Here is a 72,089-nt window from a genome sequence, read left to right as displayed (position 1 = left end):
GATGTCTCACAAGTTGTCCATCTTCAGGGAAGCCCGCCCGGTCGCTCAGAAGAAGAGAAAGATGGGGGATGAGCGAAGGAGAGCGGTCGAAGAGGAGGTTAGGAAGCTAGAAGGAGCCAGATTCATCAAAGAGATCAAGTATACCACGTGGTTAGCTAACGTGGTCATGGTGAAGAAGACGAGCGGGAAGTGGAGGATATGCACAGACTTCACCGATCTCAACAAAGCCTGTCCGAAGGACGCATACCCGTTGCCCAGCATCGATCGGCTGGTGGATGGGGCCTCTGGACACAATTTTTTGAGCTTCCTGGATGCGTACTTTGGTACAACCAGATCCCCATGTATGGCCCGGACAAATCCAAAACGGCGTTCATTACAGATCGAGCAAACTTCTGCTACGAGGTCATGCCGTTCGGTCTGAAGAACGCGGGGGCAACCTATCAGAGGCTGATGGATCGGGTCTTCAGAAGGCAGATCGGTCGGTCCATGGAGGTGTACGTGGACGATATGGTTGTAAAGTCGCAAACTGCCGAAGACCACGTGCGCGACCTCGGTGAAGTTTTCCACCAAGTGCGCTAATACAATATGCGTCTTAATCCTGAGAAGTGTGTCTTTGGGGTGCCGGCCGGGAAATTTCTGGGTTTCATGCTGACCGCCCGAGGCATAGAGGCAAACCCAGACAAATGCGCCGCTATTACTGAGATGAGAAGTCCCAAGAACTTGACGGAGATCCAACGGCTGATAGGACGGCTAACTTTTCTGGCGCGTTTCTTACCCAGACTAACGGAGAAGGTCAGGCCGATCCTGAAGATCATGAAGAAGCAAACCGCAGAAAAATGGGACGGTCAATGCGAGGCGATGTTTCAGGAGATAAAGGAATTGATCAGCAGTCCCCCCATAATGACCCGACCGGTAGAAGGATTGCCTCTGCAATTATACTTGTCAGTATCAGATGACACGATCAGTGCGGCCTTAATACAAGAAGTCCCTGAGCAGCGGCCCGTTTATTTCATCAGTCGAGTGTTGCAGAGTGCAGAAACAAGGTATTAGCTGATAGAGAAGATAACCTTGGCACTGTTAACGGCTGCTCGCCGGTTATGCCAATACTTCCAAAGTCACCAGGTGATCGTCCGCACGATCATCCCATTGCTAAGATACTCCGAAAGCCCAACTTAGCGGGAAGGATGATCGCCTGGTCGGTTGAGCTATCCGAGTTCGGGCTCAAGTACGAACCTAGAGGCTCAGTCAAAGGACAACATTTGGCAGACTTCGTAGCTGAACTCCACGAATCGATCCCCCGATCGAAGGATATTTGGATTCTCTTTGTCGACGGATCATCGGATAAACGTAATGCTGGAGCAGGGATCGTCCTCGAGGGACCGGGCGGCCTCACGATAGAGCACTCCTTACAGTTCAAGTTCAAAGCCTCGAACAACCAAGCGGAATATGAAGCGCTGATCGCCGGGTTGAAGCTAGCAAAAGACTTGGGGGCGACGAGGTTAAAATGTAATACCGATTCGAAGCTTGTGGTCGGGCAGGTACAGGGAGAGTATCAGGTTAAGGATGATTTGTTGCTCCAGTACTATCATAAAGTGCTCGAAGCCATGAAGGAGTTCGAAGAAATCACCATCCAACACATCCCTCGAGCGGAAAATGCCAGAGCCGACAGGCTGTCTAAGCAGGTGGAAGGAAAAGAGAAGGGCCAGCTGAAAACTATCATCAGGCAAACCCTGACGAGGCCTTCCGCAGGAGAGTGCGCTGCAGTAGACCGGGCGGCAAGTTGGATAGGAGAGGTGCGACAACTCTTGAAGAAGTGTGAGGCCGGAGAAGAAATGAGCCCGCCGGAGAGGAGACGAGCACTTCGATTCGTAGTCATCGGAGAAGACCTATACAAGAGAGGATTTGCAGCGCCGCTACTCAAGTGCTTGTCAGAAGACGAAGCCGAGTACGTTATGAACGAGGTCCATAATGGCATTTGTGGAATGCATACCGGTCGTAGGACAATGAAAGCGAGAATACTCCGAGCGGGCTATTTTTGGCCGACCATGGAACAGGACTGCGAAGCCATGATACGAAAGTGCAAAGGATGTCAAGCCCATGGAAATGACGTAAAGAGGGCTCCGACCGAGCTACATAGCTTGACCAGCCCGTGGCCGTTCGCTCAATGGGGCATGGACATCGTCAGACCCTTCCCGGTGGGCCGAGCACAGAAGAAATTCATACTTGTGGCAGTGGACTATTTCACCAAGTGGGTTGAAGCAGAGGCCTTGGCTAACATCACCGCTCGGCAAGTCCACTCCTTCGTTTGGCGCAACATCATATGCCGCTTCGGCCTCCCTCACACGATCATCACCGACAACGGCCGTCAGTTTATCGACAAAAAGCTGAGGGACTTCTATATGCAAGTAGGGATACGGCACGTTACCAGCTCGGTCGAACATCCCCAAACCAACGGTCAGGCTGAGGCCATGAACAAGGTTATAGTGCTGAGTTGAAGAAAAGGTTGGGAGAAGCCAAAGGAGCGTGGGTGGACGAGCTGCCGCAAGTCCTTTGGGCCTATCGGTGCACCTCACACGGAACGACGGGGGAGTCTCCTTTCAACTTGACGTATGGTACAGACACTATGCTTCCGGTCGAGGTGGGGGAGCCAACTCTTCGGTGGGACATGCAAGATCTCGAGGTGAACTGTGGATGCCTGCGCGAGGAATTGGACTGGACGACCGAACGAAGGGAGCGAGCAGCCGTGCGAGCTGAAGCATGTAAGAGGATGGTAGCAAGGAGGTATAACGCGAAGGTTAAGCCAAGGAGCTTCATCCGAGGAGATTTGGTATGGAGGAAAACCAATGAAGCACGAAAGAAGTCAGCACAGGGAAAGCTAGCGCCAAACTGGGAGGGTCCGTTCCGAGTGACCGAGAGCCTGCAGAACGGAGCCTATCGGCTGGAGTACCTGAGCGGCAAAGAAATACCCAACACATGGAACGCGTCACACCTCAAAATGTATTATAGTTGACTATGAATAAAATGAGCGTTTCATGCAACTTCGTCTAACAGACTAACTGACGGGGCTCCCTACGGGACCCGAACAAAGCCTGACCGGTCAAGGCGCGAACTTTCAAAAGGAAGTCCCGCTCGGTCAGCACCGATCCAAGCGATCTAATTAACCCCGTGGGTACATGAGTGACACGAGCTGTCCAAACCAATCGAGGTACGACACCTACGATCTAAACAATTAAAATGGAACGCGCAAACAATGGTCAACCGTTCGGGTCAAATAACCAAGTGAACATTGCCAGGCAAACAAAGGGCCGATTGGTCCAGCTAATCGATGAAAATAACAAGTTAAATAAAGAAAGATGGCCGACCGCCAGCGAGCAACGATAAAAGTAAAACAATTACACGGCCGATTGCCAGCGCGAAGAGTTATAAAAGAATTATTGTCGATCGCCAGCGCGAAGAGTTATAAAAAAGCATGGCCGATCGCCAGCGCGAAGCGGTAAACAAACGTAAATGGCAAAGAGCTAGTACACCAAATAAAAAGGCATCTAAATACTTACACGAGTGTTTGTTAAAAAATAACCTAATAACCGATCGAACGCGATCAAGGAAAAGGTCGATCGGGCTCGATCGGTTATGTCAAAATATACACTTAAAATAAAAATCAATGGTCTGCAGGAGGATCATTGACCTCGTCCAGCCGATCAAATACCCTCTCTAATTTCCCTTCGACCACCCCCAGATGCACGTCGAACCGGTCGGGAGAGCATTTGTAGTAAAAGACGGCCTGATCAACGGCACTCTGGAAGCTCGCCTCGTACTGAGCAAATACTTGCTCATCGGCCACTCGCAGCTCGGTCTGGAACTCTTTCGCCTTGTTCTGCCAATCCGAGGCTGATCCGGCGGCAGCCATGTGCTCCAGAGTCAGATTGTCGAAGCGTCGCTGGAGCTTGCGAAGTTCCTCGACGGCTTCACCTGCTTTCGCTTGCTCCGCTTTTGCCCAATCGTCGGCAGCCTTCAGCAGTCCAGCACACTTGGCATGCTCAGCTTTAATGCCGTTTAGTCGATCGAACTGAGCCTTTAGGTCAGCTGCCGATGCCTTTACTTCATTGAGCTCAGTCTTTGCTGCTGCGAGCTCCTTTTCCAAGCTCTCCATCCTGTTCCGGTCGGGACGAGGAAATTTAGTGTATAAGGCAGCAAGTCTAAGGGTAAGCTCCCCGGCAGTCCGAAGGGCCTCCTCTTCGGACACATCCTTGAGTGCGTCCGTCACCCGAGGTCCCAGCTGGAAGGAGACCTCTTCGTCAAGGCGGACATCACCGCCTAGGAAAGCGTCGGCCAGCGATCCAGATGTCTCCCCCTTCTTGTTTTTCTTGGACGGCCGGCCGGTTGGGGAGTCGTCTTTCTTGGACTTCTTCCCCTTGTCCGAAGCAGCAGCACCGGAACCGGGAGGCTTCACGATGAAGCGGGGTCTTGAAACGACGCCCGAAGACCCAGTCGGAGCGGTGGTCACAAGAGCGCGACCGGTTGAAGGGGCGGCGGGGACACTCTGGAGCGGCACCACCTCCTCAGCAGTATCTTCTTCCCTTCGCCGACTCTTGGCACGAGCCAGAAACTCGGCGTTAGAAACGGTCGTCTGGGCCATAATATCTGCGAAACAAAAAAAATAAATAAGTTAACTGCAACCAATATATCGTTCGGGAAGATCAGAACAACTAACCATAAACCGCCCTCGGCAAATCCGGGGAGCGGAGGCATTGGATCAGTGGCCGCGGGGGGATCTTGTCGGGCAGGGTCTTGAGGACGGCTAAGTTGGCCCGCTCGGCAGGGGTCAACCGCTCTTCAGCCCAAGCATCGGTAGGAGGGGGAAACGCCGTCCAATACAAAGGGAACTTCGGCCGATTCTGCTCATCGAAGATATATTTTCTTCCCTTGCCGGGAATCTCGACCTTGAAAAAACCGGTCTTGAAACCCTTGTAGGAAGCGAGGTAGAGGGTCAGCAAGCTCTTGTTCGCCCCGAGAAAAGAGACCCAACCTTTCGACGCCGTCGGTCGAGTCTTGTAAAAGTGAAGGAACAAAGGCATGGTTGGTGTCAGGCCAGCCGCTCGGCATAGAACATCGAACGCCTGCATCGACGCCCAGGCGTTCGGATGTATCTAGGTCGGCGCGCATTGGATCTGGCAGAGAACCGCCATCTGCCAATCGGCAAACGGCACAGTTTGACCCAAATCATGGAAGAGGCAGGCGTACACATAGAAGAAATCGAGCCTCGCTTCTCCCTTCCCGTGGCACACTCTCTCATTGCCGGCACACACTTTCACCCGAAGAAGTCCATCCTCCACTTCGTCGCCAAAAACCTTGGTCCGCTCGACTAGATCCCCAAGGTCGTTACCCCATCGGAACCTTGTCGCATGTGTGCGCGGCTCATAAGGGGCCCAGTCATATCCTGGTATCTCCGGCAAGTTGGCTTGTTCCCCCTCGTCGCGGACGCGATGCCTATGATGTCCCCACTCTCATCAGAAGCGGCAACATGTTCCACCGCCTCAACGATCGGTGGCTCGACCTCGGAGCTGCCACTTAGGAGGATAGGAGAATCTGTTGCGCTCGATACTCCCTCGAGCGAAGTCCCCGAGTCGGAAGAACTGAACAAGGAGGAGATCGACCCGCCGCCCCCAGACGTCCCGACCGCCCCACCTAACAAACCATCTGAACTCGATGCACTGGTAGACATTTTTTACCTGCAAACAGAAGAAAACGATCGGAGGCTCGACTAGAAAGAAGAAGGAAAACGTGAAAATAACGACAGCCACACAAACCTATTTATAGGGGGACCAGGTGACACGTGGCAGTCTCAGAACCCTACGATCACATTCAGATCGACGACCCATACTTCGCGACGCTTCAAATCATAACTGCCAGGCACGATCTACGATGCCAGATAACCGTTTAGACGCGCGGGCGGTCACAACGGCCCTGGGAAACCTCCTCGCTTCTTCCCCGTCGCTCGAGGCTGGGGGGGCTTGTGTACTATATGTCCCATCGGTCAATCGGCCAAATCTAATTCTTAGGCCCATCGGCCAAAGTTGAAAAACTAGTACATGAAAGGCTATCGGTCGAACGGTCGAACGGTCGAACGGCCTCACGAATAAATTGCAGGACCACCGGAGAATCGGCTCTGTCAACCAGCCACGTAGCATCGTTAAACTATAAGACCATCGATCAAACGGATCACGAATAAACTATAAGACCATCGGTCAAACGGTTAAAGAAATAAGTCACGAGCCAACCATGTTCAGGCCCACCGGTCCATCGGTAACATCTGGTCGAGCGACACGGACCCTCGATGGCACACCGGTCGATCAGACACGTACGTGCAGCACCTAACCATAACACGACAATCAATGAACCAACCCTCGGTTGATCAATCTCTACACTTGTGTAGCCCTTCGCATATGTCTGTCGGTCGGCCAAACGTACATGAATGGTTCACTTATTAAAAACAGTATAACTAACCCAGCCAAGCGGCCATCGGTCACACGATCAGACAATCAGTCAATCGAGTTAATTATCGTTAAACGAGTCAATAATCTTGATTAAAGGATCATTGGGCCGTGATTAAGGAACCCTAATCACAGGCCCGCACAGAAAATATAAATAGGGCCCAAAGGTAGGTTGGTGAGGATCTTAATTTCGCATTTATTACAGCAGATATATTGATACACCGATCGGTCCTTTACTGACTTAAGCATCGGAGTACTTTAGACAGGTACCCCGATCGTCATCCGAGCCGATCGAGCTAAGGAGTGGATTTCGCTAAAGTTACTGGTGTGGAGAAGGATAGCGCAAGTTGGAGAGGTTCTTTTAGTAGGCTCTTGGTCCCTACCCCGAAACATTTAGCATTGTAAACATAACAATATGATTATGTTTCTATTAGTTAGCATTGTAATAGATAACAAGCAAACGTTAATGGTCTAACTCTATGCGTAGTGATATTTATGTTCAATGATAGTGAGAATAGTGATTACCTCTCAGATATGTTATTTTGTGTTTTTTTACTTGTGTTTTAGATTTGACATTAATGTAGAACATGTAAACTTATGTTGCATGAAAAACACACGATGTAAATTTATGTCGGCCTACACAAGGTTAGACGTAAAAGCAACAATTTACATAAGAATATCTATTTCGACATAGAAAAGCATGCGACCATTAAAAAAAGCTACAATGAAATGAGCATTTCTAAGTTTGTTTTAATGTTGCGCATGTATCAAATGAAGGATTTTGTTAAAGTTGAAAGAGAGTTGGTGAACAAATAAGTCAAACATACAACACAAGTTGGGCCATACAGGAAAAAGATTGAATTGTATAGCATTGAAGTTGAAGAAAGACTGAAATATTCAATACCCGAACTCAATCTTATCCTTAGGTGACTCAACCTTTGTCCTAAATTTGACTTCTCAACTCACTAACTATTTCATTTTAACCTTTTCATTGGTGGTAGAAATGAACCTTCGATTTTGATCTTAAAGTCCATGAAAGTTCAAAAGACCCAAACTTCTTTTACCACTACAACACATTCTGATGGAAATCAATCCATTAATTGTTAGGTGTATTAAAATGTCATTTAGTTAGTTTGTGCACTTCTAGGTTTGTAAGGCATGTGTATGAGTGGTGGAGTCAAAGGCAATATGGTGTTAAGAACGGTAGAAAAAGTCCAATTAGGGATTAGCATGAGCTGAGAGCATGTATGAGGAGAAAGTTTTTTCCGTGTTCTTTTTAGAAAAATCAAGAGCTTAAAGATTAAATGAAAGAATTCGTGGAGTGAGGTAGAGAATTTATTAGAAGTCAGAAATAGTTCTTTTGTGGAGAACGAGAGTTTAAAGAAAAAACTCAAAAGCTCTTAATGGAGAATGAGAAAAGAGAGATAGAAAGGAGGAAAAGGGGATTAAATACAATTAGAGATAAGAGCAAGAGAGATAGAAAATAGAACAAAAGAAAAATAAGCTCTAAGAGCTAAAGAAAAGGAAATTTTAAGAGCTAGAGTTGAAAAAGCTAAGAGGGAAGAAGATAAAAGAAGAACAAAGGAACAAGAATGGAGAGAAAGGGAGGAGAGAGAAAGGAGAGAAAAAGAAAAGATTGAGAGAAGAGAAAAAGGTAGGAAAGAAGTTTTAATCAAGGAGGAAGTGCTACTGAAGGCACCTCCCACATTCCCAATAATAATTGAAACAAAGATTTTACAAAAAGTTTTCCAATCCTTGAACTCTTTTAATTTCCAAATTCACACCTTTGCTCTTAAACTTTTAATCCCATTTCTACTCCCCATTGTTTTAAACTATTCAATAGATTTTGAAAAATCACGCTTTGAGTTTATGTAGCCTAACAAGTTAGAATTAACTCAAAGTGGACAAAAACAATTTTGTGAAGTGGGATTTGTTAGTTTTCAAGAAAATAATTTCAAAAATACAAGAAGGTCATCTTTCAATACAAAAACTTATTCAATTTTTATTTGATGGTTAGTAGATTCATCTTTGATTTGGGAGGAACTAAACAACCAAACTTATGGTTCCTTAGATATCTTTTTGATCTGAGGACAAAGTCTATTCAGAAAGGGGGATGGAAACCCATCCAGGGAGTTGTAGCATGGGCCAGTGGCAAGACCCAATCATTTTTACTTGTTAGTAAACATGAGATTTGGAGTAGTATATTTTGTATAAGATTAGTCCTTTCTACGCTATTAGTCTTTTCTTTAGGCCTTAAATTTGGACCAGGCAGATATTTCTTTTAGGCTTTGTATTTTGGCCATTTTTTTAAAAATCTGATGGTTTTAATCGAACATATTTAATAAATTAAGTAAGTATATAATTGATTAAATTAAAGTGCGTTCTACTATAGTTTTGGGTTTTTAACTTGACTATTGAGTGACTAGGTATTAGTTGGGCTACCTTTGGCCTCAAGTAACCTTAGAAACCTTGCTTATGGGTCAAGGTATCCTCTAGCTTGCACAAGGAAGGTGCATGCATTACAAAGTACATGCATTGGATAGTTAACTTGATGCATGAATATGACAGCTGACTAGCCACTCTTTAGTAAGGTTCTAGAGCTTTTTAGTTTCAAATTCTTTGTATCTTTTTTAGACTTCGGTTCACCTCTAAATTCTATAAATAGGAGCGCTCAAGCATTGTAAAGATAACTTGGAAATATTATAGAGCAATTCTGCCATTTTTGCAACTTTCCTTTGTTATAAGTTCTTTAGGATAATGTCTTTTTAACTCATCTTAGACCTTTTCCTTGAGGGTTGGCCCAACCTCCTTCAAGAAACACATCCAAACCACTTTCCAAATTCCATTTCATTCATCAATTCATGCTTTCGCATCCAAGCACATCTTTTCCATGAAGTCTCCTTCAACTTTCGTGAAATGGGTTTCCATCATATTCTTAGAATGACAAAGAAGATATACAAAAAAGGGACATTCATTCAAAGTCATGATTGTGTTCCCCTAGAAATAGTCGCAAACACATGTGTAAATGAAAAGTTTAGCAAACAAACATCAACGGCGAAACAAATCGAATAGAAGTTTGTACAAGATATCTTTAGAAAGGTGGATGAATGGAGCCTGTAGACATTTTAAGATTATTTTGTGCAGATATACTATTGTAAATAGAATAAAATGTAGAGTAAGACAGAGAACAATGCACACAAGGATTTATATTGTTTCACCTCCACCTAAGGCTACATTTAATCTTTTAAGCCACATACTTAAGAAAATCACTAAACAAAACCCTTGACTAGCACAAGTATCAACCACATAAGGTTCTAATGAGTATCAACCTCTCAGGTATCATGAGTATAACCCTCTTTAGGAAACACGAGTATAAACCTCTCTATGTTACAACGAGCTTAATCTCTCCAAGTATCCTTCTCAATCCTTCCTAAGATAGTGAACTCCCAATTACAATGTACAAAATAATCTCTTACTCATTAAGTACAATCACACTCATAGTGTATACTTCACTATGTGAAAAATATTACAATGTTTTTCACAATAGCCTAGTATCTATACAAATTATATTTGAGTTTAGGCTCTCAAAATAATCTCCTTTTTTTCTTTCTCTTTAAGAATTAATTGGACAATGTTTCAACACTTCTGTATTTCTCTCTCACATTATTCTTCTCTTCAACATCTTGGTCTTGGTACTTATCTAGTCGCATTGTGCCATTTGACCATTGATGCATATTCAATTGAGCATATCTTCAAATATCTTATTCTTTCTTCATCTGGAAGTTATTGATATTGAATTAAGGGTATATTGCTTCCTATTAAATATCACTTATTTCCTTTTTATCAATTCAATAATTTGAATTTCAAATATGATACGTTGTGGCTTCATTCTTCTAGAGATTCTCTTGAGTTCTTTGATTTGAATAGTCTTTTTTCTTTCTCATGATTAGTTAATTAATATATAAAAGCATTAGGAATATTCAATTAGAGAACATTTCTAATGGAGGACCATCTAGAGGAAGCGATATTGGACCTTTGACTAGAGCCATGGCTAGGAGAATGGAAGAGGAAGAAGAACTTCAAAGAAATTTACTCTTGCGGAGAATAGTTTATTAGCTTGTATTTTCCTTCTCTTAGCTTTGTTAAAATGTAAATAAGTCTTTCTTAGGCCTTGTATTTTGGCCATTTTAGTGTGACAACCTAACTTTAATCGATTACAATAGTAATATAATTGATTAAATCATGCAGCATCCAACAAGTTTACAGTTTTGACTTTCCAAGTGGATTCTTAAGTGACTATGCGAGATAAGGTGCTCTTTGGGCTTGCTTGGGCCTCAAGTAACCCTTAGAATATTTCTTGGAGGCTAAGGCACCTTGAATGGTGCATGCATCCTCACTCTTAAAGAAGGTTCTTGAAGCTTTTTCAGTTTTTCAGATTCATTGTACTTTCCTTCACTTGGGTTAACTCTTACATTCTATAAATAGGAGTGACTCAAGCTTTGTAAATTAACTTGGTGTTCTTACAGGATTGAGGTATATCCTGTAAAGTCTTCTAAAATGCTTCAAGTGCCACAAATTCACTCTCGACTATGAACTAATATCTCCTTATATCAAGCATTGAGTATACTACAACTTTTCATGATAAGTGCAAAAAAAATTTTACAAGGAAAAAATATCGCTTGAGAGAATATTAAAACAGAACAATCCTTACTTATATATTCTTGTTAAATCCTTTATTGCACTCAAGTTTAAGTGAAGTTCAAAGTATTCCCATAATGTAGCATAGAGTCACCCAAGGTGTCAATCCAAGGAAATATGATCTCAAATAGGTAGTTGTGTAAATCCAAAGTTTGAGGGAATTGTAAAAAAAGGAATAGGTAAATGACAATTGAAACTAAAATGCAAAGTAAAATATGAAAATAAAAGTAAACTAAAAAATCAAAGAACATAATTCATTATTGTGACTGAAACAAAATAGCAAAGATATAGGTGGATTGTAATGTGAAAATGGACTAAAGGGATAAAACTCGTATACAAATAAAGAACTAAATAACACTTTGAAAGTGCAAACCATGGAAAAAAGTAAGTAACAATGAAAAATGTAAGTGTTTGATGAAATGCCTAAGTGAAAATATGATTTGAATAAAGGTATTTGATAAAATGCCTCAATAAACTAAAAAATAAAATGAACCAACTAGAACGTAAATGGTTAAAAGCAACAATGTAAAAGTGAGTTTAAAGTGGTGAAATGGAAGTAAAAATTCAAAACACAACTATTAAGTTGATGCAACATTGTAACTAGGGTTGAAAATAATGTAACAATGAGAATAACTACGTAAAACTAGGAGCCAAAATTAGACATCACGAAATGGAATTTAAAGCCGAATTGAACTAGGTCAAACTGAATTGAATAGCAATTAAAAAAACTAAATGGAATCTAGAATGCAAAATTAAAATCTAAAGCAATTGAAGAATTGAAAATTATGCAAAAATGGAACTATGTTAGCAAATAAAATACAATTGAATGAAAAACATAATATAAAAACCAAAGCAACGATTAAAAACATGTTAAACAAGTTTAGAATTGACTTACGAAATGTAAAATGAAACCAAATTAGCAAAGCAAATTAGAGAGCCTTTTAATTTTTCGTTCTTAAATTTCTTGCTCTTAAATTTTCTTGCTCTTAATTTTTCTTGTTCTTTAATATTATTGCTCTTTATTGTTCTTTTTTCTTAATTTTTAGCACTTTAAATTCTCTGCACTTTTATTTTTTCTGCACTTACTTTCAAACAAATTTAAATTTTCTTAGTATTTGAAATTTCCCAACAATTTTAATTCATTTTTTTTTATTTTAGTGTGCATTTTATGTTTTCAAAACAAATTAAATCCCCAAATTCATTTTTAAAGGAAAAATAATAAATATTAAATTCCATTGAATATGTCTCGTCCAAGATCAACCTAGGTTGTGTTCTATATTGCAAAATTTAGATAACATGGTTTTGTTTAAAATCACCTATGATAGTGGTTATCAAACACTCTAGCACAACAACAAACCATAAACACTATTATAATCTTCCACCAAATCAACAACACAAGCATAAAATCTAGAACACACTCAAAAAACAAACTAAAAAGAGCTTACCAAAATAGTTTTGTTAGTGTAATGTGGCTCTAAAAGGAGGAATGAATAGAGCTTGTAAACAAATTCAAAGAATTCTCGAACAAACAAAATATTCAAAGTAAAAAGTAGGTATAAAGAAAATGCACAAAAAGGATTTATATTGGTTCACCTCCCACTAAGGCTACATCTAGTCTCTTAATCAATTTGCTTAAGATATTCCATTAATCAACATCTTTGATCGGTAACCAGTATCATCCTCTCTAGTTTACAACGATATTAAACCTCTCCAAGTATCACAAGTTGATGAAAGATTATCTTGTTTTCTTTTAGAGTTATGAATATGGTGAAGTTGTTTAAGAAAGCTTTTTGAAAATTTCCACTGGACATTAAGATAGCAAGATATCTAGATGTGAAGGTTCATTTCTCAAGCTCATGAATGGAAGAAGAGAGTTGGATTCAAGCTTAAAACACACACAGAAATAACAACACTTAAAGAGCAAAATGAAAGAAGAAACAATAAAAATGAAAAGCATAGAAAATGAACAATGGAAGAAGCACGCCACTCATAGGGGGATCTAAGCCAACCAAACCCTAGAGATGAGTGATGGTGTCGCCACTTGCAAGTAAGATAAGGCAAAGGTGAGTTCACTTCTAGGAAGGAGAGCTCACGGCAAAGAGATGGTCGAAACACAAAGTTTGTAGCAACAAAATAATCAACCCTTTTACAAGACAAGGAACACCCATTAAATAGGAGTTCATAGGGGTCCTTTAGCAAATACAAAAACATGAAAAGGATTAACAAGCAAACCCTAAAAACCTAATGCTAGAGTGGTTCTCGGCCAAGTGAAGGGAGGTGTTGGTGGATGCATTCCTATGAGGATTCTAGGCCAAAAGAGGAAGGAGACCAAGTAGCCTTTTAAGGAATAAACCAAAAAGGCAAAAGGAGACAAGGTACATGTCTACTTTTGCTTTTACTTTATGTTTTTTGCTTTCCTCTCTCTTCCACATCATCCATGTGCTCCAATCACCATGTGCCACCTAGCCATGCTCTACTTTCTCTTAATTACCTACAAAACAAGACAAACAAGGATTAGCATGTTGGTTTAAGTTAATCTAATCTTGGTCAAAGGTTAACTTTGGGTCAAAGTCAACAAGTCTACCAAAATAAGTCAACTAGAAACCAACTTAGGGAATTCAAACTAAAGTGATGCAAAACAAAGATAAAGGTGATGGAATAGAAGACTCCCCTCTAGACATGCTTCTAGTGATCCTTCTTAAGGGAGCTTCTAAGGAGGTGGTATGGTTGGTCACGCATTCATCACAAGTACAAACTTCTTTTGGCTACACCGAGTATCAACCTCTCCAAGTATCCATCTCAATCTCCCCATAAGATAAAGAACTCTCAATTACAATGAATAATCATAAAAACACTCTCACAACATGAGTGTACAATTCAACTCAATTGTTACAACTTCACTTGGTGAAGGATTTACAATAAGCTCTTAACCCAATATCATTAAACATTATTGACATGGAAATTTCTCAGCACTTTGTCTCTTCAGAGATAGTGATCAACTTATTTTGATAAGCACTAAGGCACCTCAAGTTTAAGCTAAACCAAGAATCAATACAAGGATAGAGATACCAATTAACTAGTTATAGTGTGTGTTATGTGATTTGCATGGAGAAAATAATTAATTTTAATCTATTTAAAATTATTTACCATATATACACCAATGAGCCATTATTTTCCTCTATTTTCTTACCTTTCTGTACCTATCTTTAATTGTTTATTTGTGCATAATTGTCTATTGATAGTGCATTTTATATTAATTAGGCTTCATTGGACTAGTAATTTGGATTTTTATTAATTTGAATTTACTTGTGAAGTAGTTTTAGGCTTGGCCAATATTTCTTGGGATGAAGAGAGCTTTGCCACGTTAGTTGTGCCATGCTAGCAGCTTTGCCATGTCAGCATTAGTGTTGGACCAGCTTTGAACATTTGATCGGTCTAGCTACGGGAAATTAGGATTTTCTCATAGTGTTGTGATGTGACAACATTTTATAGCCTCCACTCTTAGGGTTTTACGTCTTTTTAACATAACCCACATACTTGACACTATTCACTTTTACACTTTGCAGTTACATTCATGTTATGGAGAGCCTTAGACATCCATCCACTAGGGTTTTGTGCTTTCTCTTCCACCCTTCCTCTAGTTCACGCTTTCTTCTCTTCATTTCACTTTAACGATGTATTTCATTTTGCTATTTTGTTGTAACTCCATTTCTATGGAGGGTTGAACTGTGTATTTATTTCTTGAGGAGAATGCAACGAAGGTTTGAGGTATTTTTTAGTTATTTGTTCTGTGTTTCTATTTGAGCTTTATCTTTTAATCTATACTTAATGAATTAAATGAATTTATGTATGCTTAATATGTAGTTTGGTGTATTTGTGTTAATCCAGCTCTTATCCATGCTTAATAAATGTGGTTTATGTTATTGACACTATCACAATTGCTTAATATGTGGGTGAGATTATATGATGTGTGCATTGCTTAATTGCATGATGAAACTCGTGTTACTATTCGCTTAGCTAGTTAATTTCTAGTAGAATGAGAGTATAATAGGGCATCAATTTTTAAACTTATGATAAGTGTGATAAGGTCCATGTTCATGTGTTAATGTAAATGGAAGCTCAATTGGATGTTGTACAGAAGCAAATTAGAAGAAGATGATTCATTGTTGGTGTAAATATTATGGTGATTGGATGAACTCTAGAAAGGTGAGGCCAATTATAGAGCAAGGAGGCTATCGGAGATCCAGAAATGAGGTCTAGCAAGGTGACTCTGAAGAAGTAATCTCTGGAGTAATCTTGACAGAAATTCATTATTATGCTCAAGAGTATTTTAACAAGTGGTGGAGGTCTGCATTTATAGGAGAGGGGACTCAAACTCTCGACCAAAAGGAGGAAGGAAATTCAAATCGAATTTCCTCACATGCTCTTAATCATAAGTCAATCATGTAAATCAAAAGCCATGTGGCATATCACACATGCCATGCTTTGCTCCATGTGTTAAATGTGTGGCACCTTTCATGGATCAAGTGATATGTGGCGCTTAAAATTGTACATGCTTTACAACATGTTCAAATTATGTTAAATGTGATAGGTTTTTTGCAAGAGTGGACATGATGAGTCCATCTTTAAAGGGGGAAGCCTTGCGTAAGAAATGGAGGCTTCCATGGAGTTGATGAAGGCGTGAAAGCAAGATGAAGATAGGATGAAGAAGTTTGGTTATGGTGTTTGGCAGGGGCTATCAAGTGAGGTTAGTCCAACACTCAAGGAAGGAGGCTAGAGGAAGCCACTAAAGGGAGTTCTAGCCTAAGTTGATTTACAAAAGGAGAGGTGCCTGGAGTCATCTCAATAGAGTTTCTTTACTATATTCATGAATGATTTTTACAAGGTCTTAAGCTCTCTATTTATAGGAAAAAAGAAGAGTTGGGTGGTCTAGAAAAAGGGAGGTAAAAAGGATCTAGAATGTTATATTTGGAGCCATAAAGAGAGCATGAGGATGTTGTGGCTTGCCAACTAAGCAAGTCACATGGGACATTAAGGCCCGAAAATGGGCCCAAATCTTTCCTAGTCCAAAACACTTTCAAGGCCCAAAAAGCCTCATAGGCTCAATACATGGTCCAAAGAAATTCATATTCTACAAGGCCCAAAATACAAAGCCCAAAATTAAAACCTAATCTAGTATTTACAAATAAAGAGTCCTAGACTAAGTCTTCACATCCTCCTTGGCCCATGTGAACTTCATCTTAGGCCTTTCATGCTCAGAAGGGGTCCATTCTTCTTGTATCCTCCTAGCCATGGCTCTAATAGTTGGCACCTTAGCTAGAGGTCTCTCATCAGGACGACCTAGGGTTTTATTGGGCTTTAGAAGCCCAATTAAAATCATAGGTGATCTCTCATGATCCAAGCTCAAGTTCAAGCCCAAATTATTTAGAACAAGGCCCAAATACATGGCCAAAATTAAATCTATACTACTGGCCCAAATACAAACCCATCAAATTTTAATATCCTCCTTGGCCCAAGTAAATAATAGCTTAAGCCCATGAGGCCCACTTGACTCAGTGTCCTCCCAATCTTCTTGTAATATTTTAGTCATGCTCATAGAGATTGGTCCTCTAGCTTGGCTTCTGGCTGGGTCAATGCCATCAAAATGAGTTGTTTTCAAATCAGGGAATTAGTTTCACTAATTATTGTTTCATTTTAATTTTGTTTTTCTGAATCTGACACCCCTTGATTGTGTTAGAATCCTTGATTGAAAATAATGGTCACTAGGAGAAAACCTTGGAAGAACTAATAGTCCTACATTTTAAACTATTTTATTTGGTTGGGTACGACCTCGATCATATACACACACTAAATGATATGTTAAAACTGCTAAAATAGAATACAAGCTAAATTTGCTCATGAGCTAGTGTTAAATGCAAAGATGAATTCTAATTTCTTGTCTTTAATTCCTAGATGCAAATTTGATGTATAAAATCATGAAATGGGTGTAGGAAATGAATAAACTAACTAATCCTAAGCTAATCTAAATCTTAACAGTACATAAAATGATGTATAAAAGCTAGTCTACAATATGTTTGATGAAATTCCTACATGAAAACCTAATTCAACCTATGTGTTTGATAAAATGTTTGAATGAATACAAGTGGAATTATGCTATGGTAAGCTACATAATTATTAACAACATTAAATGCAACTAAAATATATGCTCCAAACTACTAAAATCTACCAAAAATACCTAATTTGAACTAAAACACAAAAAAGTGTCATAAAATGAGCTAATGATGGTTGATGCGTGAATCGAAAATGAAATATACATTGTATTAATAATCAATTAGACGTCGGAGATGATGAAAAACACTTACACATGTGTAGAAAAATGAACTAGAACCAACAATTCATTTTAAAATCAAGCAATTCGAAAATCCTTAATTACGTACCCTAATTAACTAAAATAATTGTCAAAGTGAAATTCACTAAATTCGTAGTTGTAATTTGTGAGAACTAAAGCCAAGAGATTTGTCGAAGCATGTTAAGCATAGAAGTGACAGAATTCTACAAAAAGAACAAATGGAAACACATAAAAATTGATTCATGAATGTAAAATCCAAAAATACCGAAATTAACAACCAAATCAACCTTAACTTCTCTTCAAAATTGAACCAGATTATGCTTTTGATGTTCAAGAGCTACTTTACGCTTATTAAATGAAATTTTCACCACTGTGAGCTCACTAAATCAAGGCAATGACTATGTGTTTTCCATTACTCAACATTTTATAGAAGCCCAATCAAGTGAACTTTGGACAAGAGGCAAAATCTTATTTCTGAAGGACTCTGATGGATACCCCCTGATGAAGGATTATCTTGTTCCCTTTTAGAGTTATGAATATGGTGAAGTTGTTTAAGAAAGCTTTTTGAAAATTCCCACTGGACATTAAGATAGCATGCTATCTAGATGTGAAGGTTCATTTCTCAAGCTCATGAAAGGAAGAAAAGAGTTGGATTCAAGCTTAAACACACACGGCAATAACAACACTAAAGATCAAAATGAAAGAAGAAACAATAAAAATGGAAAGCATAGAAGATGAAGAATGGAAGAAGCACGCCACTCATAGGGGGGGATCTAAGCCAACCAAGCCCTAGAGATGAGTGATGGTGCCGCCACTTGCAAGCAAGATAAGGCAAAGGTGAGTTCACTTCTAGGAAGGAGAGCTCACAAAAATTTAAAGGTTGAAACACAATAGTTTAGAAACAAAATGATCAACCCTTTTACAAGACAAGGAGCACCCTTTAAATAGGAGTTCATAGGGGTCCTTTAGCAAATACAAAAACATGAAAAAGGATTAACTAGCAAACCCTAAACCTAATGTGAGAGTGAGTCTTGGTCAAGTGAAGGGAGATGATTGGTGGAGGCATTCCCATGAGGATTCTAGGCCAAAAGAGGAAGGAGACCAAGTGCCTTCTAAGGCATAAACCACAAAGACAAAAGGAGACAAGGTACATGTCTACTTTTGCTTTTGCTTTATGCTTTTTGCTTTCCTCTCTCTTCCACTTCATCCAAGTGCTCCAATCACCAAGTGCCACCTAGCCATGCTCTACTTTCTCTTAATTACCTACAAAACAAGACAAACAAGGATTAGCATGTTGGTTTAAGTTAATCTAATCTTGGTCAAAGGTCAACTTTGGATCAAAGTCAACAAGTCAACCAAAATAAATCAACTAGAAACCAACTTAGGGAATTCAAACTAAAGTAATGCAAAACAAAGATAAAGGTGATGGAATAGAAGACTCTCCTCTAGACATGCTTCTAGTGATCCTTCTTGATGGAACTTCTAAGGAGGTAGTCATGCCTTCATCATCCTCCCCTTCTTGGAGAGAATTCGACCACGAATTCTTAAACCCTACATCAAAAGGAGAAAGGTCACAAACATTAAATGAGTTACTTATGTTGTAGCTTGGAGGTAAGTCTAACTCATAAGCATTGTTGTTAATTCTCCTAATGACTTGAAAGGGGCCATCCCCTCTAGGGAGGAGCTTAGACTTCCTTTGAGTAGGGAATCTCTCCTTTCTCAAGTGAAGCCAAACCCAATCTCCCTCTTGGAAGATGACTTCCTTTCTTCCCTTATTACCATCCTCTTGTTGTTTCTTAACTCTCCTCTCAATGGTTTCCTTAACTTGTGAATGCAAGTCTTGGATGTACTTGGCTTTGGTCTCACCATCTTGGCAAGTCCATGCCTCATGAGTGGGTAGGGGAAAGAGGTCTAAGGGAGTTAGGGGATTGAACCCATACACAACCTCAAAAGGGGAATGAGAAGTAGTGGAATGCACAACCCTATTGTAGGCAAACTCTATGTGGGGAAGAAGTTCCTCCCATTCTCTAATGTTTTGCACTATCATACATCTTAGCATTTGCCCTAGGGTTCTATTAACCACCTCGGTTTGGCCATCACTTTGGGGATGACAAGTGGTGGAGAAAAGAAGCTTGGTGCCAAGTTTACCCCACAAGGTTCTCCAAAAATGGCTTAGGAACTTGGAGTCCCTATCACTTACAATGGACCTAGGTAGGCCATGTAGTCTTACCACTTCCTTGAAAAAAAGATTTGCAATATAAGTTGCATCATCAATCTTATGGCAAGGAATGAAATGGGCCATCTTAGAGAACCTATCCACCACTACAAAAATGGAATCCCTACCTTTTTTGGTCCTTGGGAGACCTAAGACAAAATCCATAGAAATGTCAACCCAAGGCTTGGAAGGGATAGGCAAGGGGGTGTAAAGACCATGGGGTTGGACTTTAGACTTGGCTTTCATGCATGCTATGCAACCTTTGCAATGCCTATCTACATGCTTCCTCATGTGAGGCCAATAGAAGTGTTCTTTCAAGACTTCCAAAGTCTTGTTTGGCCCAAAATGCCCCATTAATCCTCCCTCATGTGCCTCTCTAATGAGTGAGGCTCTTAAGGAACCTTGGGGAATGCAAAGTCTCTTACCTTTGAAAAGATATTGATTAAGAAGGTAAAAGTCTTTGTAAGCCCCTTGGTGGCACTCACTAAGAATGGGGGAGAAATCAACATCCTTTGGATACAATTCCTTAATATGATTAAAACTAAGAAATTTAGTTTCAAGAATGGAAAGGAGGGAATGCCTTCTTGAAAGTGCATCCGCCACAATGTTAGCCTTTTCTTGCTTATGTTTGATCACATATGGAAATTGTTCTAAGAACTCTACCCACCTAGCATGTCTCTTGTTTAACTTGCCTTGGCTTTTCAAAAATTTGAGTGACTCATGGTCACTATGTATCACAAACTCCTTTGAAAGAAGATAGTGTTGCCAAGTTTGCAAAGTTCTCACAAGAGCATAAAGCTCTTTGTCATAGGTGGAGTAGTTGATGTGACTCCCCTTGAGTTTCTCACTAAAATAAGCTATGGGGTGCCCTTCTTGGAGAAGCACGGCCCCAATGCCTAAATTGGATGCATCACACTCAATTTCAAAAGTTTTGGAGAAGTTAGGGAGGGCTAAGAGTGGTGCATTGATCAATTTTTGTTTTAAAGTTTCAAAAGCCTTTTCTTGATCTTTGCCCCACTTATAGGCCACACCTTTCTTGACCAATTCATTGAGAGGGGCAGCTATGGTGCTAAAGTTTGGCACAAACCTCCTATAGAAACTAGCTAACCCATGGAAAGACCTAAGCTCACTTACATTCTTTGGGGAAGGCCAATCCTTGATTGCCATCACTTTTTCTTGGTCCACATGGACCCCATGTTGATTTATTTTAAAACCTAGGAAGATCACATGATCCATCCCAAACACACATTTCTCCATGTTAGCATACAAGGATGCCTTCCTTAAGGTTTCTAACACACTCCTTAAATGATGCAAGTGGTCATCTTGAGACATACTATAAATGAGAATGTCATCAAAGTATACCACAACAAACTTCCCTAAGAACTCTCTAAGAACATGGTGCATGAGTCTCATGAATGTACTAGGTGCATTGGTCAAGCCAAAAGGCATGACTAACCACTCATATAATCCAAACTTAGTCTTGAAAGAGGTTTTCCATTCATCACCTTCTTTGATTCTAATTTGATTGTACCCACTTTTCAAGTCTATTTTGGAAAATATGGTTGCACCATGTAACTCATCAATCAAATCATCTAACCTAGGAATGGGATGCCTATACTTGATGGTTATGTTGTTGATAGCCCTACAATCTATGCACATTCTCCATGTTCCATCCTTTTTGGGGACTAGGATCACGGGCATTGCACAAGGACTCATGCTATGTTGCACCCACCCCTTTTCTAACAACTCATTCACTTGTTTTTGAATTTCTTTAGCCTCCTCGGGACTAGTCCTATAGGCTGGCCTATTAGGCAAAGATGAGCCTTGTATGAAATCAATTTGGTGTTCTATACCTCTTAGGGGTGGGAGACCCTTTGGAGGTTCTTGAAAAACATCTTTGAACTCATCTAAGACTAATGACAAGTCTAAGGGATATCTAGAGTGAGGGTTTTGGAAGGAGGGGGAAGATTCACTAGGATAAGCTAGGAAGATGGGTTTTTGGGCAAGCATTACCTTCTTCACCCCCTTGAGAGTGATCATGCTCTTCTTGGACTCATGCCCTTGCGCCTTCTCTTCTTTTCTTTTCTTAATCATTTGCAATTGGTCCTCATTGACTTCTCTTGGTGAAAGAGGTAGTAATGTGATCTTTTTGCCTTGGAAGCTAAAGGTAAACTTGTTAGCATGGCCATCATGAAAAGCTTTTCTATCAAATTGCCATGGCCTTCCTAATAAAATGTGAGTTGCTTCCATGGGCACTAAGTCACATAATACCTCATCCTTGTAGTTTCCAATGGAGAAGTTAATAAGGACTTGTTTGTCCACTTTAATTTCACCTTTCTCACTAAGCCAAGAAAGCTTATAGGGCTTGGCATGAGGGATGGTTTTCAAGCCAAGCTTGTCCACAACCCTTGTGCTAGCCACATTAACACAACTTCCACTATCAATTATGAGGGAGCAAGTTTTGTTGTTGATTTGGCACCTTGAGTGAAAAATATTTTCTCTTTGGTTTTCAAATTCTTTAGGCACTTGGCCTAGCATGCGCCTAACCACCAACAAACCTCCTTCATTAGGTTTGATTTCATCCTCACTTGAAGATTGGGAAGAAGTGTGGGAGGAAGAACTTTTAAGGGAGGGGGGAGAAGAATGTTCACTTTCAACCTCTCCTTTAGGGTTCAAGATCATGTTCCTTTTTGTTGGGCAATTTGAAGCAATGTGACCATAGCCCAAACACTTAAAACATTTGATGGAACTAGTTCTTGAACTTTGACAAGAGTTTGCATTTTCATGGGAGGTTCTAGACGAATTGGTCCTAGGTGGGTGGTCTTTGGAAGGAGGTTTCTCATCCTTTATTTCTTTTCCTTTCCAAGTTCTAGAGTAGTATTCATTGTATGAAGTATTCCTCTTGGCCTCTTGTTTCTTTTTCAATTGACTTTCAACTTTTAAGGCCAAGTGTAAAATTTTGTCAAGAGTGGAATACTCATACAACTCAACTACATCTTGAACTTCTCTTCTAAGACCACTCACAAATCTAGCTACCTTTTCTTCTTCACTTTCAAATTGGAGTCCTACTTTGAGAAGCATTGACTCCATCATTTTAAAATATTCATTCACACACATAGACCCTTGTTGAAGCCTTTGGAGCTTCAAAAGAGTCTCCCTCCTATAGTAGGAAGGAACAAATCTAGCGCGCATCAAAGTTTTAATGTCCATCCAAGAGGCCGCGGGTGGCTCTTGGTTAATATTGTCCATACACAATTGATGCCACCATGTCATGGCATAATCTTCAAATTCTAAAACTACTAAATCTACTTGTTCTTGATTACTAACTAAATGAATATTGAAGATTTGGTCCACTTTTTGCTCCCACTCTATGTAGAGGTTTGGATCATTCTTCCCCTTGAACTTTGTAATCTTGATTGGTGGAGGTTGTCTTTGTGGGAGTTGATTGCGCCTTCCACCACCATCATAGCCGTGTCTTCTTCTTCTTCCACCATGGCTAGAGTCCTCGGAAGAGGACCTCCTCCTTCTCCTCTCATCTTCCCTAAGCTCAAGTCTTTGGATGTGCTCTTGTAGGAAGATCTCACTTTGCCTCCTATCCGCCCTCAATTGGTCAAAAGTTTCTCTCCTACTCACTTCCATCTCACGTAAGATGTTGGCAAGGGTTATTTGTCCACTTTCTTGGGCCATAGGAGTCACCATGGGAGGGGAATAAGGTGAGGCCGACTCCTCCTCTTCTTCTACCTCCAAGATTGGATCCATATTCATGTTCCTACACCAAAAACCGAGACAAGGAAGAGGTTAGCTAACAAACAATTCCAAACCCGAGACCAAGTGTGGTCTTCTCAAGCACCCAAGTGTTTTTGATCACACTCCCAAAGCACACAAGCAAGGCTAGCACTCAAAAACCTTCCAAACAAGTGAAAACACCTTTAAAGAGATGAAAACCTTTTCAAAGCTCAAACAAGTGGCTCGGCCACAACACTCTAGGAAGACAAGGAAAAGAAAACTACTAAGACAAAACAAAGATTACCTAAAGACAAGCAAGCAAAGCTAAAAAAACAAGAAAGTTTAACTTCTAAGGAAACTTGTTTTTAAAGACAAAACTTGAACAAGACTAAAACAATGAAAAGCACTTTTAAGGACTCTATGGAAAGCATTTGAACAAGCCAAGATTATACCTCAAATTATGCATACACCATGAAAGATCATAACCAAGTCAAAGCATGGAACTAATTTGCCAATATCACCCAAAATCCAAGTATAAATTTTGGTAGCATAACACTTAGTAAAAATGGCCAAATGGATTCACCAAGCATTGTAAAAGCTCTCGGCCAAACTGTTTTTGGTCTTGAAAACACTTTTTCTTTTCAAAACTAGGTACTTCAAATGATGAGAAGGATGTTTTAGGGTGTCTTGAACACTTAGTTCCTTAAAATTAGGTCAAAATCAATTTCAAGGAGCATACAACAACACAAGGCATAGATCTCATGCAATAGTTCAAAAACTTAGAAACAAGAACAAGAAAACTCAAAGAAGCATATGACAAGAGACTCAAGCAAAAGTTAGACACATTTAGAGACTCAACATGACATACACAAAGACACAAACATGTAGCTATCATGCATTTAAACTCATGGATTTGAGGCTCAAAGAGTAAGTATCAAAAGACATGTTATCCAACCACATTTAGGAGCAAAAGAGTCACAAAACCGAAGCCAAAATTGCCACAACATAACCTGAAAACGTTGTTTTTCGTATTCTCGGCAACTCTGACCTTTTCTCACTCATTTGATCATAACTCTCTCCACAGAACTCCAAATGCGTTAATTCTTTTTTTGTTGGAAACTAGACTCACAGAGCTTTCTTTTGATATAACGAACGTTACTTTTAGACCACTGAGCTAGCTGCAGTATTTTTTTCAAAAACGCACACGTTGCTGCCAACACTGTTTTTTATGTGGACCACTCAAAGATAGCTACACAAGACAAGGTTAGAACATGAAAACACCATATTCAAGGACAACCAAAGCTCTAGATACCAAATGATGAAGGATTATCTTGTTCCCTTTTAGAGTTATGAATATGGTGAAGTTGTTTAAGAAAGCTTTTTGAAAATTCCCACTGGACATTAAGATAGCATGCTATCTAGATGTGAAGGTTCATTTCTCAAGCTCATGAAAGGAAGAAAAGAGTTGGATTCAAGCTTAAACACACACGGCAATAACAACACTAAAGATCAAAATGAAAGAAGAAACAATAAAAATGGAAAGCATAGAAGATGAAGAATGGAAGAAGCACGCCACTCATAGGGGGGGATCTAAGCCAACCAAGCCCTAGAGATGAGTGATGGTGCCGCCACTTGCAAGCAAGATAAGGCAAAGGTGAGTTCACTTCTAGGAAGGAGAGCTCACAAAAATTTAAAGGTTGAAACACAATAGTTTAGAAACAAAATGATCAACCCTTTTACAAGACAAGGAGCACCCTTTAAATAGGAGTTCATAGGGGTCCTTTAGCAAATACAAAAACATGAAAAAGGATTAACTAGCAAACCCTAAACCTAATGTGAGAGTGAGTCTTGGCCAAGTGAAGGGAGATGATTGGTGGAGGCATTCCCATGAGGATTCTAGGCCAAAAGAGGAAGGAGACCAAGTGACCTTCTAAGGCATAAACCACAAAGGCAAAAGGAGACAAGGTACATGTCTACTTTTGCTTTTGCTTTATGCTTTTTGCTTTCCTCTCTCTTCCACTTCATCCAAGTGCTCCAATCACCAAGTGCCACCTAGCCATGCTCTACTTTCTCTTAATTACCTACAAAACAAGACAAACAAGGATTAGCATGTTGGTTTAAGTTAATCTAATCTTGGTCAAAGGTCAACTTTGGATTAAAGTCAACAAGTCAACCAAAATAAATCAACTAGAAACCAACTTAGGGAATTCAAACTAAAGTAATGCAAAACAAAGATAAAGGTGATGGAATAGAAGACTCCCCTCTAGACATGCTTCTAGTGATCCTTCTTGATGGAGCTTCTAAGGAGATAGTCATGCCTTCATCACCCCCTAGCTATGGCGCAAGAACATTCAAAAAGAGCTAGATTCATCTATGTAAGGTGAAGCAAAGATGATGAAGATGTGACCACCTCATCAAGTTCCATGGATGCCAACCCTAGGAGAGTCACTAGAAGCATGTCAAAAGGGAAGGCATAATCCTCTTTATCTTTATTTTTCATCACTTTAGTTTCCATTCCATGAAGTTGGTTATGGTTGACTATTTTTAAGTTGACTTATTGACCTTGACTTTGGGATTGACTTGTTGACCCAATATTAGCTTGACCCTAACAAACATGCTAATGTTATTTAATTGCTTTTGTAGGATCATGAAAGGTGGGGACGCATGAGGCTACACATGGCACAACTAGGAGGAAAGAGAAGGAGCAAGACCTTCTAGAAACATCTAGAAAAGGGGCGGCCCACATGCCTTGGTCACCAAGACTTCTAGAAGCATCTAAAAGAACACCTTTGGAGCTTTGGCCGTGAAGTTTTGCCACCTAGGATGTGCTTGGCCGAGAGGCAATTCTAGAAGCATCCCATGTGCACCTATGTTGACCTACCTTCTAAAATGCTAGGTTTATTACGTAATCCTTAGACTTTGTTGTTTTGCTAAGAGACCATTAGACTCTTCTATTTAAGGGGATCGCTAACACTTGTACAAGGGTTGATCATTTTGGAGAAAATATACACCTTGTCTTTCAACTATTTGTGAGAGCTTTCCTCCTTAGGGAGTGAATTTATTTCAAGGAGTCCATGGTTTTGCCTCTCCTCTAAAGTGGTGTACCCCTTTCATCTTTCCCCTTCCTTTGCTTTGCCATTTTCTATGTTTTCATTCACTTATTTGGTTCGGTTTTAATGTTATTCATGTGTTATCCTTTTGTTTATATTGTGACTTAATCCATTCTTCTTTTATCTAGAGCCTTGTGAAAGGAACCTTCACATCTAGATAGCTTGTTATCTTAATGTCCAGTGGAAATTTCACTTGGCTTTCTTAATAAATCATCACCATATTCATAAATCTTTAAAAGGAACAAGATAATCCTACATCATTTGGTATTTTGAGCTTTGGTTGTCTTTGAATATGGTGTTTTTCATGTACTAACCTTGTTCCGTGTGTTTTGATATCTTGGGGGAGACTCTTAGTTTTAGAGTGATAGCAACTTGGTGGGCACACATTTCCACTTCAGTCAAGGTTCAAGTATTCGTAATCTTTACATTTATATTCTCTTGTTGATTGGTGAAGTTAGAACATGCCTTTTTTGTTGCTAAATGGATTATTGACTAATAGCTTTGCTTAAGAGTCACCATGCCAAAATTGTCTTGAAATATTTTGTTTGTTATGAATTTTACTTTGAGTCATATGTCAATGCTAATTGAATTTTTCTTTTTATTGTATTCCAAGTGCTTGAAAGATTGCATGAACCATATATCTTGCTTGGTGTATGTACCTTGAAATGGATTTTGGCCTTAGAAAGAGGGAACTACGTGTCCAAGACACCTCACTTTATTGCTAATCATCCTTGGAAACTAGTTGTGAAAGAAGAAGGAAGTTTTGAAAACGTTGGCTCAAAAGGCCAAGACCAAATTTGCTTATTGAAGAATTAAAATTGCAATTTTCACTAAGTGTTATGTTACTAGTTTCTTAGCTTGAGTGTGGGTGATATTGGCTTATTAGTTCCGAGTGTTGACAATGGTTATCATCTTTTTTAGTATATGCGCGAGTTAAGAAGTGGTGATGCATGATTTAAGTACTTTCCATATAGTCTTCAAATGTGCTTTTCTTGATTGTGTTGATTGAAAGTTTTGTCATCTATAAATTTCCTAGAAGTTTCACTTTCTTTGATTTGTTCTTTTATTGATTGTCTTTAGGATTCTCAAGTTTTGTCATAGTTGTTTTCTTTCCTTGCTTTCCTTGAATGTTCTTAATAAGGTTTTTCTCAAATATTAAAAGTTATTTCACTTCCTTTGGAAGATGCTTGAGTGTGGCCTTGTTTTGTGTTGGGAGAGTGACCAATAAACACTTGGGAACTTGATTTGTGGCCAGCTTAGGCCTCAGGCACTTCTGGAATTTATTCCTTGCTTGTGCTTACACCTCTGATTGCCTCGGGTTTTAACTTCCCTACACCATTAGGACGTGGTTGCTCTCGGGAAAACCATTGGCACCATCTAACACTTCATCTCTTTTTCTATTTTTGGTGTTTGTGATAGGACAAATGGACCTAAGTCCCGTGCTAGAGGATGTCTGAGAGGATGAGGAGGAATTGGAGTCACCTACTCACCTTCTTTATACTTGTGGCCACTCAAGCTGCAGTGGGGGATCTTGGAAGATTTTTGCAACAAATGGAGCTCAATCGGAGGGAGGATAGGATCGATAGTGAGAGGGCCCTTCAAGCTCATATGCAATACATGCAGCAACAACAACTCAATATGCAACAACAATTGCAACTACAACTTCAACAAATTGATGAAGGGAGAGGAAGAAGAAGGTCCCCATCCGAGAAGTTCCATGGTAGTGAAGGAAGAAGGAGAAGGCCTGATGGTAGTGGTGATAGGAGACGTTAAACACAATATTTGAGGAAACCTTCTCCCATCAAAATCTCAAAGTTCAAGGGAGAGCATGATCTCAATGCTTACATGGGGTGGGAGGAAAAAGTGGATCAAATTTTTAATATTCATAGATTTAGTGAGCAAGAGCAAGTTGACTTAGTATTATTAGAATTTAAAGAGTATGCCATGACTTGGTGACATCAAGTTTGTATGGACACTTATAACCAAGAGCCACCTGCAGCTTCTTGGATGGACATTAAAGTTAAAATGCGCGAACGCTTTATTCCTTCTTATCATAGAAGGGAGACTCTTTTGAAGCTCCAAAGGCTTCAACAAGGGTCCATGTGTGTTGAAGAGTATTTCAAATTGATGGAGTCCATGCTCTTAAAGGTAGGACTCCATGTTGAACATGAAGAAGAAAATGTGTCTAGGTTTGTGAGTGGTTTAAGGAGGGAAATCCAAGATGTGGTTGATTTGTATGAGTACTCCACCCTTAGCAAAGTTTTACACTTGACCTTGAAAGTTGAAAACCAATTGAAAAGAAAACATGAGGCCAAGAGGAATACCTCTTCAATGAATATTACTTTAAACCTTGGAAAGGTAAAGAAAGAAAGGAAGTCAAAGCAACTTCCAAGTCCTCCCAAGACCCTACACCTAAGGCAAATTTGTCTAGAACCATGAATGATAAACCAAATTCTCCTCAAGAGACAAGAACTAGTTCCATCAAATGTTTTAAATGCTTGGGCTTTGGTCACATAGCCGAAAATTGTCCTTCTAGGAGGAACATGTTCTTGAACTCTAAAGGAGAAATCAAGTGAGCATTCCCTCCCTCTTCCTTAAAAAGTAGTTCTTCACACACTTCTTCCCCTTCAAGTGAGGATGAAATCAAACCCCTTGAAGGAGGTCTTTTGGTTGTTAGGTGTATCTTGGGCCAAATCCCAAAGGAATTAGAATCTTAAAGGGAAAATATTTTTCATACAAGGTGCCTAATCAACAAAAAGACTTGTTCCCTCATTTTTGATTGAGGGAGATGTGTCAATGTTGCCTAATAGGCCAACCTATAGGACCAATCCCGAGGAGGCTAAGGAGATTCAAAAATAAGTAAATGAATTGTTAGAAAAGGGGTAGGTGCAACATAGTATGAGTCCTTGTGTTATGCTCGTGATCCAAGTTGTAAAGAAAGATGGGAAATGGAGAATGTGTATAGATTGTAAGGCCAAATATGGGCACCCCATCCCTAGATTATAAGATAGACTTGAAAAGTGGGTAAGGATCAAGGAAGGTGACGGATGGAAAACTTCCTTCAAGATCAAGTTTGGTTTATATGAATGGTTAGTCATGCCTTTTGGCTTGACCAATGCCTCAAGCACTTTCATGAGACTCATGCACAATGTGCTTCGACCCTTCTTGAAAAAAATTTGTGGTGGTCTATTTTAATGACATACTCATTCATAGTGTGTCTAGAAAAGACCATTTCCATCGATTAAGGAGTGTGCTAGAGACCCTAAAACAATATATATATATATATATATATATATATATATATATATTTATATATTATGAATCTTTTACTAAATATAAAATGAATTTATAACACATTATTATTTGAGACAAAATATTTTAATATTTTAATAAATATTAATTATTAATTTAAAAACTAGTAAGATATATTTTAATTTTAAAATAAATTTAATGTGACATTTTTTTCATTTTGTCACAATTATAAATAATTATCTCCATCATCAATGATATATATATATATATATATATATATATATATATATATATATATATATATATATATATATATATATATATATATATATATATAATATCTTGTGTTTTCATCACATTTATCAATATTCAGGAATAAACAAGGATGAAGAATAATTGTATGGATGACAAAAATACTAATAAAATTGGTAACGGATAGTTGATATTTATTATTCGCAAGTGGTTGGTAACAGGTATTTTAATATCTCATCTTAAAACCACCAAATTAACAGTATTTGCTGATCGATCGATAGTTTAAAATTCTTTAATTTAAATTGATTATTAAATTTCTTAAAGATAATGGAAAACGTCAACTCCTAAAAAGCTTTTAACTTCATCTTCTAAAAATACATACACACTTCATCTTCTAAGAATACATAGACATCATCTTCTAAGAATACATAAACATAATAGACAAAAAATATAAGAAAAATTATATATCACTTTCGTTTTTGGTTTAATTATGCCTTTGGTCCCTATTTTGGAGTCAAAATCTCAAAATGGTACTCAAATTTTTAAAAGTCTCAAATTGGTCCCCTTTTTTGTTAAAACGTCTCAAGTTTGTCCTTTCTGTTAAGTCAAGGTTGACGCCGTTAGAGGGAGTGCCACGTGTCAGTTCCTCGATTTTTTGAATTTTTTTATTATTTTTTTTGAATTTTTTTTGAATTTTTTAAAAAAATCAAAAAAATTGTCACGTGTCAAGCTATAATCGTGCCATGTGGCAGTGACAGAGTGATGTGGCAATGACAGTGACATGTGTCAGTATTATGCCAGGTGTCATTTCTTTAGTCTCAATTTGGTCCCTTTATTTTAATTTGTCTCAATTTAGTCCCAATTTTTGTAAAATTTGCAATTTTGTCCCTCCAAATTCAAACAAAAATTAATTTTATATAAATGTTATACAAATATTTTTATTAAATTTGGTATTTTTATTCAAATTGATATTTTTATTATATATTTTTAATATAGGTAAGTTTATTTAAAATTGTGTTTCACATTCAACTTTAGTTAAAATTGTTTCAAATTTTAAATTTATATGTGTTTTATTGTTACATGAACTAATTAATTTATGATTTTTTTTTCTATTAACATTATTTTCTATTAACAACTTTAAAACAATTTTAAATAAAGTTCAATGTAAAATATTAATTAAATGAACTTAATTTGGTTAAAAATATTTACTTGAAATATCAATTTTTATGAAAATATTTGTGTACATTTATATAGAAATTAAATTTGATTTCAATTTGGAGAGGGACAAAATTGCAAATTTTTACAAAAATTGAGACTAAATTGAGACAAATTAAAATAAAGGGATCAAATTGAGACTAAGAAAATGACACCTAGCATAATATTGACACATGTGTCACTATCACTGGCATATCACTCTATCACTGCCACGTGGCACAATGACAGTTTGACACATGACAATTTTTTAATTTTTTAAAAAAATTCAAAAAAAAAAATTCAAAAAGAAATAATAAAGAAATTCAAAAAAATCGAGAAACTGGCACGGTACCCCATTTAACACCATCTAGCCAGACTTAACAAAAAAGGCAAACTTGAGACATTTTAATACAAAAAAAGGACCAATTTGAGACTTTTAAAAATTTGGGTACCATTAGATTTTGACTCCAAAATGGAACCAAAGGCATAATTAAACTTTCATTTTTTAACTTTCATGCTTTAATTTCTAACTTCTAACGTGACTTAATATAAGTCATTAATTCTTTTAAAAAAAGATATAACAATATATTAATTAATGATCCACACTAAATCACGTTAAGAAATAAAAAATCAAAATCAAAAAATGAAAACCATATCTGAAATATAAAATTACATAATTTGAATACCATAATTTGGGCACTCACACACAGCAAGATATTCTTTATAAACAAAAACACGCTAGAAAAATTCATTGCGAATAAACTTAATAGTATAAATAAATAGTAAACAATAATATGTTTTTTAAAAAATTTATATATTTTAACTGGCCGTTATTTTTGTAAATATTATTGAGCAAAAACATATATTACTAACACGTTAGAAAAATTAAATAATGGAGAAATATGTTTAAAAGCCACAAATATAATAAAACAACAAAATCATAAGGATAAAAATATGTCTACTTCTGCATAAGTAAATGGACAAGATCTCATTCGAAAGGAAAAGTGAAGGAGGAAAGGAATTTGAGATGCCAGTACAATTGTAGTGCAATTGTATTGCATTGAACTTAACCGGCAATATGTATAAAATGGTAGAGATATGGATCAATAAGATTCTCAAAGGAAAAAAATAATAAGTTAAGAATCTTCACTAAGAAACCATTGCCGCATCGTCTAGACAAACTGTGTTTGATGATGTTGATGACTTAGGAAAAAGGTTTATCTCAAGGCTTGTTCCTGGTCACAACTACAAGTATCTCGCAAATTCACTATTGTCATCACAAAGTCAGTTTTAAACTACAAATTAAACTCCACTTTGAAGCAAACAATTTCAAGAACACAGCATTTCTTCATTGCACACTATTTATTCTACTTCAGCCAAATAGTCATCAATTTCAGCTGGTGTCAATACCCTGCACCATAGACACATTATTATTAAGTTAACCAGTTAAATAATAGAAGTATACAACGATGATTTTGTAGTCTGAGACCCAGATAGGATGAGATGCAGAAAACTAGGATTGGAAGCCTCGTTTTTATGATGCAATTTTCCATGTACTTTGAAGTACTCGTAATTTACTAATTGAGACGGAACAAACCAAAATCCCAAAAATCAACTCAATTGTACTGATTACAGTAACAAGAGGAACCAAGGTTCATATAATATAATATGGAAGGTGAAAAGCAAACTAGGTATATTTTAGGAACACATACGCACCTGAACTTTTTATCAGCACCAATTATGCCAATTTCAATGTTTTTCCCTGAGATCTGTCCCTCAAACCTGGAAAACACCCACAATAGAAAGCAGAAGAGAAAAATTGAGAACGTGTTAGGTTCTTCCTTAAGAAATAAGGAACACAAACCAAATAACTTCCGCACACAAAGGAAGGTATTTCCTTTTGACACAGGGTATTCCCTGGTTACACAGCCAAAGACTCCATTTTCAAACACTACCCTAACTCCTCCCTGATGGCAACAATCTAAAGACTTTCTCAGAAAGCTCTCCCCCCAAAACAACTAACTACACAACTACCTTTTATTTTGGAATCTCCTTCCATAATACACATTCCACTTTCTCTCATTATTTCCCTGCCTAACGGAACGTTTCAAAAGACTAAACAAAGATCACATGTTTCAAATATAGAAGCATATGGCAATAAAAAACAATAAAATGAAAACTATCAATAAACTTGGTTGATAACTTGCAAGAATAAAATAAACGATATGATGATGGTTTGGAGGAATGTGCCATAGGTAACTGTCAAGTCAACCAATAAGCCAATGTTAGATGGATTTTCCTCCTCCAAACTATATAATTATGAGACACGAGCTATTATGCACTGCTGCTTGTTGTAGGAGAATAACACTTAACCAAAAGGAGATGAAAATGACGCAAAAGGGTAAAATCATTATTGCACCTCCTAATCAACAGTAATCGTTAAACATGTTATTTTCACTATGGTTTTCTAATTATTTAGTGCATAAACTTGAAATATTATGTTCTCCTACCCTTCCTTCAGAGTCAATATTGCTGTGTGGACTGCATCATCAAGCTCCATATCATCTGTGTACCTATATGTCGACAATCAAGTCAGCCATAGAAATGATATATAAATAATTTCTCAAGCGTGCATTCCCAAAAAGACTACAGCTACTATGGTTTAGAAGTCCTTTTAAGATGTCAGTAGCTACCATCTGAGTCATTTCAGCATATTTAAAGGATTTCTAAGCTCTATTTATGTACTTGAGTATCTTTACAGATTTTAATCATTATGCATTCCACACATTTTTTGCTTTCAGTATTCCTATTGATGAAAAGCTTACCTCTTCTCAAGAAACGTCTTTGCATTAGATACATTTTTCCCCATTGCAGAAGCTTTCCAAGAAAAATATGAACCTGACGGATCCACCTAGAGAAAAAAATTACATCAAATCACAACCTTAAATTATTATTTCCTTAAAATTCAAAGTAATTTTGAACGAGTCCAGATCGTAGCAATATAGACAACCAATGCTCTGAAATATTTGAAATTGAACACACATAAACAGGGAGAAATTTGCAATTATTTGAAGAAAAACTAATTCAGGTGTAGTAAAGAATTTATGCAATTGAATACAGTTTCATAGATCAAATATCTTCAGAGAATCTAAGGAGCACTTATTCATTTCACCATCGAGTGAGGTTCAGAATTCTAGACTTGCTATATGCAAGCGTTTGTCATTTACCAGGGTGTAAATAGTAAATACGTAAAGAGTTACATCAGAAAAAGAATATCAGCAGACCTGGTATAATTGTGGCCCATTATCATCAAACCCAGCAACTAGCAGTGACACTCCAAAAGGCCTAACACCACTATCAGAATCAAAACAGAAATGTCAGAATTAAAAGCATGATAAAGGGTAAAAATGGTAAGTAAAAGTAGTTCAGTGCACGCAGAGAGACAATCAGAGGATCAAACCAAGTTTTGCGCATTTTACAAGAAATTTCTATATGGATCACAACGTTACCAATTTATCTAACTTATGCCTCCAGAGGAAAAGAAAACAAAGCTCTGTAAATATTGATCCATTCTGGTTCTTTTAGTAAAGATAAAGCTGTTTTAGGCATTTACACTTGTACTTATTTCAAGCTTCCAATCTCCAAAGAGTTATAATTTATAATTATGCTCCTGGCGTCCAGAAGCTCATGACGATAGAAATTTTGGCATATCAGTTCTTCCACATTTAATTACAACAATTAATCCCCCACAACACTGGAATTGAGAATTCTGAAAATTTGAGTTTACTGTAAAATAAATGACTTAAAGTTAATGAGAGAATCCGTAGCTAAGAAATGCTGATGAGGGGAGAAGGAAGAAAAAACAAAAAATCAGAGCTAGAAATCACTCATTTAAGACACCAAATTGTAAATAATTTATGTATAAGCATAAAATAAACTTATAACTGAGTTGACAAGGTAAATTTCAGTGGTAAGAGTACAGTTTACAAGGAAATAATTACCCAGACTGCGTAAACTCCTGCATTACCGCAGCAACTTCCCTGACAAGTTGAGTCACAGGAATTGGTTCCTGCAAATTTTGATCATATTATGAAATATATCCCACAATTCACATATGATCCAACATAGAATACCAAAAGCAAACAGAAAGAGACAGAAAAGCAAATGTATAATATTCACCAAGATCACAAGTAGGGAATAATTATATTTTTGTTGTGACAAACTTCAATAATAACTAAGTACTCAAAACTATCAAGCAAAAATAAAAAAGAAAGGTGTTTTATGGAAAAGCTAATTATTATATGTAAATCAGCATTAACAGGCAATAATTACAAGACTCAGTGATGGAATCTTGAAGAGATTTTAGATAAATGAAACAGTGAAAACTTATCACTGTTACGGTTTTACCACTGTTTATATAAGAAACAAATAAGTAGAATACAAATAGTCAAGGCACAATCCTAACCCTAAAGATGGGATCCCATACATGATAATAAAAAACATTACATTTCAACACTCCCCCTCAAGTTGGAGCATATAGATCATATGCTCCAAGCTTGGAACATATAAATTGAATTCTAGGCCCTCTTAAAGATTTAGTTAGAATGTCTGTAAGTTGTTCATTAGAGCTGACAAACTCGGTAATAAGATCCTTGGACAGTAACTTCTCTCTAACAAAATGACAATCAATTTCTATATACTTTGTTCTCTCATGAAACACCGAATTGGAGGCAATGTGAAGGGCTGCTTGGTTGTCATAATATAACTTCATCAGCTTATTTTCACAAAAATTTCAACTCTTGAAGGAGTTGTTTAATCCACACTAGTTCACATGTAGCTAGAGCCATAGATCGATATTCTGCCTTTGCACTAGATCGAGAAATAACACTTTGTTTCTTACGTTTCCAAGATACAAGGTTCCCCTCCAAGGAATACATAGTACCATGTGGTAGATCTTCTATCAATTGGACAACCAGCTCAATGTGCATCATAATGCACTTCAACTTGAGTACTTCCCTTGTTCTCATACAACAATCCTTGTTCTGGGTTTCCTTTTACATATCTGAGAATGCGAATCACAGCATTTCAATGATCAATGTGGGGATTTTGCATAAATTGACTCACAACTCCCACTAGATAAGAAAGACCAGGTCTTGTTATAGTAAGGTAGATGAGTTTTCCAACCAACCTTCTATATCTCTCTGGGTCTGAGAAAAGTTCACCTTGGTCTCTTGTTAACTTTTGATTTGAGTCCATAGGACTATCAATGGACTTTGTATTTGTCAATCTTGTTTCCTCCAAAATATCAAGAGCATATTTTCTCTGTGAAATGATGACACCTTCTTTTGATTGTGTCACTTCAATACCAAGGAAATATTTTAGACGACCCAAATCTTTGGTTTGAAAGTGGCTAAACAAATGGTTATTCAATTGAGCAATTCTAGTGATATCATTTCTTGTGATAACAATATCATCAACATAAACCATAAGATAAACACATTTGTCAGAAGAAGTATAACCATAAAATACTGAATGATCCGCTTCACAACGTTTCAATCCAAAATTCTGCACAACACGACTAAATTTACCAAAACAAACTCGAGGAGATTGCTTCAAGCCATAGAGAGAACAATGTAACTTACAAACTAACCCAGACTCCCCCTGAGCAACAAACCCAGGAGGTTGCTCCATGTATATCTCCTCTTCCATATCACCATGAAGAAAGGCATTTTTAAGGTCCAACTGATACAGAGGCCATTAGCGAATGACAGCCATAGCAAGAAAAAGACGAACAAAACTGGTTTTAGCCATAGGAGAAAAAATATCACAGTAGTCAAGGCCGTAAACCTAAGTATACCCCTTAGCTACGAGACAGGCTTTGAGTCCATCTACAGCACTAGTAGGATCAACCTTAATAGCATAGACCCATCTACAGCCCACAGGCTTCCTACCAGGAGGAAGAGAGACAAGTTCCCAAGTACCACTGTGTTCAAGTGTCTGCATTTCATCAATCATGGCTTGTCGCCATCCAGGATGACCAAGTGCCTCATCAACATTATTAGGAACCTTAATGGTAGACAAGGAGGAAACAAAAGAGAAATATGGAGGAGACAAACAATGATAACTCAAAAAATTATAAATAGGATGTGGATTACAAGTAGTGAGAATACCTTTCCGAAGGGCAATAGACCAAGTATGATCGGAGTCAAGAGAAGACGAGGAGGATGAAGGATCCATAATTCAGGAATCTAGTGGAGAAGGATATGAGTCCCAGGGGTCTTCAAGCAAGGAAGGAGTCATTGGAGTTCAACGCTGATATGTGAGAAGAGGTGGTTGAACAATGTCATTGGAATTTTGAGTGGTAGTTTGAGTTTCAGGAATAACCAAGGGATCACAGGATGGTAAAGGAAGGACCTGTTGAACAGATGAACTATCCTCCATGGAGGACAAGAAAAGAGGTGTGTCCTCAAAGAATGTAACATAAGCAGACATATAATATCTTTTGGTTGAGGGAGAATAACATTTATACCCTTTCTGAAGGCGAGAATATCCCAAAAAGACACACTTAATAGCCTTTGCAGAAAGTTTATCTAGACCTGGAGAGACATTATGAACAAAACAAGTACACCCAAACACACGTGGAGAGACATGATATAAAAGATCATTTGGAAAAAGTATCGAGTGAGGAACTTTATTTTCAATAGAAGAAGAAAGCATCCTATTGATTAAAAAACAATCAGTGAGGACTGCATCTCCCCAATGATTAACAGGAACATTAGTATTCAACATTAGAGAGAGTGCATTTTCAATAAGGTGTTTATTCTTTCTTTCTGCTATGCCATTTTGTTGTGGAGTATGAGGACATGTTGACTGATGTAAAATTCCTTGGGAAGATAAAAATGAGGAAAACACAACAAAAAAATATTCCTTAACATTATTACTTATGTAGATTTTAATTGTCTCCCCAAATTGGTTCTTAATTTCATTAAAGGACACAAATATGGATAAAAGTTCAGATCTTTCTTTCATTAGATAAACCCAAGTACATCAAGAGAATTCATCAATGAACACTTGAGACTGAGACTTTAAAATATGAGTAGTGGACTACAGTACCACTCTCTTCCTCTTCTATTTATAATGAAGCAAGCACGTACATATGAAAAGATATGAAAAGACTACTCTAAGATACTAGGCATGATTACATGCAATAGTAGATATGGCAGTAGGTAGTTTCCCACACTCAACCCCCTACACATAGGGTTAATGATACAATAGGTATAGGTAATAATTCTAACACTCCCCCTCAAGCTGGAGCATACAAATTGTATGAACCAAGCTTGGAACAAATGAACTCAACCCGAGGTCCCCTTAATGACTTGGTCAACACATCTGCAAGTTGGTCATTTGACCCAACGAACTCAGTACAAATTTCCTTGGTCATCAATTTTTCTCGAACAAAGTGGCAGTCAATTTCTATGTGTTTAGTTCTCTCATGAAACACTGGATTTGATGCAATGTGGAGAGCAGCCTGGTTGTCACAATACATCTTCATGGTCTGAATTTCACAGAAGTTAAGCTCTCGAAGAAATTGCTTTACCCATATGAGTTCACACGTGAGAGACGCCATTGCCCGATATTCAGCTTCAGCGGTGGATCGAGCCACTACATTTTGCTTCTTACTTTTCCAAGAGATAACATTTCCTCCAAGGAGGACACAATATCCCGTAGTAGAGCGTCTGTCAATAGGAGAGCCTGCCCAATCAGCATCACAGTACCCAGAGATTTGAACATTTCCTTTATCTTCATATAGCAAACCTTGTCCTGGAGCCTTCTTGAGGTACCTTAAAATACGGATGATGGCATTCCAATGTCCAAGACATGGAGTCTGCATAAACTGGCTAACAATTCCAACTGCGAAAGATAGATCAGGCCTCGTAATAGTGAGATAAACTAACTTTCCAACGAGCCTCCTATATCTCTCTGGATCGGAGAATAATTCGCCTTCTACTGTTGTTAACTTCTGATTCGGGTCCATAGGACTCTCTACAGGTCTGCAGTCAGTCATACCTGTTTCTTGTAATATATCAAGAGCATATTTCCTTTGAGAGATTACAACTCCATCTTTTGACTGAGCTACTTCAATGCCCAAGAAGTATTTGAGGCTTCCGAGATCCTTGGTTTGAAAATGTTTACACAAGTGCTCCTTCAGTTGAGATATTCCAGTAGTATCATTTCCTGTAATAACAATATCATCAACATATACTATTAGGTAGACACATTTCCCAGGAGAGGTATGTTTGTAAAAGACTGAGTGATCTGCCTCACTACGTCTTAACCCAAATTTCTGAACAATGGAGCTGAATTTTCCAAACCAAGCTCGTGGTGATTGTTTGAGGCCATATAAAGATCGATGCAATTTGCATACCATACCAGACTCCCCCTGAGCAACAAACCCAGGAGGTTGCTCCATGTAAACTTCCTCCTCAAGATCACCATGAAGAAAGGCATTTTTGATATCCAACTGATGAAGAGGCCAGTGACGAATGGCTGCCATTGCAAAGAAGAGGCGAATAGTAGTCATCTTGGCCACGGGAGAGAAGGTGTCACAATAGTCAAGGCCATAAACCTGAGTGTACCCTTTTGCAACCAATCGGGCTTTGAGTCGATCAACCTGACCATCAGGGCCAACTTTAATTGCATACACCCATCGACAACCAACAGCCTTCTTACCCAAAGGGAGGGGCACGAGCTCCCAAGTATGATTGCTTTCAAGAGCCTGCATCTCTGCAATCATGGCTTGTCGCCATCCAGGATGATCAAGTGCTTCATTCACATTTTTGGGAATAACAACAGAAGACACTGAGGATAAAAGTGAACAATAGGAAGGCAATAATCGGTGATAGCTAAGAAAATTATAAATGGGATGTGGATTTCGAGAGGAACGAGTACCTTTTCTGAGAGCAATGGGCCAACCTAAATCACCTTCACCAGGAGTCGTGGGATCAAGAGACGAGGGAGAAGAATCTGAAGTAGGGGATTCACCATGTTCTTGAACAACTGGACTATTCGTCGGCGTCCTGTGTTGGAGAGAGTCAATAGGTGGAGATGATGGCTCAGGAGGACTTTGGTCGAGACTTGGAGGGACAGGCACATTGGAAATATTGTACTCAACCACGGGAATAGGAAGGACCTGCTGGATGACATGGACATCTTGAACAGATGGAGAGAAGTAAGGGGTCTGTTCAAAAAATGTAACATTGGCAGACATGTAATATTTCTTGGTTTCAGGAGAGTAACATCGATACCCTTTTTGAAGTCGTGAATAGCCCAAGAAAACACATTTGAGAGAGCGAGCAGAAAGCTTGTCTAACCCGGGAGACATGTCATGAACAAAACATACACAACCAAAAACTCTAGGAGAAGTGTGAAAGAGAGGATTGTCTGGAAACAGAATGGAGAAAGGGACCTTATGATTGAGAGAGGAAGATGGCATCCGATTAATAAGAAAACCTGCAGTTAAGATGGCATCTCCCCAGTGATGGACAGGAACGTTGGCACTAAGCAAAAGGGTACGAGCAGTTTCAACTAAGTGTCGATTTTTCCTTTCTGCTATACCATTTTGTTGTGGCGTATGAGGACAAGTAGACTGGTGCAGGATACCATGGGAACTCAAAACATTAGAAAGAGCAGACAAAAAATACTCTTTGGCATTGTCACTTCTTAAGATTTTAATTACTTGACCAAATTGATTCTTGATTTCATTCAAAAAGGATGTGAAGAGGGATAATAATTCAGAACGATCTTTCATAAGATAAACCCAAGTACATCTCGAATATTCATCAATGAAAGTAACAAAATACCTAAAGCCAAAAGATGAGACACGACTAGGTCCCCAGATATCGGAATGGATGACAGAAAAACTAGAAGTACACTTTGATTGAGATCTTTTAGGAAAGGTAGATCTAACATGTTTTCCTAGTTGACATGACTCACATTCTAAAGTCTGGAGACGACTAAGTTCAGGAAACATTTTCTTTAACTTGGACAGGTGAGGGTGACCAAGCCGATCATGTAACATTTTAGGATTGGGGGCTGCAACACATGACACACGTGGACGAGATCCAAAATGGTATAATCCGCCCGCTTCATATCCTTCTCCAATCCGTCTCCCCGAGCCACGCTCCTGTATAACAAAAGATTTGTCATCGAAGGTTACAGAGCAATTCAATGTTTTGGTTAACTGACTTAAGGAAATTAAATTGAAAGGACAATTAGGGACAAAAAGGACAGATTTTAGATTTAAGGATGGAGATAAGATGGCTTGACCGACTCCCTTTGAGGATGTTTTAGAACCATTTGCGAGGGTTATAAAGTGAGATTTTTCTTGGAATGAAATGGTTGAGAACAAGGAGGTATTACCAGAAATGTGATCAGAAGCACCAGAGTCAATTACCCATGAATTGTGACCTTCCATGGATTGGGAGATACAAACAGTTGATGTACTTGGAGCTTGAGATGACTGTGCCAAGCTGTTGGATTTGAGGCGTAGGTACTCTTGATACTCGTCCTCAGTGAACTTGGAGTCAGTAGTCTCTGCCTGGGAGACATTGGCTGTTTTGGCAGGAAATCCATGTAAGGAGTAACAGTTTTCTTGAGTGTGACCCATCCTCTTGCAATACGTGCATTGAGGACGTCCACGGCCTCCACGTCCACCTCCTCTAGGTCCACGTCCTCCTCTTCCTCGAGTAGCGGCCATAACAGATGAATCTACTCGAGCATGAGATTCTTGAATTTCAAGTGTTGGGACTTTCGGGACACGAATCATACGCTGGATCAGGGTGTCCATGGAAGGGACCTCATGAGAGGTCAACAGTTGATCTCTAATGTGATTGAAGTCTGGATGAATGGCGCGAAGAATCATCACCATATAGTATTTGTCCAGCTTCTTCTTCATTTCATCTGAAGCGTCGACTTCGAGAAACATCCGCAGGTCTTCCACGGCTGATTGTGCTTCATTCATGAAGGAGATCATGTCATGATTGGTCATTTTCAGAGATGCCAACTTGTCCGCCGAATCATATAGGCGTTGGATATCGTTGGCATAGATATTCTGAGTCCTCTTCCAAAACGAGTGACATGTTTTGAATGCCCTAAGAGACATTAATAGTCTCGGCTCCACGGATTGCCACAACAAGGCACACAATTGAAAATCTGCTTGCTTCCACTGTTCGGCTTTTTCTCGAGGCACATGGCTTCCGTCTTTCTCAAGGTGGTCATGATGTCCTTGACCAAGGAACCACATCTCGACAGCAACGGACCAAGAGAGGTAATTTTGTCCATCTAGCTTCTCGGAAGTAATGGAAGGACTTCCAGAGAATGAAATAACACTTCCAGAGGCCATTTCTGATCAAGGGAACAAAAAAACAGAGAGCAGAAACACAGAAACGCAAAAAACAGTGGAGATTTTTTAAACGACCGAGGGAGATGTCCGCAAGGGTGACGTCTGGACCTCACTGAATCGGAGTTTTGAGGGTTGGAACAGCAGCAGAAGACTCCGGCGAGAGCTACGGAGGTGGCGCCGTGAGGTTCCGAGCAGCAGAAGGCGGCGCGTGGGCTGCACGCGCCTGTTCGCAGCGGAGAGAGAAGCAGCGCGTGGCGGCGCGTCGACGGGAGGCTGGTTCCGGCACCGGTGGGGTTGGCTGTCGCTCGGAGAGGCGCTCCAGATCCAGTGGTCGCCGGCGAAAACTGAGGTGGCCGGAGACGGCGGCCGGCGGCGAACAGTGGCGGACTGCGGCGGAACAGTGGCAGACAGCGACGGTTTTGTGAACAGTGACAGTGGGTAGCTTTGGATAGTGTTTTATGGCAGTGAACAGCTGCAGACGGTGATTAACAGTGACGAATAGCGGCGGACAGCCGCGGACGATGGCAACAAGTGCCAATGGACAGACCAGAGGGAAACCAGAGCGGGATCGACCCGCTCTGATACCAACTTGAGACTGAGACTTTAAAATATGAGTAGTGGACTACAGTACCACTCTCTTCCTCTTCTATTTATAATGAAGCAAGCACGTACATATGAAAAGATATGAAAAGACTACTCTAAGATACTAGGCATGATTACATGCAACAGTAGATATGGCAGTAGGTAGTTTCCCACACTCAACCCCCTACACATAGGGTTAATGATACAATAGGTATAGGTAATAATTCTAACAGTTACAAAATAGTTAAAACCAAAAGAAGTGACACAACTTGGTCCCCAAACATCAGAATTCAGTAGAAAAAACAAAATTACATCGTGTCTTAGACCTTCTAGGGAAGGAAGATCTAACATGCTTTCCTAACTAACACGATTCACAATCTAAGGCTTGAATGTGTTTGAGACTTGGAAGCATCATCTTCAACTTGGACAAACTTGGGTGACCCAAACCATCATGCAAAAGTTTTGGGGATGAAGTTGCAAAACAAGATACTGAGGGAATGGTTTTAGGAAATAAAGTCTCTGTGGTGTATAGCAAAGGGTGACCAATACTGAGGAAACAAGGTGACCCAATCAGAGACCCGTACCATGTTGTTGTATAGCAAAGGAATTAGTAGTAAAGGTTACAGAACAATTTAAGGAATGAGTCAATTGACTCAAAGAGATTAAATTGTAAGGACAATGAGGAATGTACAAAACAGAATTTAAATTTAGTGAAGGGGATAAAGAAACTTTGCCAATTACTTGAGAGGCCACTTTGGATCCACTTGCAACAATAATAAAATGAGGAATTTGGGGAGAGGAAATGGAGGAAAATGAAGAAATGTTACCAGATACATGATCTGAGGCACCTGAATCAAGAATCCATGGACTAAGACCTTCCACAGATTGAGATGCATGCAGTTGACATTGAAGAGGATTGGCCAGGATTGTTGAATTTCTCATATTTGTACCTCAAAAATTCTTGGTACTCTTCATCAGAAATTCTAGATTCTAAATGATCAGGCTTGGACACATGAGCAGCTTTATCAGGAAAACCATATAAGGAATAACACCTATCTTGGGTATGACCCATTCTATTACAATATGAGCATTGAGGACACCCACTTCGACCACCACATCCTCCATGGTTGCTCCGACCTCCTCCTCTTCCTTGTTGTGCTACCAATCCTGATGTTTCAAAAACATCAGTTGAACTTTCATCTTTGACCAATGTAGGTACACGAAGAAGTCTAGTAACTAAGTTGTCCATCGAAGGGATTTGATCACCACCTAAAACTTGATCACGTACATGATCAAAAGTCAAGTGCAAACTCCTCAAAATTAAGACCATGTACAACTTATCGAGTTTTTTGTTGATATCTTCTAATGAATCAGCCACAAAAAAGCTCTTTAATTCTTCTACTACAGCCCTAGCCTTTCCTATATGAGAGACCATATCATCATTGATTTGTTTGAGTGAGGCTACTCTTTGAGTTGTATCAAAGAGGCGTTGAATGTCGTTAGCAAAAATGTCTTGTGCCCTTTTCCAAAAAGAGAAGCATGTCTTGTAAGGTCTCAAAATGTCTAAGACCCCTTGCTCAACCGATTGCCATAAAACATCACACAACTGCAAATCCAATTTCTACCACTTAGGTTTCTCTTCCTCTGAAATAGTAGAGACATCTTTTTCAAGATGATCATGATAGCCTTGACCAAGAAACCACAACTCCACCGAAGCTGACCAAGAGGAGTAATTTTTCCAGTTCAGTTTTGCAGAGGTAATAATAGGAGTAGCTGATAGAGAGGATGACATTCCACTCGTAGAAGCCATTCCAAAAAAAAACCCCAACTCTTGAGAAGAAACCCTAGGTTCAAGCTATGGCCACCGAAACAGAGAAACAAGAGCAGAAATAGGCCCAGGAGGCTCCAACGAGACAAACGACAGTGACGGGGCACGATTCCGACGCCGGGAAGGCAGTGTGTGGTGAACACTCCTCGAGGCGCACCTAACCCTGACTTCGCCGAAGTGGACACACCAGCGACGACGGCAACAGACGACACACAGACGGTGGCGGAAGACGGCAGACAAGTAGCGGATGACGACAATCACTGTGACAAACAGTGAAGATGAACCAGAGAAGATGTTCTGGCTCTGATACCATCTTGAAGAGATTTTAGAGAAATGAAACAGTGAAAACTTATCATTGTTAATGTTTTACTGTTGTTTATATAAGGAACAAATAAGTAGAACACAAAGAGTCAACGCACAGTCCTAACCCTAACCCTAAAGATGGGATCCCATACATGATAACAAAAAACATTACTTTTCAACAGTAATGCACCACCAATAATTCAAGATTTCCAGGCTTATAGTTTAAGAAATAATAAGATTCTTCTATTTGACCCTATTAATTCTTGTCACCATAAATAGCTCTTTCAAGCCAATTCTTTATCAAAGATATTAAACCTACAACTACTTGTTGTTTTCAATGTACATCCATTATCTGTCCAAATCAACAACATAGTCTCACTTTCTGGAAAAATGTAGTAGACTAGAACATAAAAAAATGAACTGATTTATTTCTAATGTCAATCCAGGTCTTCAATAATTAACTATTTGGCAAAAGGTGTCACTAGAAACATTTCCCTTTGCTAGTCTACATAAAATCTTCAATAAATGGGCATTATTAAGAACAAAATTTGCGTTAGAGCTTGAATGTAACAATGAACTTAATAGTAACAGTTCTCCAATCTTAATGTATTAGTGGCTAGTTTTGATTAATCCTATTATAATAGAAGAACTTATGCAATCAAAACAATTATAGATGGAATCCATCCTCTATTTCTCCTCCTAGACATACTTTCATCATAACTAGCTAAGGCATTGAACTGACTGTGTAGTAGTTTGTCCATCTTAATCATATAGAGCATTTTATTCAATATTATTCCTGGAAAAATCCTATTTTTTCCCTTCTCACTGTATACAAAAAATGAAAGATTCTAGAATTATTCACGTACTAGATAAAACATTCATTGCATGAAAAAAGATGAAAACCACCTACAGATGTGTAACCAAGTAACAATCTTTATCACTATAATTCATTAAAATGTTGGGTTTGAAAGTGAAGCACACTGTAACTGAATTGTATCTTAACTAAGTATATGCAGAACAAGAACTCAGACTAAGAAAGAAAAATGCGTTGGAATAGAATTTTGTATGCTGTACTTTATATAATCGGTGATACTGCTCAGCCTGTTTCCTGCTTTTTCGAACCAAAACTCGAAAATCGGGACCCATACCACTGAACAAAGACCAAATTTAGGTCAAGTAAATAAAATAGTTGTAATAAAAGTCAATGACAAATAATTATTTCCATTTATTAAAGCTCAACAGAAATGGAAAAAAGGTACAATAAGCCTGATTATGAAATGTCAAACACAAATTAAACATCATAAAATTAATTACTTCTCTTAGAACATGCAAAAGATGCACAGAAAGTGAAATTTTATGATTTCTATATTTCATTTTAAGATGCCACCAAATATATTTAAAAAGTCAACATTCAACAAACACCTTGTGTCCTCCCTCAAAAAAGAAGGTTAATAGTCAAAAGTCCTGCAGATTGAATCCAGTAAAATTCTTTTAATTAGAGAATCTATTGAAAACCTATAGTAGTCCACCATAATTCATTTACAAATAAAATAATGGGATTAACAGTCTGCTACATTCAACTATGCTTTAGGCATAATTCTGACTGTTTAAATCAGTATTACAGGTAGCTGCTTACCACCAGCAACATTTTTTCTTGATTTCGCATCTAGTAAGTCCTTAATCAGTTTAAATGTGCCTTTTCAATTTCTACTCCATACAAACTTAAGAAAAACATTCCACCAAAATAGTTATGTCATGTTCCTATTGCCTCCCACGTTATGTGTAGGTAAATTAAGTAGCCCCTCATGTTTAAGAACATATTCAAAGCTAATGCATTACATGATTATGTGTGTTAGAATAGTTATTAAATATAGGTAGTTGTATTGGAAAACTACTATATGTTGCACAAAAGAGATGTTTACTTATTAGCATTAATTACCTAGATATAGCCTTTTCTTATAGCTTTTGGTGTCTCTTACGCTCTTTTTATCATATTTTTAGTATATTTAAACATGTAACCACCATCAATATACAATAAATTATTGATGTTACAAAATATATTTAACTTCAAACTATTTAAATACGTGCAAAGAAGCAAACCTATATACGACACCAATATTTGGTGTTAATAACTGAATTTTCTGGACCTGCAATTAAGTACAAGGGAGTGTAAATGCACATAATACATCATGAATTAAGTAACTTCACTTTTTATAATTTATATTGACACATTGCTTGCAAAAACTACATAACAGATTCATTTATCAATAGCCAGACTTTGAAAGATCCCTAACTATGATATAGCAAGAACACCATTCCACTAAGCAAATATTTTTCAAAGAAAAGTAAAACAAAACAGTGCTATATGTTATACTTAGAGTACTTAGAGGATAAGGAAGTGACAGTGTTAAGAGAATATGGGTGCGTTAACACACCCAAAGCATAAAAACAGGAAGCAACAATTCATCTCTTTTCTGTTGAACGGACAGTTGCAGGTTAGCAACTGCAAACCAAACACACTAAATTGGTCTGCATGAAGCAGACATGTGATTGTTGAAAGGTACTAAGTTTAATATCCAGTAAAAGCATAATATTAGTCACCACAAATATGAAAGAAATATTGTAAAAATATTAGAGATGTGTGTGTGGGAGTGGGGGGCATCAGTGTTTGAGTTAAATGGACAAAACGGTGTTGATCTTCAATTTATTTTTTCAAGGGCGAACTTATCAAGCAATGTAGCTTATATTTGGATATGAATCACTGAAGGTGTTAAACCCATGTGTAAAACACAAAACAGGGACACCGAGAAGGATTTTAAAACGTTGGGTATTTGCATAGGACAATTTTATAAAACTTTTCCGAGAATAATGAACAAAAATGGATCAAATAATGAAAATAAACTCACTGATGCTTCATCAACCAAAATAGATGGCAGTTTCTTCTCGGTAGCGATGACAACTCCATTTGCAGCTGCAAGAATCAAATATCAGATATCCATTTACAAATTACAACTAGCAAAATATACAGCTTATATTACAGGATCCAAGCCATCTACAATACAACAGAAGAACCCATGGAATACGAGAGTAAACAACACAAATAATTGCAGACATAGATTTGAACCAAAATGGACCCGTGAAATGTAAAATAAGTTTACTCCAAATTAAAAGAAATAAAAAAAAAAAAAAACGGAAATATCTAACTCTAGGTTCCTCTAAAGCCTACTCAGCCCAAAAAATTCGACATTTCAGAGAGGAGTGTTCTCAACTGATCTTAAATTCCCCCATCATATCAAAGCCCTTGTAGACAAGTGTAAGCCTCTATTTGCTTCCCCAGCCCTTATAACACAAGTGAAAGGTGCTCCAAAAAAAAATCAATTTCAAATTGAAAAGCTAAAGTGAGGGCCATAAACAGATCCAGTCCAGAGGCAGAGATAACAAATCACCTTTAATTCCCAAAGACGTTTGCCCAGACCCAACAGCCGTCAAAGCATGCTCAATCTGAACAAGCTTTCCAGAAGGGCTGTTCCACAACACAACAGGATCATTAGGAACACATCATAAAATTATCTTTATAAACAAAAAAATAAATTAAATTAGAAATTATCAGCAATAGACATACCTAAATGTGGTGAGTGAAAACGAATATTGACTATCCCCCATGATAAACCGCGGGAGAATCTACACTAACAACCTCAATTGCAAGCTACAATCATAAAGCAAAATCAATAATTATATTAACATTATTGAAAATTGAAAATTAGAAACAGTTGAATGGTGGCTTTGCATACCAGCCCTAGTAAAAAAGATAAAAGAACAATTGTCATAAAAATTAGAGTGTGTACATCTGTGAGGAGCAAAGAAAGGAAGGGAAATGAGCGAGAAAACAGTGAAAATTTTGTGTGAGGTGAACAAACCTGAGAGAGAGCGAAAGAGAAAGTGAGAGAGGTTGCAGGAGTAACGATGCTGTTCGATTATGAAGAGCGTGCTTAAGTTGTGAGACAGAAAGAGAGAGAAGGAGTAGGGAGCAAGTCTCGAAATTGGGCCTTATAATTCATCTTTATTTGGGCTTATTTATGTCTACCAAGTGGCAATTGCGGTGTGCAAGAAGCGATTACTGCCTCCTCTTTGGCGTTGTTGTGGCTTACCACTACCAATATGCCAACAATGACATGTTAACTTAAGGCACGATAGGCATAAGAAAATGACCTTTATAACCTGTGCTAAAAAAGTTAAGGTATAATTAGTCGTATAGTACCCAGTTTGGGACTAAGGTGTCAAATAGGTACCCTGTTTAAAAAAATGTTAATTGCATCCTAATTTTTGAAAAAGTGCTTCAATTAGGTCTCTTTCAGACAAAGTTGACTAATGCTGTTATTCAACGTGCCACGTGTCAGTCTCTGGTTTTTTTTATTTTTTTGTTTTATTTTTCTTAATTTTTAATTTTTTTTAAAAAAAAAATTGAAAAAAAAAATAAAAATGTCATGTGTCAAGTCCTTGTGTGTGACACGTGGCATTGTTAGTGCCACGGACATTGTTAGTACCTAAGTATGTGTATCTGATTCAATTTTGTCCCAATTTTTTTTAATAATTAAAATATTTTGGTAATCCATTTTTTATAAGATTAAAAATAATTAAATATAAATATTTTTACAAAATTAAATACTAATATTTATATTTTTCCCCTTAATTTCAGACCAAATTTATTATTTATATAAATGTTAGACTAATATTTTTTTATTAAAAACGACTTTTTAACATATTACTTTATTAATTACTTTTCTATTAAGTACTCATGTTTTGTTAATTTTTTTTAAAATAGAACAATATTGTCTCTTACTAATTTTAAACCAAAATTTCTATTGGTTTGAATGTTATACTAATTTTTTTTATTATTAAAAATGACTTAATAAAATGATTTTTACCACTAAATTTTAATATAAATATCAAATACTTATTTTTTGTTAAACTTTTATACTTAATTACTTTTAATTTTATATAAAAAAAGGATTTTAATTATTAAAAACATTTTGGACAAAATTGACCCAGATACACATACTTAGGTACTAAATTGAAACAAAAAAAAACATATATGGGGACTAAATCGAAATCAACACAATGACATCTGATAGTGATACTGACACGTGGCACTGACAATGCCACGTGTCACACATAGGGACTTGACATGTGGCATTTTTTTTTCAAAAAATTAAAAAAAAATTAAAAATTAAAAAAAATCAAAAAAACCAAAGACTGACACGTGGCACGTTGACTAACGACGTTAGTCAACTCTGTCTGAAAGGGACCTAATTGAAGCACTTTTTCAAAAGTTGGGATGCAATTAACACTTTTTTTAAACCGGGTACCTATTTGACACCCTAGCCCCAAACTGGGTACTATACGACTAATTATACCAAAAATTAACAAAAATTTAAAATATATTTTATCTACCTCTCTTTCTCCTCCTTCTTTAATAACACTCTTGCAACTTCCATTAGAGCTGAAGTAAGGGAAGAAACTCATGTGAGAGAGATCCGTTATACTGGTTTTGGAATGAGCAAATTGCAGAAAGGATGTTAACAAGTGATGTAAAAAATTGAAGAGAGAAGGACGATGGTGTCGGTACTGGTCTCCAATCACTTCCTCCGACCACTACGCGCCGGCATCTGAGGCTACTGTGTTGGGTGTGAGAGATTCTAAATTCACATTTTCGAAATCCTAACTTTACAATTATGGATTTACTAGAATGGTTTTTTTATACACGGATTTAAAAATATCTTTCGGAATATATTTTTAAGAAAATATATTTTTGGTTGTTTTATTCTGAATCTATTTTTGGATTTAACATTAAATCTTAAATTATACAATTTATCTACAGTAAAAACTAAGAACCCCAAAGGGAATAGATCAAAATGCTCGTATCAAAATTATAAGGCCCATTATTTCTTTGTCCTTTTATTTTGAGGGCTGCCCTAATCTATTGGACCTAAGGACTGGTCCAAAGGGAAATTCAGACCTAATATGCCTTAACCTTAACCATTCTACTCACTTTTGCAAACAGCCCCCTTACACTCACTCTTCCTTTCGGAACGCTCTGCTAGGGTTTGCTCCTCCGTCCCGTTCAAGTTAGTGCAACTCCGTTCTTCCTACACGTAAGTCAATCTTGAGCTCATGTTTCTCCTCTCTAGGCATGTTTACGAAATTACAATTGGGGTTTCGTAGTAACCCCATTCCCTATTTTGATTTACCGTTTGCTTTCAGCTCGTTGGCTTACCCTTAGGACTGTTGTGCTCCCTGTGTGCGTCTCGGGGGTTTTCCGCTAGCTGTTTCGAGGTAAAGGAAGTTAGGATTTTGGGTTTTAAATGATTTTTGGCCTGTTTAGAGTCTGTTGGGTGTTTGTATGGACTGTATGTTGCTGTGAATATGCAAACTGCTTTGTATTGCTATTTGGGTGTGAAAATATGGTTGTTACATGAAGGACAGTGGCAAGATCTATTGCTCTCGCCCAAGCGAGACTGACTCGCCCAGGCGAGATTTGCAAAAGCAGGCCAGGGTTACACACGAACTCTCGCTCAGTTGGAGAGCTCTTGTTTTGAGTGAGACAATGTCTCGCTCAAGCGAGAGGCACTCGACTAAGCGAGAAGGCGTGGAAGCCTTGGGGTGTCGCTGCAGTTTTAGCCCAGGCGAGGGGTGGTCTCGCTCAAGCAAGGGAGGGCTCGCCTAAGCAAGTGTGCGAAAACCTCCCAGGGACCTGTCGCGATCTAGCCTAAGCGAGAGTCTATAGCTTGAGCGAGGGAACTCCCCTCACCTGAGCGAGGGAACTCCCCTCGCCTGAGCGAGGGCTTCTGGCTTAAGCGAGATCCGTTGCAAAGGCCACACTGTTTTCTTCAGGTGGTTGTTGTGGATTGTTTGATTGCTTGATTTACACTAATTAAAGTATGAGTCTGTGAAATGTATGGGATAAACTATGGTTATGAATTGGATTGATGAGTTGGTGTGATCTTGGCATGTAAAACAAATGAGAGGGTTGTTAATTAAAGTGGCATGGTACTGGTATGAAACACACTTCTATATTCATGGATTGAGAATGATGAGTTGGTATGGATTTAACCTGGAATATGAAAGAGGTTGGTTATAAAGATTGGCATGAGATTTAAGTACATGATGGATATTACTTGATTGATTGAGCATGTTTGGTATGTGGTCAGTACGTAATTCCATGAGTCTCTAGGTGAGACCTCATGGTGGTGCTTCAGTGGTCGGGACATAATTCCATGACCCCTATTAGTGGGAGTTCATGGTGGTGCCCCATCTATATAATTTGGTAAGGATTCAAGGTAAGGTTGCATCCTGACACTCTAAGGAGTTAGTTAGTCTCACTTAGAGCGGACTGACTCTTGTGGTGAGAGTAGCAGAAGGCATGGAACTCATTAAGGGCTAACCTTATGTGGGGGGGATTGAGATAACTTAGCTCGGGGGTGAGCATGATAATCCACCACAAGTGCAAGCATCTGCTGAATCCGACTAGATTATATGTATCTGGATGAGTCGAGTTTGAGTCTTAGTGTATTATTTGAAAGGTCATCACATGTTTGGATGATATATGTATGGATTTAAATGTGAAATAGCATGTAACTGTATGATAAACTGTTTTATACTCTAGCTTACCCTTTTGCTTGTTTGGTTGCTTTGTGTAACATCCTGTCAGGATATTACGAATTTTAATAAAAATAAAATAAGGGAATTAATTACACATCAATTAATAAAACCTCATTTCCCAAAACAGAGGGAAATTTAAAACTTTTATCATCGTATAATAACACATTGTTCCATAACTTATAAAGTGAAATAATGTTCAAGTGTCTCTCAAAGATTTACATATCATTTAAAAATCCACAACCAAGAAAACGTAGTAATAAAATCCCATGATCATCCCCTCTCCGCAGCTAAGCCTCACCAGCTCCACCTGCATCACCACCTGCTCACATGTACCGCGTACACGATCATCGCCAAACACAAACAGATAGGGTGAGCTAACAGATGAAACACATAAAAATATACTAAACACACATATACATGTATAATTGATAAAAGAATATATCATTAACAGAATCTCTCCCTTTATACCGCATGGCCACAACCATGTATAAGATCCTTTCATTTCCTACAGAAACATTACTCCATTTTCATCACATGGCCACCACCATGTGCCTAGATGCACCTCGAGGAGAACTCGTTACCTTCCCGCCACATGGCCGCCACCATGTATATTAAAGTACATCAGGAAAACTCATTCCAGTTCTTCCACATGGCCACAACCATGTTATCAGTGTTCTACATCTCCTATTAAGTATCTCAAAGCGCCTTGCTGCCACACCTATCGGCCACAACCGATAGAGCACGTGCGGGAACCATGGTACGGATCACACACCGTAACGCCAGGGGGGAGTTCCCGAATACGAACATAGTCCGCAACGTCCCAGGACTACCAAACTCGTCAGTGTCTCACTGAGGAGGTCAATTCATCTGGATCCATCCGTATTGGCCACCACCAGCACACTCACATCGGCACACTCGCCAACCCGAGCCACAACTCAAGGTTCCTCGTGTTCATCCGCTATCCCGAGCCACAACTCAAAGGAAGTCATTCCAGGGCACAACCCGTAGAATGCCACGTGTTTAACCCCTATCCCGAGCCACTACTCAAGGATACGTTCCGGGCCACAACCCAAGGAACACCAGCAAGCCCACCATTGAGATATCTTAGGAGCCTTATAGACCAAACATCACCATTCAACTCCCATCAATCCAATACCACCAAATTTGGTTGCCCTTACGCCAATATCCATCCAATCTAGGCTTAATCTCCTAGTTCTCACCTAAGCACTCCAGTTCATCTCGCTTAGGCTAGGTTACCTCGCCTGAGCGAGCTCCACACACAAACCCAGCTTCGAACACTCGCTTAGGCGAGTTACACTCACCTGGGTGAGATCACATTTCGCCCAAGAGTCACATCTCTCTCTTGAGCGAGACGCATTTTTACCCAAAACAAAAAATCTCGCCTGCGCGGGAGGTGCATCCAAAACACTTAAACACACGGGTTCTCGCTTAGGCGAGACGCACTCGCCTAAGCGAGATAGCCAATCGCCCAAAATCAAAACACCCCGCCTGAGCGAGATGCTCGAGAAGAACCTGATATTGCGTCTCTGCAATTCTTGCCTAGGCGAGTCTGGCTTGATTGAGCGAGAAGTGCAGACCCTGGGCACTGCTATACGCTCGTAACAGCAGCAATCTTGCCCAAAAACACAACAATTCGTACCAATTTATTCAGACCACATTGTACCAACATTGCAAACATGATTTAGACACAATATAAAACCCCAAACCCAAAATTTGCATCGTAACAATATACTCAGCGTAGAAACCATTCTTGTTCATGCAATTAGGTAAGATTCTCAATGGAACAGTGTCACATCACTCAAACCCCAAATTCATCACATATACAACACACAATCCACACTTAAAATCAGTATATTCATACAATATGACCAAAGACATACAGTTTTGGGTTTAGCTCCCCTAACCTTGAGATTTTGGCTTAGTAGTGAATTACTTGAAGCTTCAAAACAAAACACCAACAACACCCCTTCTCCGTCTATCCCCCAATTGAATCCCAAAATCTCCTTCAACCGTCAACACTCTCAATTTCGTGCTCTCTATTCTTGCCACAGTCCAGCTTTGCCATTTTTATTTCTATTCAAGGCCCATTACTTAATGGTTTTTCAGCCCCTTTTGGCTACCCCCCTTCTGCTAAGGTCTTCCTCACCTATTCATATTCAGCCACACCACTTTTTAGCAAAAAGAAAGTTAAATTTGAGTCCACCATGCCAAAGCCAAATCAATTCTAAACCATCAAGCCAACTCATGTTTCTTGCTAACACATACAATTCAAGCCTTATCTCATATAGAATGTGACCTAACATATTATTAAAACAATAATAACTAAATAACACACAATTGGCATACTTAAGACTTAAACCCAAGTCCTCTCACACAAACCAAGTACTCTCAACCACATGAGCTAGTACTTTTCCACATCATACACAACATAATTTAATATAATAAATGCACTACCTACCCGCATTTATTAATTAATTAATTATTTAATTAATTAAATTCTGCGGATCTTACACTTTGTATGTGGTTCCTTTCCTTTTGCGATGATCATCAATTTATTGATGTGAGCAGATGCGAGAGGTACTCGAGGTCAACAAGGAAGGGATGATTCCGCTGGGTAGCCCACCTAGGCTGGATTCTACTGCTTTGGGTTTTATTATAGGGCTATGGCCCAATATTTGCTTGCCCTTTAATTTCATTTGGAGTACTGTTGAACTTTGTATTTTGTTTGTTTTTGGCATCGTGGTGTGCCTAGGTTCCTTCTAGAAAAATTCTGGATATTGTGCAGAGTAGCTTTATACTCCAAGACTTGTCTCTTATATTCTATTTATGTGACATTTCATTTAAATTGATGTATTTATTTAAATGGGGTGTTACAAAAATCTTTGACAATTGTCCTTTTTTAGTTTTTTTTTGTCATTTTTAATTTTAATTTTTCGTTTATATCTTGTTTTTATTGTGTTAGCCGTAAAACATTTGCCTTTTTGTCATTTCATCTCTTTTTTTTTTCATTAATTTACCATCTTGCTCCTCCACTTTACTTTTTTAAAGATTCATCGATTTATATTTTTTTGGTTTTTTTCTTTGCAAATCAATCTCTCACTAGCCATGATGATGGACGTGTCCAGATTAATGACTATTGTGCCATGAACACTATTGGTGGTAGAATTCAAATTCATATTTTAGATTCTCGAATTTAGATTTGCACCATCTAATTTCTAGTATACCTAAATGAAAATTTAGCATTGTGAAAATCTCAAAAGTACCTATTCGTAGTGTTTAACACCTGGAAATGTTGATGGTCTTTTCGTAATTTTACATTATCTAAGTTGATATAGTAGAGGACAGAAAACGTTTTGTGTTATTGTAGTTATCCACAAAATTGAGAAGTTACTTCATTGGCCTTCATTATTCTTGGAGAGTTGAAATTGGTGTTGGTTTTTTGTCTTTTGGTCCCATTATGTTCTTCCTATTCTTTGGCGGGAGTATTGTTGTTGATGGACAACCCTATATTGCCTCTTCTCCTCTAGTGTACTTATAATGTGGGTGTGTTTCATTTTTGTGTTGCTTTCCTACTAACAAAAAGGAGGACATTTGCCTCTACTATCATCGTGGAGTTAAAAGGTCAGATTTTTGGTTCAAGATATTTTGATTTTTCAAGTTGTCTCCATATTCTAGGTTTCTTATTTTGGTTGAAGATATTATGGTTTTGCAACCTGTCTCCAACTTTTGAGGCTCTGTTGTTTGGTTTTTGGTTTTGTAATCGTCACTATTATTGTTTGTCGTTGTTTTTTTTTATGTTTCTTTGCCACTCCCGACTTCAAAGGTAAGATTTTTGGGTTTATTACATTTTTGTTTTTGTCTGGATTTCCCTTACTGAGTAGTTTGTTTGAGTGTGTTTATTTAGTGATTGTTAAAAAGGCGTTGACTTTAGACTTGAGTTATGTTTTGTCTTGACTTTAAAGCTTAAATTTTTGGGTTCATTACATTTTCGTTTTTGTCTGATTTGTTTGGATTTCCAAAACAACATTACATCGCTAAGTAATTTATTTGAGTGTGTTTATTTAGTGATTATTAAAAAGGTGCTAACATTGGGCTCGAGTTATGTTTTATAGTATATTGTGTAATATTCTCCATTTTTATGTTAAATGTCCTAAAAAGATCTTAAATATAATGTATTTTTCCATTTTTTATGACATCATATATATTAAACGTATGACAAAGAAGTTTGATGCCATTAAGGATATTAATGGTAACCAAGAAACTTTGGAATTGGTTGCTAGGATTGTTGAATTGTGGGTGGTGGTTAATCATGATACCAGTAAATATATGGAAATGATTCTCATGGATGATAAGGTAGATTACATTTTTTATTTTCATATCTTTGTTTACATATACTTATTTTTACAACTTATTTTAGAGTGACAAAATACCAGCAATGGTAAGAAAAGGAAGATTTTGATTTGTGGCAACCGAAGCTGGTGGAAGGTGATACTTATGTTATGCACAATTTTAAAATTTTAAAGAATAAATTCCAATATCGGGTATGTCAGCATTCGTATAAGCTATTATTTATTGGTGCCACAGTTATAAAACCTTAATCAATACCAAATATTCTTTTGAAAAATTTTGAGTTCAAAATTTGAAGATAGTTGATGGAGATTATTGTTCTGATATGTTATTTGGTATATGTTCATTACTTATTTGTATTATATATTTTTGTGTATTGGATCTCTTAAACAAAGTAATTCTTATGTTGGTAGTTTCACTTTATTTTGTTATGATTAGATATAATTGGTGTGGTGAATAATGCAAGACCAAAGCCACAGTCCCGCAATGTTGTGTTCAATGTTACAAATCTAAGGTAAGTATATTTGACTATACTTAGTTCATCAGTAATATGTTGTATTATACTAATACGATTGTTTATGTCTTGATGTGTAGTGGTGGTGTAGTTGGTTGTACATTGTGGGATAACTATGCCACAAATTTGTTGACTAATTAGAATTCTAGTACAAGTTATGAGACAATGGTCATTATCTTGACTTAAACTAAGATCAAACTTGCATCAAGTAATGGTTGATTTATATATTTTCTGTTATGTATGGATTGATTAACATTTTTAATATTTTAGGATCACAACCAGTTTCAATATCCAACTTCTGGCACGGTTCCAAGTTGTTACTGAGTGATGACATACCAAAGATCAAAGAAATGAAGGACAAGTTATCCCAGTATGTTTATTTGTGATATTTTAACATTATTCTAATAAAAAAATTAATTGTTGTAAATAATTACTCTTGCTACTGGAATCATAGATTACCTTCAAATGGATTGAGTCAAATGCAAGAGATAAGCCAAGGAAGCCTATCAACACAATATACTAACTAAGAAAAATTCATGCATAAAGTTATGGTGAGGAGTATCTTTGAAATTACAAGTTTAACAGAGGTTAGTATACATCAAATAAGTTTTTTTATATGAGTTAGGTTATATTATTTTGACATTGGTTTTGCTTATTCATAATGGGAATTATGTTTTGTGACTATTGTAACCATTGTTAAATTTAATGTGGGAATGAAGGATGGAGTTATCTTGGTTGCAAGTACTGCAATAGAAGAATTGATAACACTAGTGGTTTCAAGTGCAATAAATGTGACATCTTTAATGAAGTGCCTACTGTGAAGTTAGTAATATTTTTTATTATATTGTAATATATTTTTTAGATAGATGGCAAGGGTAATTAACATTTAATTGTATATAATTAGTTGTTTATATTTTAGGTACAAGTTGGAAATGCAGGTTTATTGTGAAGGCCATTATAGTAACTTTATTTTGTGGGGCCAAGAATGCACAAACATTATTGGGACAATAACCACTAACTTGAGGAATGCAATGATTCAAGTTATATACATTTGCATATAACTTCAAGTTATATACATTTGCATATAACTTCAAGTTATAAACCTTTTCCTATAGATTTATTCAACTTATCAACAACTCTATTTTTTCTTGTTTGGGTGGAGAAGATTATTCGAGATGTTTTCTTGATTAATTGGATGTGTTATTGGGCTCTACATTAGCATTTAAGGTCAAAACCCAACCAAGAAATAGATGTTCATTAGTGAAGAAGACCTCATCAGTAATTCAAATTATTGAGCACAGTAAAAGATTACTTGATTCGAAAGAGGTGTGTACTAGAGATATATTCTCATGTAACAGAATCTTATATGATATATATATATATATATATATATATATATATATATATATATATATATATATATATATATATATATATATATATATATATATATATATATATATATATATATATATTCAGATTTATCACTGGATTCAAATTTTGCTTCAAATGATGAACAAGTACTTAAAGTAGAAGATGTACAAATAGGATTGGATGAATATGTTAGATGAATTTAATGCTTGCTTAATATAATATGACTTATAAATGTTTACATTAGTTTTTTTTACTTCTATTTATAGACATATAAGTTTAAGAAAACCTAGAAATTCTAAAAGAAAGCTCAAGTCCAAAATCATAAAAACATAAACTAATTGTTAGAAGAAAATCCAAAATCGAAAAACATAGAAACATAAATTAATTTTTCCAATAACTATTCTTCAAATGTGCTCATGATCTTCCTATTCTTTAAGTTTCCTCCTTCATTGAACATTTTTCAAGGAGACGTGTTTTGATCTTTGACCTTGTCATATTTCCTTTGAATTGCAAATGTTCTTCCCCAAGTTCTTATATATGTTTATGAGATAGTCCTCTATCATACCTTCCTTTTTGAAGAGAATTTGTCTTCAAATTTGTACCACTTGAAGTTTAGGAGATAGTTCTTTATCATAGTGTTTTTATCATTAAATGAATTTTGTTCAAATAAAGAAAGTTAACCTTTATTGTTAAGTATGCCATCAGTTTCACATATCAAATACAGGTTTTGTTTCCATTACTTATTATCTTCTAAATTTGACTCATTTTTTTTCACTAAATTCATAAACTAAAAGTTCTTATGTACATATTCTGCAATATGCACTCTAATAATTTGTTGTCAATGAACCCTTTGATATGATGAGCATGTTTATGCTTTTGTCAACTTTGGATAAATACTCTATGCAAAATACATGATTTCCTTAAGTTGACACTTGTAAAAATACATTTCATTTGTATAATATTAACTAATTAACTAATATTTTGGATTGTCATTAATCAGTCCAAAATCTTTGATAGCAAAAGTGATGTTTGTGGTCTTGGCTAGAGTTATTACATGAAAGAAGGCATACTCAAGAATTAAAATTGCAAACATTTCATTGTGATTATTGGAATCCATAGTAAGAAGTATGGAAGTTGTACTTCTACATAAAAATTCACAAATGAAAAACTAAAAAATTACCACCTTATTATTTTCTTATTCATAAATGAAATTTATTATTAGTATAAAATAATATTATTTATTTTTAATTAATTTGTTAATAAAAATACTTGTGATTAATTATTTAATTTTTTTTCATAATATTATTATTATTATTATTATTATTATTATTTTTATTTTTATTTTGTATGAGATCCATAATTCACACTATATTATATTAATATTATTACTATTATTAATAAAAATATTATTATTAATATTTGTATTACTATTATTCAACTATTATTATTATTATTATTATTTTATTTTGCATTGTTAATATCATTAATATTATTGTTAATATTACTATTAATAATATTTAATATTATTACTTTTATTATTTGCATTAATGTTATTTTATTATTACTATTTTTATTGTTTGTTCTCATTATTCTAATTTTGTATGAGATCTTAAATGTATAGTATATGTAAGGCCCACATACATTCTGCCCCTTTTATTTAAGGGTTGGCCTAGTTTATTGGGCCTAAGGGCTGGCCCAAAAAGGAAAATCAGACCTAATATGCCCTAACCCTAACCACTCTACCCACTTTCAGAAAACTATCCCTTGTCCTAAGAGTTGCAATTGTCTCCCTCTGCTAGGGTTTGAGACGTCTTCGTCTTCGCAAAGGTCCAACTCTTTTTCCTCGCTCATGTAAGTTGCACTCAGCTCTTTTCCCTTCAGCTTACTCTTCATGGTTCCTACTAGGGTTCATACTAATAAACACGTTTGAATCTGTCCCGCTTCACTTTTTCAGCTCTGTAATCTTCTCCTAGAGTTGTGGTGTTCCGCTGTTCAATGTCAAGGTCTTATACTAGCTCATTCCAGGTAAGGGGAGCTAGATCCTTCTGTACATTCCGTGAAAACTTGCTGCTTTCCCATTGATTTTGTGATTGAGGGAACTGTGTGTGAATATGAACTGTTGGGAATGCCTATTTGAACTGCTTGGGTGTGTGTGGGTGACTGTTGCACGAGAGATCAGTGGTGAACACTGATTTTCTCACCCAAGCGAGCCTGCCTCACCTAGGCGAGATTAACAGAGGCTCGCCCAGGTTATTTCACGCGAGTGGTCGCTCAGGCGACCGACTCAGTTTTGAGCGAGAGAGCGTCTCGCTCAGGCGTGGGGAGTCGCGCCTAAGCAAGAATGTGCAGGAGCCACTGTTCTTGTGTGTTGAGCTCTCGCCTAGGCGAAGGGAGCTCGCCTGAGCAAGAGACCCTCTCGCTTGAGCGAGACCCTTCAGCCTGAACGAAGAGCTGGGCGAGAGTGCATCATGGTTTGATATTTTCTCTGTTCTTGGATGCTTGGCATGGATTGATTGGGTTATTATATAATGGCATGAGGTGAATGAATATGCATGAGTGGGAGGGTGTATGAGTTGTGAATGATGAATTTGGATAATTCTTGGCATGTAATGAACATGAAATGGTTGGTTATGAAAGTGGCATGGTATTGATATGAGATAGAATTCTATATTCATGGATGGAGGATGATGAAATGGTCACTGATGGTAAGGATCGCGAAACACTGCAAATGGGGATGAAAACGAAAAATATTCGGTTCAAAATGCCTAAAATCAATCCATAATCAAATTCCAACAAGTGTGGTGGTTAAAAATGTTCGAAAATTACCATGAGGAGCTCAAAATGGTGGTCGCCGGCGGAGAAGCTTTGCGAAAAATTGGTAGTACGACGAAATAGTTAGGGTTTCTGCGTTTAGCGCAAAGAAAACCCAAAAATTGATGCCAGGGCTGCGTGGTCAAACGTTACTTAACGTTGGTGCAGAGAGGGTCAAACGTTAAATTAAGTCGGAGTAGAGTGGGTCAGACGTTAAATTAAATTGGGGGCAGAGAGCTCAGCCGTTAATTTTTACATAACGTCGAAGTATTGTGTGTCAAACGTTAAATTACATCTGTGTTGGAATGGGTAGACGTTAAAAAAGTCAAATAATTTACAAAAATGTCACCGATCATTTTTAACGTGGGACTTTTTCTGGACAGACGTTATATGGATGACGTTGTAGGGCTTTTTTGTACAAATATTTCTATCAAAATTGATATTTCAAGTGAATATTTTTAACCAAATTAAGTTCATTTAATTAATATTTTACATTGAACTTTATTTAAAATTGTTTTAAAGTTGTTAATAGAAAATAATGTTAATAGAAAAAAAATTCATAAATTAACTAGTTCATGTAACAATAAAAAACATATAAATTTAAAATTTGAAAACAATTTTAAGTAAAGTTGAATGTGAAATACAATTTTAAATAAACTTAGCTATGTTAAAAATATATAATAAAAATATCAATTTGAATAAAAATATCAAATTTAATAAAAATATTTGTATAAAATTTATATAAAAATTAATTTTTGTTTTAATTTGGAGAGGGATGAAATTGAATTATTTTTACAAAAATAGAGACTAAATTGAGACAAAAATTAAAATATAGGGTCCAAATTGAGACTAAAGGAATGACACATGACATAATACTGACACCTAGCATTATCACTGCCACATTACTCTGTCATTGCCACGTGACACGATGACAGCTTGACACGTGGCAAAATGTTTATTTTTTAAAAAAAATTCAAAAAAAAATAGAAAAAAAAATTCAAAAAATCGAGGAACTGACACGTGGCACTCCCTTTAACGGCGTCAACCCAAACTTAACAAAAAGGGCAAACTTAAGACGTTTTAACAAAAAAGGGATCAATTTGAGACTTTTAAAAATTCGGATACCAAGTTGAGATTTTGACTCCAAAATGGGGACCAAATGCACGGTTAAACCTAAAAGTTATAATACATCACTTGATCAAAATGACGCAAAGAACAAATAATAAACATAATAATAAAATTTTAACTTAGATCTTGTATCTTTTGAACTTCAATATATGTTGGATGGTGATAAAAAAATTCATGACAATTACATTAAATTTTTATATTGTAGTAAATAAAAGTTATTTATACAATTATAGTGATAAAATTACAGTATGATTGATAATGAGTTAGAAAATAAAAAATAATTAGATAAAATATATTGAAGTAGTATTCTACATGATGAAAATAAACAACAAATAAAAATATTAAAAAATTAACAAATGTTTATAAACAATTTGAGAGACTATTGAAAGAAATCGCACAAAGAAAAATAAATGTATAATTAAGTAAGATGAAAAATACCTTATAGATTTAAAAAAGAACTTTTTAAATATCAACATATGTACTTAATGGTTGAGAAATAAAAAAAGTTATTTTAGCGAAATAAAAGAGTTATTCAAATGAAATAAAAATTAATAATAATAAGTAAAGAACTTTTTTTATATTACCTAGTGAATAAAAGTTTTGTGCTATTAAATACTTAAATTGAGAGTATTAAACATTTTCATGTGAAAAAGAAAATACACAATAAATAAATATATCAAAAAATAATAGAAATATTCAAATGTGAGACATAAATTTTTTTTAATTGACATACATCATTTTAACATAAATACATAAAGGTTATGATAAGATAAAAAATATGGTAAAGATGCGAATGAGTTTCATGACAAACTAAATAATTAGAAGAAATATATATATATATATATATATATATATATATATATATATATATATGTATATATATGTATATATATGTATATATATGTATATATATGTATATATATATACATATATATACATATATATACATATATATACATATATATACATATATATATATATATATATATATATATATATATATATATGTATGTATGTATGGAGTTACTTAATTAATTGTGAATATTTTAATAATTTAAATGGGGGCGGGTATTATGGCGGGAATATGTACATTCCCATACCCAATTGAAAAAGTCAGAGATTCTCCATACCCATACACATTACCCAGCCAATGCGGGAATTCCTTGTTAAAATGGGGACGAATTTGAGAAATACTCAAGGGGTGAGTTTATTTGCCATTTCTAACTATTTATTGTTGACAAAAGAAGAAGATTGATTACAAGATTTTGATGATGATAAAGATGCTGAAGAAAATACTTGAAGATATTAAAGACAATATATTTTATGTTTAAAGATTCTTATTGTAATAGACTTAACTTCTTCTAGTTAGGTGCAAGATTGTTAGAATAACAGTCAGCTCGCAACTCCTCTAAGAGAAATTCAATTTTCGCAAAAATCAGTACGGTAATCGATTACCAATTTATAATAATCGATTACTAACTCAAAATATTCTATTCTTCAAAAACCCACTTAAGATAATCGATTACCACAAATGGTAATCGATTATCACTGGCAGTTATAACTTGGCTCTTGAAAAACAACTCGAAATAATCGATTATCACTGGTAGTTATAAAAATATTTGTTCAAATATGTACATGAGATAATCGATTACCATTTTGGGTAATCGATTAACACTACAAAACTTTGTTTTCGAAAATCATTGGAATAATCGATTATCTTAAGTGATAATCAATTATCCTTGGCAGTTTTAGTTAAACTCTTCATTTCTAACTCAGCTTGCGAAAATCTCTTTAAATAGAACTCAATTCCAAACTTCAAACTACCTTTTTAAGATTCAGAGTTTTTGTGCTGTGACTACAAACAATGGCGAAACTTGACCAAAAAATTTAGGAGGGCCAAATTATATTTGTTATATATAAATTATTTTTTTAATTAAAAAAATTAATTTCTTTTAATTAAAAATAATAATTTCTTTTAATTAAAAAAAATTAATTTCTTTACATATTTTTTTTATTCAAAATAAGCATTCATGACAATAGAATCCAAACAATATAACAATAATATATATGAAAGAGTAACATAAAGTTTATCATCAACAATAATATATAAAAAAAAAGAACAAAAGTTACCTTTATTCAGAGTGCTCCTTTACACTCTTTCAATGACTTAAAATCTTCAATAATTGAATCAGAGCTGTAGTTAGTTGCAATATCTCTTTCAATATAGATTATCATAGTGCTTGCTAAAAATTCAGCGTCCATCTTATTTCTCAACTTGTTCTTGATTATTTTCATTGTAGAAAAAGATATTTCAGTTGTAGCTGTAGAAACTGGAAGAGTCATGATAAGACGAAGTAATCTATCTATCAAGTAGTAAACTTCAGACATTTTTGTTGTTGCCAAACATGTACATAACTCTTGCATTGTTGATAAATCTTCAAATTTGAATCTTGACAAGCATCAATAATGAAATGTTGAAGTTGAAAATTCAAATTAATCTTCTCATGCTCATTGAAATCCATGGGATAATATTTTTCCACAAGAGTGCAAATTTTATCAATATTAAAAGCTTTATAAGCATCCTTAGAATCCAAAGCAAAGCTTAGAATTAATAACTCCATTGCTTGGTCATTAAATCTACAATTTAACTCTTGTAATTGCTTATCAATGGTAACAAAGAATATTTCAACTTTGAAATAATGCTCCACTGTAATATGATCCTTTTGGTGATGAGAGCGTCCTTGCCTTGCTACATAAGAAGCCCCAAAATTAGGCACCTCAATATCATGTTTTTCACAAAAAGAAGTCACATTTTTTAATAACTTATCCCAACCATTTTCTCTCAAGTTTTGAATAAGTCCTTTTGTAGAACAAACTAGACGCATAACATTACCTATATCCTGAGATTGTTGTTGTAATGCTTGACAAAGAACATCTGTTATCCCTATAATTTCTCTCATCAAATATAAGATCAGTATAAAATCAAATGAGGTCAAACTTTTGTAAGCATTATCAGCATCACCACGTTGTGAATAAGTAGATCCATCAACAGTAATTTTTTATGGAACTAAACAAGTTGCATCATACATATTGATCAAACTACAAATAGAAGAGAAATGGGAGCTCCAACGGGTATCCCCAGCTCGTTTTAAAGTACCAATTTGATTTGCCCCTTTACCTTTTTCAAGCTCATCAATTTCTAACAAATATGCTATTTCATCTAACTTGGCAGCCTGTAACTCATTAAGACGTTTACTAGAAGAGCAAACAATATTGATAATAAAAGTCAATTTTGAAAAGAATTGGTGAATTGGAATAACATCTCTTGATGCAACAACCAAGGCAAGTTGTAACCGATGAGCAAAACAATGAACATAATATGCATAAGGACAATCAGTCAAAAATAATGCTTGTAATCCATTCCATTCTCATATTGTTAGCATCATCATACCCTTGACCACGGATATTAGAAACATTAAGATTATGTCGAGATAGTACAACACACAATTCATTCTTCAAAGTTATTGCTGTAGTGTCTTTAACATGCACAATATAAAAAAATCGCTCTTGAATAAAATCATTTTTATCAACGAATCTCAAAACAAGAGCCATTTGCTCTTTTTTTTATTCATCATGAGCTTCATCGACAACTATACAAAACTTGGAATCCCCAATTTCCTCACGAATATGATTTTTCACTTTACTAGAAAGAATATTCAATAACTCCTTTTGAATTTTAGGTGAAGTATATTTGGAATTGAATGAAGCATTTTCCAACACAACTTTTGCAACTTCGTCATTGTATGATGCTATGAGTTTTATCATCTCAAGAAAATTACCTTGGTTCCTCGATTCAATACTTTCATCATGACCTCTAAAAGCACAAGCTTGAAGTGATAAAAATGGAACCGTGTCGATTGAAGTCTTGAGACGTAACCGATTCTTCATAATTTGATCTGAGCTTTGCACTTCCAAAACATTCCTAATGTAAGAATTTTGATTTAACAAGTCTTGACAAGCAAACACTGCAATATTGTGTGGTGAACAAGGATCCTTCCCAATGTGTTTAAGGAAAGCACAATTTTTTCCATTATTAACCTTCCACCAACTTTTAAAACCTACAAAATAACATTCAAAAAGTTAAAACATGTTGATGACAATAAACTTATTGCCAATTAGAATTCAATGAAAATAAACTCAATTACCTGTAACAATGAAAACATCTGAGCCAAGTCGTCCGCTTGATTTTTTACTAAAAAGATAGCACGGTAAGCAATATGCAGCATCTTTTAATGGCAAATACTCTAACTATGAAGGAAATAAGCTAAACCTTGTGTACTGAAATCTTCTTGGATGATCATCTTTACCAGACAATGGATAATTTTCTAAACACATTTGATATGGACCCCATTTTAGATAAGCCCTTCGTACCTCATTAATTTGATTTGGTGGGTATTTCCAAATTTGAAGACACTTTCCCGGATCACGTTCTAAAGTATTTTCAAATTCATTATATGTAACTTTAGGAACCTTAGAGAGTTGTTTTTCGTTTTCTTCAATATTTGGATTCTCATGAAGTATCTCAATTTTAGATGACGTAGATGCATTTTTTTCATCTTCATCACAAGCCTTCCTCTTGAAAAAAGAATCAATTCTTTTACTCTTTATCATAATTTTTCTAATATAATTTTTTCACCTCTCACCTATTTACAAAAAGATAAAATTATGAATACCCCAAATTAAATCTTAAAAACAAGACTCAATATTTTAAGAAAACTAATAACTTCTAAATGATTAGCTTCCCTTACCTTAGAGTAGATTCCTAATCTTGTTTTTCCCTTACACAACTTCAAAGCCTAAAATAGCTCTATCTACACAAAGAAGAATTTGATCAACAATTAAAGCATGATTTTATGATCTCTAACACATAGAGATATGCCTAGAGCATAGAAAAGCCACATATAAGAGGAAAACATATTGCTTCAAAAAAAGAGAGGAAAAGATGAACTTATTCAAAAGAAGAAATTGTTCGGTAAAAAATGTTCCTTAACTCTTCAATTTTGCTGTAATACAATTTGATTTTGAAAATAACAAGGAATTGATGGTGAAAATTGAGATGAAAATAAAACGAGAGAAAGAGATGGAAGCACGAAAGAGAGAAACCAAATAAAAAAGTATAAGAAATTATAATAGAGAAAAAAAACGTGATTTTTAAATTTTAAAAAAGATTTTTTAAACTAAATTAATATAAATAAGGTAATAATATATAAATAAAGTAATAATATATAAATAAAGTAATAATATATAAATAAAGTAGTATATAAATATATATTTTTTAAATATATAGAAAATAAAATAAAAATAAAAATCAATTAATATAAATAAAGTAATAATTTATAAATATTATTTTTTAAATATATAGAAAATAAAGTAAAAAAAAAATGGTTGGGGGAGTCGTGGCTCCCTTTTGTCCTTTCATTCTTCCGCCCCTGACTGCAAAGTGTTGCTTTGTGAGATTCTTAAAAATAACTTTGAAAAGCCTAGTGTGAGTGAGTGATAACTTTTTCTAAGTAAGTTCTTAGAAGATTGATTGTTGTGCTGTTGCTAGGAAAGCTGGTCATCCTCTGTGTGATTCAGAAGGAACTTTTGTTCATCTCTTGTGGTTGTTCAAGAGAGGTGTTTTCTAATCCTTACTCTTTTATAATCTGTTGTAATCTGATTATTATAGTGATTGAGTTAATCTCTTTGTTTAAGAGATTAACAACTGAACATATGGTCTTTTGATCCGATCTAGTATAAATATCAATGTGCATCTTCCTCTCTTAAACTTTTTATTTGTCTACACTTGCATTTAAAGTAGCTGTGATTTTAAGTTAATCAATTAATTTTTGAGAAATTTTTTTAAAACTTGTTAAGACTTATAAAAATCCAATTCACCCCTCTTGATTTTTGACTATTGTTTAGTCATTCCGCTGCTCAATACCAACATGTATTATCGAGTGTGTATAAAATATTATAAGAGGTGTGATATATATACACACAAAGTTAATCCTAAGAGTCAAAAGTAAATAGACCTAAAATATGGCCTATGCCAACAATGATTAGTATTAATATTAATGAATATTTATTATTAGTATTATTATTATTATTCCATTATTATTATTAATATTATTTTTAATTTTGTTTATTATAATATATTACTTAAACATAAAATAATAAATATTAAAATAATACATTATTTATTTGTAATTACTTTGTTATAAGAAATAATTATAATTAATTATTTAAACTTTTATCTTATTAATTTTTAAAATATTAAATTTATAATTACAACACTTAAATATAATTATATACGGTATGTTGGAAATTTTAGTTTTACGATATAAATATATTATTTATTTAAATATAATAATAATTACATTAATACTTTTAATATAAATTGAAAAAAAAACAACACGGTCTATATTTAGTAATACATTAAAAAATAGGAGGGTATATTGTAACGTCCCATTTAATTTATAAACGCAATTAAAGGAGACACCACACATAAGATAGTATAACAACGCAATTCTGGGGTTCTCAACATTACCCCTACAAAACTAGGCACACCACGATGCCAACAAAAGCAGGATAACGGTTTAACTAAAAGTTTACAATCTAATAACCACGAATACAGGGGCCACAGCCCTACAGAAAGCATGAAGGAAAGAAGTATAAGATCCAGCCTGGATGGCTAAGTAGCGGAATCGCCATTCCCTTGTTAACCACGAGAACCTCGCCCATCTGCTCCCATCAACCAAGTTGATGATCATCGCAAGAAAGAACAGCCACATACAACACAACCATGCAACAAAACGGGCAAGCTAGAGCCAACACATATTCATCATACAGTCAAATGCATTATCATCATCCCATATCCATATACAACCAAGCATATTATGACTCCTCATTCAATACACTACGACTCGACTCGACTCATCCGGATACGTATAACTTAGTCGGATTCAGCGGATGTTTGCACTTGTGGTGGATACCTCAGCTCAACCCTGAGCTGCTCATCTCCGAGCTATGTGTTACAAGTGTTACGATGAATCAAATCTCCCTCACCACAAGGTTAGCCCTTAATGAATTTCAGGCCTCCTGCTACTCTCACCACAGGAGTCAGTCCGCTCTAAGTGAGACTAACTGGCCCCTCAGAGTGTCAGGATGCAGTCATTGCCTTGAATCCTTACCTAGTTATACAGATGGGGCACCACCATGGACACCCACTAACAGGGGCCATGGAATTACGTCCCGACCACTGAAGCGCGACCCCGGAGGTCTCACCTAGAGACCCCAAGGAATTTATACGCTGACACGGACCAACATTCATAACTCAGCAATAGGAGAACATAAAAGCATATCTACATTCCATACCAACCCCTGAGATCAATTCCTCATACGCATCATGTTTCGAATCCATGCCTCTAATCATCACCACCCCATGAGTCTAGGGTCTCATCTCATATCAATACCATGTTCCTTTAGTTCCAAACCACTCATTCATTTCACATGCCAAGATCATACCCAACCCGTCATACGAAATTCACGAATCATGCCAAGCATACATAACATTCCATTATATACATATTTCTCCTTATACCATTCATTTCAAACCAATACTAACCATCCAGGAACAACCAAGCATTCAAACGGCATACAGTCTTGCCCAGCACCTCGCTCAAGGCTGAAGGGTCTCGCTCAGGGCTGAAGGGTCTCGCTCAAGCGAGACGTGCTCGCTCAGGCAAGTCCCTCTTCGCCTAGGCGAGGGCTCAAGAAAGGGGCAGGAGCACACACGGGATCTCGCTTAGGCGAGACCCCTCTCGCCTGGGTGAGGTACTCACTCGCTCAAAAGTTGAGCTGGTCGCCTGGGCGACCTTTCGCGCAAAATGATCCAGGCGAGTCCCTGTTCATCTCGCCTAGGCGAGACTGGCTCGCTTGGGCGAGAATAACAGGCTTCACCACTGTTCTTCTGCAACAGTCGTTCTCACCACACCAAAACAACATACCAAACACATTTTTAGCACACAGAGCCTCAAATCAGTCAAAGATCCTCAGTACAACAGTGAAATAGCAGTAAAAATGGAATACACGAGTGGGTTCTAGCTTCCCTACCTGGAACGAGCTAGTTTAAAGTGTACCGACACCGAACAGCGGAGTACCACAGCTCTAGGAGGAGATCACAGAGCTGGAAAAACGAACAGGGAGTGTTTACTACTGAAGCTCTAACACTACACACGACAAAAGGACCAGGAAAATTATTGGAGCATGGATTGGAAACACTTACGTGGGTCACGAACGGAGTTAAGCGAAAGGTGAACGGAAAGTGCGCTCTGGAACCCTAGCAGAGTGTTCTGTGAGGGCCAAGAGGAGTGACGGCTAGTTCTGCGAAATAGTGAGAGTGAGAGGGTTAGGTCAGATTAGGTTTGATTTTATCACCTGGGCCAGCCCGAGGCCCAATTACAAGGAGCAGCCCCTTTACTTTAGGGCAGAATTAATACAGCAAATTTTATGGGCCTTACATATATAATTTTGTTTTTTATTATAATTTTAATGAAGGGTAATTTATAATTTATTATTATTATTATGAAAAAAAGAAAAAAAATCCGGATATATCTTATGAATAATCACATTACATGACTTTATTATAATTCGATTTACTCTTAACTCGCTAACAATCAAAGATCATAATTCCTATGACAAAGGAGTATAATCCAATTGTAGGATAAAAACCAATTTATTATTTAAGGTATTGGTTATATTACATTATCAACTTAAGAAATAAATTTAAAATG

At 36.8% G+C, this 72,089-nt stretch overlaps 4 protein-coding genes and 2 pseudogenes across 5 annotated transcripts in view; 2 read left to right on the top strand and 4 right to left on the bottom strand.

The window, feature by feature from the left end:
- Window positions 1-1,097: 1,097 nt before the first annotated feature.
- On the top strand, window positions 1,098-2,495 carry LOC114188974 (uncharacterized). Its single transcript, XM_028077666.1, has one exon. The coding sequence runs from the start codon at window positions 1,098-1,100 to the stop codon at window positions 2,493-2,495; it is 1,398 nt and encodes a 465-aa protein (XP_027933467.1).
- Window positions 2,496-2,623: 128 nt separating this feature from the next.
- Window positions 2,624-3,157, top strand: LOC146888763 (uncharacterized). The gene is made up of 2 exons (XM_085666181.1): window positions 2,624-2,943; window positions 3,052-3,157. Exons 1-2 carry the CDS (start codon window positions 2,624-2,626, stop codon window positions 3,155-3,157), a joined length of 426 nt encoding a protein of 141 aa, XP_085522307.1.
- Window positions 3,158-32,326: 29,169 nt separating this feature from the next.
- On the bottom strand, window positions 32,327-49,459 carry LOC114181391 (proteasome subunit alpha type-2-A). 2 transcript variants are annotated; one of them, XM_028067840.2, is made up of 12 exons: window positions 49,319-49,459; window positions 49,024-49,107; window positions 48,848-48,924; window positions 48,308-48,372; window positions 47,502-47,548; window positions 46,476-46,551; window positions 35,289-35,356; window positions 34,572-34,641; window positions 34,113-34,198; window positions 33,798-33,860; window positions 33,004-33,069; window positions 32,327-32,698 (listed from the first exon to the last, which is right to left on the bottom strand). In XM_028067840.2, the coding sequence occupies exons 2-12, from the start codon at window positions 49,062-49,064 to the stop codon at window positions 32,650-32,652; spliced, it is 708 nt and encodes a 235-aa protein (XP_027923641.1). In that variant the 5' UTR covers window positions 49,065-49,107; window positions 49,319-49,459; the 3' UTR covers window positions 32,327-32,649. The 2 variants fall into 2 exon arrangements, with proteins under 2 accessions (XP_027923641.1, XP_027923649.1); XM_028067848.2 differs by lacking the exons at window positions 46,476-46,551; window positions 47,502-47,548.
- Window positions 38,477-39,606, bottom strand: LOC146888762 (secreted RxLR effector protein 161 pseudogene; annotated as a pseudogene).
- A 15,932-nt stretch (window positions 49,460-65,391) lies between the features above and the next one.
- On the bottom strand, window positions 65,392-67,926 carry LOC146888761 (uncharacterized; annotated as a pseudogene).
- Window positions 67,927-71,907: 3,981 nt separating this feature from the next.
- Window positions 71,908-72,089, bottom strand: part of LOC114196266 (vacuolar-processing enzyme-like) — a 5,221-nt gene continuing 5,039 nt past the window's right edge. Inside the window, exon 8 of the mRNA XM_028086859.2 lies at window positions 71,908-72,089. This exon is cut by the window's right edge and continues 145 nt beyond it. Coding sequence (XP_027942660.1) covers window positions 72,082-72,089 — 8 coding nt within the window. The 3' untranslated portion in view covers window positions 71,908-72,081.

This window comes from Vigna unguiculata, chromosome 1 (assembly GCF_037176805.1).
Source record: "Vigna unguiculata cultivar grain cowpea cultivar isolate G323 ecotype 2 chromosome 1, ASM3717680v1, whole genome shotgun sequence".
NCBI lineage: Eukaryota > Viridiplantae > Streptophyta > Magnoliopsida > Fabales > Fabaceae > Vigna > Vigna unguiculata.
Note: the sequence above shows the minus strand (reverse complement) of the source record. Positions and strands in the feature narration are given on the sequence as shown.

Bases quoted from the DNA above. Each gene is read 5' to 3' on its own strand.
- LOC146888763 (XM_085666181.1), top strand. From the start codon at position 2,624: ATGCTTCCGGTCGAGGTGGGGGAGCCAACTCTTCGGTGGGACATGCAA. The intron at 2,944-3,051 runs GTACCTGAGCGG...TTCGTCTAACAG, and splicing joins AACGGAGCCTATCGGCTGGA to ACTAACTGACGGGGCTCCCT.
- LOC114188974 (XM_028077666.1), top strand. From the start codon at position 1,098: ATGCCAATACTTCCAAAGTCACCAGGTGATCGTCCGCACGATCATCCC.
- LOC114181391 (XM_028067840.2), bottom strand. From the start codon at position 49,064: ATGGGGGATAGTCAATATTCGTTTTCACTCACCACATTTAG. The intron at 34,642-35,288 runs GTAATTATTTCC...TGATTCTGATAG, and splicing joins CAGGAGTTTACGCAGTCTGG to TGGTGTTAGGCCTTTTGGAG. The intron at 33,070-33,797 runs GTAGGAGAACAT...GGTGTTTTCCAG, and splicing joins ATATTGACTCTGAAGGAAGG to GTTTGAGGGACAGATCTCAG.